General features: G+C 37.9%; 2 protein-coding genes across 2 annotated transcripts; both read right to left on the reverse strand.

Moving 5' to 3' along the window:
• Window positions 1-4,112: 4,112 nt before the first annotated feature.
• On the reverse strand, window positions 4,113-11,111 carry SERPINB4 (serpin family B member 4). Its single transcript, XM_034943582.3, has 8 exons — window positions 11,064-11,111; window positions 10,268-10,458; window positions 10,017-10,073; window positions 8,612-8,740; window positions 7,727-7,844; window positions 6,493-6,635; window positions 6,044-6,199; window positions 4,113-4,977 (listed from the first exon to the last, which is right to left on the reverse strand). The coding sequence occupies exons 2-8, from the start codon at window positions 10,430-10,432 to the stop codon at window positions 4,573-4,575; spliced, it is 1,173 nt and encodes a 390-aa protein (XP_034799473.2). The 5' UTR covers window positions 10,433-10,458; window positions 11,064-11,111; the 3' UTR covers window positions 4,113-4,572.
• A 10,966-nt stretch (window positions 11,112-22,077) lies between these two features.
• Window positions 22,078-28,828, reverse strand: LOC100994339 (serpin B3). The gene is made up of 8 exons (XM_034943583.3): window positions 28,745-28,828; window positions 27,949-28,139; window positions 27,698-27,754; window positions 26,293-26,421; window positions 25,407-25,524; window positions 24,164-24,306; window positions 23,725-23,880; window positions 22,078-22,943 (listed from the first exon to the last, which is right to left on the reverse strand). Exons 2-8 carry the CDS (start codon window positions 28,111-28,113, stop codon window positions 22,539-22,541), a joined length of 1,173 nt encoding a protein of 390 aa, XP_034799474.1. The 5' UTR covers window positions 28,114-28,139; window positions 28,745-28,828; the 3' UTR covers window positions 22,078-22,538.
• Window positions 28,829-72,089: the final 43,261 nt, after the last annotated feature.

Below are 72,089 nucleotides of genomic sequence, written 5' to 3' on the forward strand. Positions count from 1 at the left end.
AAACTTTTCCTCTAAGAATAAGACAAAAATGCCCACTCTTTTATTCAGTTTGGTACTAGAATTCCTAGTCAGAGCAATTATGCAATAGAAAAACGTAAAAGCCTTCAAAATCAGAAAGAAACAACTTAAATAGTCTCATTTGCAAGTGACATGATCTTTTATATAGAAAACCCTAAAGATTCCACAAAAAATCTGTCAGAACTAATGACTTCAGTATAGTTGCAGAATACAAAATCAACATACAAAGTATTAGTAGTGCTTCTATGTACTTACAAGCAACCACCTGAAAAAGAAATCGAGGAAACGATTTCATTTACAATAGTTCAAAATATACTTAGGAATGAATTTAACTAAGGATGTGAAAGGCCTGTACACCGAAAATTATAAGACATTGATAAAAATTGAAGTAGACAGAAAGCAATGGAAGGATGTATCATTTTCATGGATTGGAAGAATTAATATTGTTAAAATATTCATACTTCCCAAATTTATCTATGGTTTCAATTCAATACCTACCAAAATTTCTTTAAAAATCCTAAAATATGTATAGAACCACAAAAAACCTAGAATAGTCAAGCAATTTTGAACAAAGAGAACAAAGCATGAGGCATCACCCTACTTAACTTCAAAATATCTTAAGAATCAATATTAATCAAAATGGCATGGTACTGGCATAAAAACAGGCACATAAAGAAGTAGAAGAGAATACAGTCCAGAAACAGATCCAGATATTTATGGCCAAATAGTTTTTAACAAAGGGCCAAGAACATTTAATGGGAAAGGACAGTCTCTTTAATAAATTGTTTTAAGAAACCACATACACATGCAGAAAAATGAAATTAGAACCATATCTTACACCATATAAAAAATCAATTCCAAATAGATTACAGGTAAGACTTAAAACTGTAAAACAACTAGTAGAAAACATAGGTGAAAAGTTTCATGATATTGGTTTGGGCAATAATTTTTTGGTTATGAAATCAAAGGCAACAAAAGCTAAATTAGACAAATGAGACCATATCGAATTAAAAAGCTTCTGCACAAATGAGAATCACCAGAGTGAAGAGACAAATGGGAGAAAATATCTGTAAAGCATACATCTGAAAACAGATTAATATCCAAAATATATAGGGAACTGAAAAACTGAATAACAATAAAACAAATAACCCAATTAAAAATAGGCCAACGATCTGAATAGACATTTGTCAATAGAAAACATGAAATATCAATAATCATTTGAGAAATGCCAACTAAAACCACAATGAGCTATCACCTCACTCCTGTTAGAATAACTTTTTGTCAAAAACGCAAATGATAACAAGTGTTGACAAGAACGTTGCAGAAAAAGGCTTATTTTACTCTGTTGGTTGGATTATAAATTAGTACAGACATTATGGAAAACATCATTAAGATTCTTCAGAAAATTAAATACAGTACTGCCATATGATTTAGCAATTCCAGTTTTGAGTATATTTCCAAAGGAAATAAAAGCAGTTACGTTGAACAGATATCTTTATTCCCACGTTCATTGCAGCATTATTCACAATAATCAAAATACGGAATCAACCCATCTATGTAATAATGAATGACTGGATGAGGAAAACGTGCTATATACATGCACAGTAGAAAACTTACTATTCAGCCTTTAAAAGGAAGAAAACTCTGTCATTTATGACAGCATGGTAAACCTGGAGAACATTATGTTGAGTGAAATAAGCCATGCAGAGAAAGACAAATATTGCATGATCTCTCTTATATGTGGAATCTAGAAAAGTTGAACTCATATAAATAAAGAGTAAAATGGTGGTTACCAGGAGCCGGGGTGTGAGAGGGAGTTGAGGAGATGTTGGTCAAAGGATACAAATTTCAGTTAAACAGGAGACATGAGTTCAGAAGGTCTGTTTTACAACATGGTGACTATGGTTACTACATTTTATTTTTGAAAATTGCTAAGAGAACAGACTTGCAGTGTTCTTACCACAAAAAATTATGTGAGGTAATGTATATATAAATTAGCTCTACTGACTCATTCCACTATGTATACATATTTCAAAACAACATGTTTTACAACATAAATGTATACAGTTTTTATTAATTAAAAATACATTTAAAAACCACATTTAATGAAGAAGATTTTTTCACCTAAAGATGTGTGTTTTGGACAATTCTCTTTTTCCTCTTTTGAGTCAACTTTATAGAGGCATAATTAATTAAAATAAAATGTAAGTGTGTAGTTCAGTGATTTAAGACTGTTTTCCAACATGGTTGCACCTTTTGTATTTCCATCAGCAGTTTGTGAGAGTTCCAGTTGCTTCACATTCTTTTCAAAACTTGCAATGGCTCACTATTATAAGTTTTAATTTTGACCATCATAATTGGTACAAAGTGGTATTCCATGAGGAGGAGTTTTGAAAGCACTTAAAATTTGCATTTCTTATGAAACTTTTAATTTAGTCATTTATTTTATATCAGCAGGGACTCGTATTCTGTTTTATTCAATGGATTTTAATTCATTATTTAAAAAATCAAGACAAAAAATTTGGCTTTCCCTTCGGTGTCTCTTGCAGATGGCTACAATGCAGGGGCAACTGGTGTTCTGGTGGGCCTAGAATGTATGTAAATATTTCAATTCTCCTAACAAAATATCAACTATGCCCTCTCCTCTGTAAGAATCTAATGCTTATGAGCTTTGTCTTAACATTTTCATTATTAAAAAGTACCTTCTTTTAAACCCAGAAAAATTAATAATAGTTGAAAGATATGGTCTAAAGTGATTCTAACAATCAGTTCTTCATAACTATCCACTCTACCATTTTCAGCTTCATTGAATCATTAGAAATTAATCCTCACCTATTGGACAGAATTTGAGCTTTATAATTCCTTACAATTTATCATTTTAAAGTATACTTCAAAATCATAGGTCCTGGCCCAAACTTCTGACCTCTTCATCTTCCTCATAAACTCAATACCATCCTTATTTGACCTCAGTAAGTATTGTAATGCACATGTGTTCTTCAAGACTATTACATCCTTCTTTGCTTTCTTTCCCCAGCTCCATTCACTGAACAGATTGTTCAGGTTATACACTCTCTGGCTAGTCTGTCAATTCCCTCGACAACTTGACCAAGTCTCATAGTTGAGTGGTGAAACATTTGTTTCCTCTGCCTTCATCTTGGACTGCTGAATCTTGCTGAAGAAAACTTCAACCTTGTTCAAATTCTCTCAAACTTATGTTTTATGAAACCAGGTGGGATTCAGTACTGACTGGGAAGAATCTATGGGAGTAAATATGGAACCCCAAGAAAAGCTACTTTCTGGAAAATAAAAATGATCAATTCCTGATCTTTACACATGCTGATATACTTCAAGTTCAATTCTAGATTCTTCTTTCTTCTAACTTTATCCTTTCTCCCTAGTATCTTATTTTTGCTTTTAGCTACAACTACCATATTTATCCCAATGACTCTAAAGTATTTATATTGAATATCACAAATTTAGAGCTTCAGATCATATTCTGTTTCTGAGATTTAGACTAATATCTTCAAGTGCCTGCCAGGCAAATCCATTTGAATATTAAAAGTACCTCAATTCATCAAGTACAAATTTAAACCCAAAGTCTTTTTTTCTCTCAGAAACAAGATATTCTTCTATCCATCCAGTCAGATAGGTCAGCAACTTAGATGTCTTTCTGTAACTATTATTTCCTAAATAATTCCCCCAGGCTGTTTCTTTCTCTCCATTTCTACTCCCAATACTCTAATGACTTCCTAATTTATATATGGTAACCACACTGTTGTTTCCTTGCATCCATTGATATCAGCGTAGCCAGAGATGTATTTTCTAGATGTGGATATGATAATTTTATGCCCCTCTTTGACAAACAACCATCAAAGCCTGTAATGAGTTTCTTATCCCTTTAGCATAAAATAGGAAGTTCCTAATGTGGTTTACAAGGCTCCTCCTGTTCTGGGATATGCCTTCTACTCCAGGCTCATCATGAACTACTCTGTTTTTAATTTTCCTTTATATATGATTAATATATCTCTAAATTATCTTTCCTATGTGTAACTGGACACTTCCCCTTTCCAGAAAGAAAAAAGGTAAAGCAAAAATGATTTTATGTCACTATTTTATTGATGATGTGTTTTATAGAATCACAAAATTTAGAAACAGAAGAAGGATTTAGGTATCACCTAAATTCAAAGAAATGTGTGTTTCTAGGTTGCTAAATTCAAAGAAAACGTACGATTTGGTTTGGTTCATTTAAAACAGGTCACAAACAGAATTATATTTCAAATTTAGAAGATACGGTATTAAATGATTCGTCTTATCTTGGACATTTTTCCTCAAGGGAAATTTTTCTGGGAGAAAAAGTACATTTATATGTGGGCTTATTAAGAGAAAGAGAGAAAGGCATGCTATTTTAATCATTAAATTCTTGATGATGACTATCATCATCAAGATGAGATAGAAAAGAAATATGAGCCAAGAGAATCTGTTGTTGCCAGCAATCAGTTTACCAGAACATCTCTAGGTGAACATTTTCTAAATGGAGTGACAGACTAATTGCATCTACAGGGATGAGAATCTGCCATAGAAGAGGATGCTGTTGGTCTTATTTTGCCTTATGAAGAATAGGAAAGGGTGATTACAATGGAACTCTTCATTAGTTGAAGGAGATGATAATTCGACTACTACTACAGCGGTGGCAGCTGCAGCTTCCGCTCCCTCCTCAGTGACCTCCACAAAGGCCTTGTGTAGGACTTTAGATACCGAGAGACCGCGGCTCCCAGTCATGCCTGAGAGGTCTGCATCCCCATTGAAGATATTCACCATTCCCATGGTTCTCAACGTGTCCTTGAGGTCATAGCTCTCTTCCATTTTGAACCGAGGTAAGTGTAAATCGACATGTGTCTCTCTCATATTCTGCAAACTTGTCCATTCCATCAATTTCTCAGCAGTGAGTTTCTCTTCAAGCTATACAAATGGAAAAAAGAAACTGATATGACTAACTGTCGATCTCTAATACACCTTAACAATGAATTGACTATGTGGAGATTCGTTATTTTGGCAATAAATGTGAAATACAGATGGTTCACTTTAATAGATAATATTACTCTAATAGGTAAAATACGAGTCCTGAATATATAAATACATTGGGTTATATGTGTATATGTATATACATGTATGTAAAAACAGAATCATGTTTTTATGTATATGTATATGTGTACATATGTATGTATACAACTGTATGATACACATGTAAAATATGATTACATTATTTTGTACACAATGAACTGTATGTATCACTATTTCTTGTGCCAACAGCCTACTACATGTGTCAATTTTTAATAGGCTCATCTTATTTTTCTGTATACATTATTTAGTACACATTGCAATTATTAAATTGTAATTCCGTAAATTCCTAAATTTCTATTCCCTTTTCTACTCGGCATATTTGTAAACTTTCCTCACATTGGTATATATTTCTCCCAGTCAAGTTTAAATTGCTGCATAATAATATCATCAAATTGATATCCAATGCATGTAACTCTAATAAATTAATCATTAACTAAGCCATAGATGGAATTAAATCATAGATGGGAATTGAACAATGAGAACACTTGGACACAGGAAGGGTAACATCACACTCTGAGGACTGTTGTGGGGTGGGGGGAGGGGGGAGGGATAGCATTAGGAGATATACCTAATGCTAAATGATGAGTTAATGGGTGCAGCACACCAGCATGGCACATGTATACATATGTAACTAACCTGCACATTGTGCACATGTACCCTAAAGCTTAAAGTATAATAATAATAATAATAATAATAAACAAACAAACAAACAAAAACTAAGCCTTCAGTTTGTGTCAGGCCCTATGCTCAAATATTTGTAATATGAAGGTGAGTCATCATTCCTCATTTAGAATTTTTCATCATTTTGAGGCAACTCGGTCATAAGCTTTTACCTTGTTTAAACTTGGTATCTTTGGAAAAATGTCCGGCAGTAGAAGGAAGAGTTGTAGATGCAAGTTCTTACCTTCTGCAGACCATCGATTTCATTTGGCAGCAGCACAATCATGCTTAGATCTTTGCCTTTGTATGGTATTTCCAGGACCTTGGCCTGTACATCCTCCAGCAAGGCAAAATTAAAGGAATTGTATTGCCTCATCATCTGTACAGATTTGTATGTATTCTGCAATAAATCAATGTGTCCAACAAATAACACGTGAAACACAAGACAAAAAAGATAATATTATTGAGATAGCAACACATCCTTCTTCTTCTAAGAAATAACCCAGGAATTCCATGAGTTAGAAAAAATAGTTTTTCAGGTATTCCTAACTAAATAAAATTATAAGAGTAAAACAACAAAATAACAGACATGAACAATTTTTATTTTTTACTTATCATGTTACATTCCATCAGAAATGTTTAACATTCCATGTATTAACATATTACACTATATAAATAAAATATAGACAATACCTTGTTTGGCCAAAATTTTTCCTCTTTAGTGTTTTCTTTTTTAAATTTATTCTCCCACTGCCCTTTGAAATAGATTGCATTCACAAGAACCAGTGTCGTATCGTTGCCAATAGTCCCATCAGGAAATAGGTTTTTAATTTTTTCTGCAAGGGAAAGAATAAAAGAGTCTTTTACACATGGTACAAATGGCTTGTCTGGAAGATGCTTTGCAAATGTTCGTGACTGATCATTAATTATTCACCCAAATCCCTACTTGAGACTCACTGACTTTGATCTTTGAATTATTAGACTCACTGACCAATGGTTCACCAGATGCAGCTTTCTTCAAGGCTCCAGTAGTATAAAGTTACCCTTGATGGAGACATCACTTCTTGTGATAGAGAAGGAGTTCATGTTCTCTGTGTATGAATGACTCCAATCATCTGATTTGGAATACTGATAAACTGATTTTGTCTACTCTTCCAACATGTGTCTTTCCTTTCTCCCTCCCTCCTTTTCCTACTTTTTTTTTTAACTACGGAGTCCCCATTCAGAGGAAGTAGGCCCTGATTGCATTTTAGGAAGAGTGACTTGAGCTCTGTAATATGAAACGCATGTCCTGTGCTGTCAGACACTACTTCCGGGGTATCTTCCTATTCACTCTCATGTTGAGTTGCTGTAAGTTTGGCCTGTAATGAGAGGTGGGAGGTAAGAAAGATGTCTGTAGAATGGAGACTTTGTCAAGCTCTTTGCCCTTGATGGGGAAGAGAGCTGTGATAATCCCTGCAGAACACGTGGCTACAGATGGGATCCAGGCAGCTCCAGCTCAGAGACAAAAGGGTGATTTACCAGAGAGCTGCTTGTTTCCCAATTAGTAAAGGAGACGAGAGACACTTTCTAATGTTTTCTATTAAATATTTATCATAAAAATTTGAGTCTGATTTAAAGTAAAGGATATGATCTCAAAACAGGCCTGCGCGGAGACAGGGGATCCACAAAGCTATTGGCATGCAGGGCCATAAGCAAATAATTCTCCAGATGTGTTTCCATCTAATTGGCTTCCTGTGATTTCCTCCTTGGCTCCCCTAGGCTCTCTTCATATTCATTTGGACAAATCCTTCATCTGGAGTGCCCTCTTCAGCCCTCCCTGCAAACCCATCTCAATCCCCACACCTGGTCCCCCATGCAGTGTCAAGCACAAGGCTCACTCGCATAGGTTTCTCAAAGGTGTTTCTATAATGGGTGGCTCTCCTACCATTCGTTTGACTTTCCACCCAGGAGTTAATCTTCTTTCGACTTTCTTCTGGAGCATTTGCAAAATCAACGGATTCCACACTGGTCTGGTAAAATTTCTTGATGGCATCTAAATATTCCTTTGAGATATGAAGGAAGAAGTAGGAATTAGGAGTAATTTATGTAACTATATATTACCAAACTTACTTATTTGTAACAACAGTAAGCTGAATCCAGACCCTGAATAAATGCAGTATCTCCTGTCCACGGATATTTTTATACAGGTGTCATGTAGGCAATGCAAAAGGGGAATGTGGGCTGGCACAAGAAAGAGGTCACTGAAGGTCAATATCATCTTGCAAAAGGCAGAAGCAGAAGAGGCTGTGGTTTGCAAACTGCAGAGCAGGCTTCTCTGAAGGAGATTCATTGCTTCTCAGACTTCTCTCCAGTAATTTTAACCATGATGTTTCTGACCTTTGTTTTTGTCTTTCATCCTGTGCATTCAATATTTCCTGGTACTTCCTCAACTATTCTCAGGAACTCACCCAAGCCTGCCCATTCCAATAATATCCCATTAGTCATACATTTCCCACCAAGATGTATGCTATGTGACTGAGTCAGTGCCAGTTTATCGATGGTGTCTTATTACTTATTACTCTTACTCACTCTATTACCCAGCCTCCTCTTTTCTCACAAGATTATCCCTAAATCCACACTTCAGTGATGTATTGTTGGGGTCTGGGACACTCCAGTGGGGGAGAGTTGTGGAAACGGAGCTAATGCACTCTGAGTAAATGCTCTCCACCTGGGTCGGCCAGGCACATCTGCCTTACTTTCTTCCATTTGGCCACTCAGAGACACAGACATCAGGCTGCAGATGAAATGTGGGTAGGCCAGGTGAAATTACCTGTAAAAACTGATACGTCTTTTCTCCGAAGAGCTTGTTGGCGATCTTCAGCTCATATGCATCAGTGGATTTGTTGAATTCAGTCAGAAGCTTTTGAAACTGGTGATGAACATTTCCTGACCTATCAACCTTCAAACGTCAAAAAAGGAGATCATTCAATTGCTGTATCAATGTAAATACTAAACCCATGCTAAGTCTGTTAGATCAGTCCCTAAAGGCTGGTAGTCTCAATGAGGACCTTTGATCTCATTCCCTGATAATTGGTGTATTTCACCTCAAATACCCTTCAAAATCCACCTTATATTTTACTTCTTCCAGAAAATTCTTCTTGCTCTAATGTACTGCAATCTTTTCTCTTCTGAACTAAAGATGCAGCGCTGTCTACCACTAGATTTTCTCCTTGTTGGTTTAAAGGGTTAGGTTTAGCTTCCCAGTTAAACTCTCAGCTCCTTATGGGCAAGGACCATATTTCACTTCTAACAGTCAGCAAGAATACGAGTATGTTGAAGGTTGGATATTTTAAATAGATTATGCCAGGAAGCCCTGTTATACCTGTTGGTGGTATCATCTTGTAAGACACATTGACTGATCTGTGGCTCTTTCCTCATGATGGTCATTCTCTGCACGTAAGAAGAGTGTGTGCCAGGTACATGGCTAAGGACTTTACATGGGTAACTCTAAGTCTTTAGTTCAATTCAGATGAACACAAGAAAGCTCAGAGAATGGGGAAAAAAACCCTGTTTATAGAGACATAAATTAGAAGTGCCAAGTTTTGAACCTAAGCCTGTTTAAATCTAGAACTTTCTACCTTCCAGCAAAGCATTTTGCACTATTAAGGCTCTAAACCAATATATTCCATAGCAATCATTGTCCAAAATATAGTTGGACTTGTGCTTATTCCTCTGAATCTCATTAGTGACTCAATTAAAATTAAATTATTTTCACATGATTATGATTAGTATAATTATAGCTACTTTATAATAATAATAACATTTATTATGACATTTTATGGGCAAGGCACTGTTGTAAACATTTGCATGTATTTGCATGTATTGAGTAAGATTTTTTCTTACCCTTAGTTTTCTGGGATGAGGTCACTGGGACTCCGAGCAGTTGTGTCCTCCTGCTCTTATTCATCATTTGTGAAGAGCAAAGCTGGAGTCTGAACCCAGCCTATCCTGATGCAGACCTATGCTCTGGAGTACAGTGCTGACTGTCTTTTAGTAATGCAGAAATGAGGAATAATAATTATGTGCCATGAAATGCCAACCCACTCTGTATGTCTCAATCTTTGTGTCCAAGATTTTACCTAAAAATGGCCTTTTCTTAGTTTCTGTGAAGTTCCAGGTTTAACCTATGACCTGTTCAGGGATCTAAAGCTGAACCATAGTGCTCTGTGACTCACGTGATATGTTGCAGCTTTTTCTGTGGTGTTCTCTGTGACTTGATCAAAGTGAAGAACCTGGAAGAGACATGAAGCGGGGCAAGAAAACTTTACTCAAAAGATCTGTTTAAGTAGTGGTCTCACAGTTATGGGAATTCCTGCTCAGTCCCCTGTGCTACCCATCAGGCCACCACATCTATTACCATCTACGTGCTAGCCGACGGAACCAGAGAAAAACTGCAACAGGACAATGTAATGATGCTGATAGCTACCTTCTTAATCTGTTGTGCAGTGTTGTCTTTGGCTCCTAAGAGGACCATCCCTAATGCTGATGTGATGCTGATAGGGGAATAGAAGATGTTGTTCTTTTTTGATTTTCTGAACTGTCGGAACAGATCGAACATGAACTTGGTGTTGGCTTCACTGAGTGAATTCATGGTGAACTCGATGTGATCTGGAACTCCTGGAAAAGCATCAGATTCCTGTCAGAATGACTTTAATAAATGGAATGGTATTTTGTAGTACAATTTACTTAAAGAAATGGTATATCTGTGTTGTGAGATTTTGAAATTTGAAGTTTTTCTCTTATTTTTAACGTTTCAATCTTTCTACAATGTGCATATATTAAATATATTAATGTCCTAATTAGAAGGCTTACAAAACTACGTTTTTAAAGACTATTGTAAATAAGTAATCGACCCTCTTTATCTTTCTTTCATTGCTGGTTACACTAGAGCTAGGTAGGAAGGCTTTACAATGAATGCTAACAGGAGACCTCTGCGGATCACATCCAAGCAGCTTTTAAGATGGGTCCCTGACGTCTCCTTCAAGACTCTCTGGCTGCAAGGCACTCTCCCTCTGTGTTCCTGAAAGTGCCTTGATTTACTTGGAACTAAGCAATTTAGATAAAGGATAAATCAGATGAAATAGGTATTTTAATTTTGCTCTGGCAGAATAAGTAAAATATAATCAGACAGAATGCAGGAAATGCATGATATAGAACACAGTATCATTATTATTCTCAAAAATAATTCATGTTATTAAGCTGGAGAGGCTTGAAGCACTTACCTGTGTTCCTAGAGGAAGCAGAGGTGGGCAGAGAGGCTGTGCGTGTCTGTGGAATGAAGGGTGAGATCCTGAATTTATGCCTCTCCTCTTGCTGCCTCTCCCTCTGTGGTTAGTATTTGAAGTTACTCAACTTTAGATTTCACAAGCAGGCTAACACTCACCTTTATGAATAGGAAAATTTATGACAAAGGACAAGATTACAGTTCTACCATTATACCTCCTTTTTAAGCTATAGGGAAAAAATAAGAATGCAAATCAGCAGTCACCGGCTCATGTGAAATACATGTAGGTGCCTTTCTAATGCCAATGAGAATAAGGTTAGAATTCCAATTTCCTCTCATTTGTTTCAACTCCATCCCTTTGTATTCTACTCCAGCTGTAAAACAAAAACAAAAACAAACAAACAAAAACCCCACCATTCTTTTCTTGGATTTTGCATTGTCTTTTAGGCATACTTTGAATACCAAAGAATTAAAAAGCTTACATTTCCTGTTTTTCAGTTCTGATAGTTTTTGTCATCCTATGAATTTCATTAGTAATTTTTCTGTATAACAAGGAATATAGTGCTAATTCTAAGTCCAAAGAGATACTGAAGAAGTGTACTTCAGTATCTCATAGCATACTATGGAGAACAGGATTCTATTGCCTTCTCCTGAGTGCTCAGCCTTGGCAGTGATCCTACCAGTCACTTCCCGTGCCCCTTACAACCATCCCAGATGGTTTTCTGTTGCATAGGGTCAGTGAGAAATTTATCTATCTTGTTGAGTGATATGGTTTGGCTGTGTTCCCACCCAAATCTCAACTTGAATTGTATCTACCGGAATTTCCACATGTTGTTGGAGGGACCCAGGTAGAGGTAATTGAATCATGGGGGCCGGTCTTTCTTGTGCTATTCTCATGATAGTTAATAAGTCTCAGGAGATCCGATGGGTTTATCAGGGGTTTCTTCTTTTGCTTCTTCCTCATTTTCTCTTGCAGCCACCATGTAAGAATAACTTTTGCCTCCCACCATGATTCTGAGGCCTCCCCAATCACGTGGAACTCTAAGCCCAATTAAACCTCTTTTTCTTGCCAGTCTCAGGTATGTCTTTATCAGCAGCATGAAAACAGACTAACACATTGAGTTAACAGGCTGACACTGAGAGGAGCAATTGAAACAGACAGGGACCATTTTGAATGGCAGCTTTCTAATTTTTCATTTAAAAATGAAGCAGAAAAAGAAGTTGCTTGACCTGTCGGGATCACAACGTTTCTCGGTGGTCCTTCCATTTAGCACCTTGCTTCAGACTCATTCCAGTGTTTCCCCTGGAATATCTTGTAATCTGAAGAATGTCTGTGGCCAGGGAGAGGGGTTGTTGTCCAGGCCATTTAATCCAATATCTCCCTGACAACCAGAGTGGGGGGCTGTTTGTTTTGTGGACCCCCTTTTTTTAACACATAATTTATATACCACAAATTCAACTGTACAATTCAATGATTTTATTATATTCACAAAGTTGTGCTATCACCATCATGATCTCATTCCACAACAATTTCACTACCTCCAAAAGAAATCTTGTACTTCATTCTTCCCTTTCTGGAGACCCTGGAAACCAAGAATCTACCTCCTGTTTCTATGGATTTGCCAATTCTAAACATTTCATGTAAATGGAATCATACAGTACGTCCTTTTGTGACTGGCTTCTTTAATCTAGTGTTATTTTCAAGATTTGTCCACATCGTTGCACGGATCAGTACATCATTCCTTTTTGTGGTCGAATAATATTCCATTCTATGAATAGACCACATTTTCTTTAATCATAAGTTGATGGACATTTGTGTTGTTTACATCCTTTTACTATTATGAATAATGATGTTGTGACCTTGCATGTACATTTTTTTGCATGGCATATGTCTTCATTTCTTTTGAGTATAAACCTATGAATGAAATCGCTGTGTCATATGGTAAATCTAGGTTAACATTTTGAGGAAATGCCAGACTCTTCTCCATAGAATTCTGCACAAGTGTGCATTCCAACTGACCGTGAATAGAGTTCTGATTTCTCCACATTCTCCCCAACACTTGGTATTGTCATGGGCTCTTTTTAACACCAGCCGTGAGTTTGTTTTCTCAGCACATCACAAAGTCAAGGGAGATTTATCTACAACAAGGTGCCAGAAACACATAGGCTGAAAGTAGGGGCTGGATGGGAGAAAGGAATCTATGTTTTCAATCTGAAAGTTTCTCACCTGCCTGTTTCCGTGAGCCCCAAGACATGCTCTTCTTAGGTCGCCTGTATCAATATATATGTTTTGAGTCTCTGAATGAGTTTGGGAGGTATAAGTTTCCTGACTGAAGTCGGGGAATAGACTAATGGGGCGTTGATGGACTAAAAAGTCCAAAGATAGAAGAAAAAGAAAGAAGAGGAAATATCTGAGATAAAGAATTCCAAAAATGAATCATGGTCTTCTCAGCTGAGTCTGCATCCAGCGCTATAAGACAAAAATGGACCTTCCTCTATTGGAGTAGGATGGATTTACTCGGGTACCAAAGAAAAGGAATCTAATGTCTCATAGGACAGAAGCAACAAGCTCATCCTGGGAATGGAGGGAAGAAAAAAACAGGATAACAAGCTGAGACAAACCGGGGTTACAGGGGACCAATCTATGGAAGAGAATTTCAGACTATGGCTAAAAGTCCTGAGGCACGGAGGTTTGCCTTGAAGGTTGAACTTAAGGAAAGGAACTAACTGAAAATGACCAGGAGTTTGCTTAAATTTAGAGAAAGCTTGGATGAGTTCAATTGAGAAATCATTTCAGGCATTTTTTTCTGTTCCTAAAAAGTTCTCCTAGCATGTGATAGACAGGCTAGAGAGGACATATCCTGATGTGTGAGACTGGATGTATCCTGATGTCATATATTGCCACAGAGAACTCAGGAATTCCAAGAAGTTTTTGCATATGAACACTTACCAACTTATGTCTCTTGGTATTTCATAAACATACACCAACTTCATTGGCTCCAGGAATCCAGAAATTAAAAACAAATCCTCAATGGGAAATTACACTTTCAGGAAATATGCTGTCATTACTAATGCCTTTATAGATTGGTTAAGAAATATCTCCTAGATTTTCCTGGACCTCACTTCCTTATGAAGGCTGTAAAGTTTTCTCAGCATTGTTAAGTAACAAAGTAAAGAGAACATTTTATTTATTGTTTCTTATTATGTGCTTGTGGCAATCTATAGGGAAACTGGTTAGTGGAGGAGATTTTTCAAGCATCAAATAACAGAATATATGTCAATTACTGTATTCCCAAGGATCTGTCTACAGATATAGATATGTATACATTGAACAACCTCAGAACAAGACTAACTAGCTTTCCTTTCTTGGTTTTCATGAGGGAAAACAACTCCAGTAAGGTTTGGAAAGCAGAGAGGGAAATAGTCTCATATGTAAGTACAGTTGGAGCACAGAGAAAATGATATTATCTCTTGCCTCCCTTCCTCCTTCCTACTCCGCCAACACCGCCAGGGACAGACATCATATTTACTATATGCTTTCAAGCCAAACCAAATCTAACCCTGTCCCCTTGCTGATCTCTTATAACTCTCTCCCTAATTCCTCTTGGCCTTCTTTTTCTATTGCTAAGAAACATCCCATATTGATGTTCTCCCTTTTACTAGAACTGTCCTTCTTCCTCCTTGCTTTATCTGCACTATGGATTTTCCCCGATGGCTGCATGCCCCTTGATCTTTTCTCATGGGTGTCTACTCACTCCCCCATTCTCATGCCATGAAGCCAGGAAGCATGATCTTCTCTTTTATTCCTACTGCCTTTTCTAGCCATTGTTTTTCTCTGTCTTCAATGGCCTATTTTAATTTCTTTGGCTATGCAAGTATACCATGTACTTCTTGTGGGAAAGAGAGTTTCTGGGGTGCCAGTTGAGTTGGTCTCCCCTGTGTAAGACACCCATGCGTAGCCATGGGCAGCCTCTGAGGAGAAAAGTCTCCTTATTGCCTTCATGTCTTTATGCCCCGAGAGCATAACAGCTCAGCGGTATTCCACAGGTTGCTCAGGGAGATAACAGTCCCTTGAAGCAGGGGAGTATAATCAAACATCTTGGCTCCTCCTGAAACCCGCTCCCACCCATTTCAGTCCCTATAAGTTAAAGATCTTAAGTAGTTTAGACACATGCCTTTGCTCAAAGAAATCCACAGAAACCGCCACTGCTCTACATCTTATTGAATGACTCATGAGTTCTCTTTCACTGATTAATCCTTTTCCTCATCCCTTCCTCCTGCTCTCATCTGCCTTAGGAACAAAGAGCTTATAAACCAATAAATTAGGCGGAGCCTGAGAGCTCCACATTTTCTTTATCTAGTCTGTCATTGATGGACATTTGTGTTGGTTCCATGTCTTTGTTATTGTAAATGATACTAACTATTCTTAAATACATAGGATTAGTGAGATGCGGACAAATAAAAATGACAAAAATGCTGTTGCAAATGTTTACTGGCACAACTATTTTGGAAAAACTTGGTCATATCTAGTTATTTTAGCAATTCTATGTTTAAATATATACCCTAGGCCAGGTGTGGTGGCTCATGCCTGTAATCCCAGCAATTTAGAAGATTGAGGGGGAGCAGATCATTTGAGGTGAGGAGTTCAAGACCTGCCTGAGTAAAATGGTGAAACCCTGTCTCTACTAAAATTACAAAAAAAAAAAAAAAAAAAATAGGGCCAGGCATGGTGGCTCACGCCTGTAATGCCAGCACTTTGGGATGCCGAGGCAGGTGGATCAGAAGGTCAGGAGTTCAAGATAAGCCTGGCCAATATGGTGTAACTCCGTGTCTACTAAATATACAAAAATTAGCCAGGCGTGGTGGCAGGAAATTATAATCCCAGCTACTCAGGAGGCTGAGGGGCAGAAGAATCGCTCTAACCAGGGAGGCAGAGGTTGCAGTGAGCTGAGATTGAGCCACTGCACTCCAGCCTGGGGACAGAGCGAGACTCCATTTCAAATAAAATAAAATAAAACAAAATAAATAAATAAATAAAAATTAGCCTGGTGTGGTGGTTCATGTAATCCTAGCTACTTGGGAGGCTGAGGTGGAGGGATTTCTTGAAGCCAGGAGGTAGAGGTTGCAGTGAGCTGAGATTTTACCACTGCACTCCAGCCTGGGTGACTGAGTGAGACTCTGTCAAAAAAAAAAAAAAAAAACAAAAAAAAAACTCTCTCATTCTCTCTTTATATAGCCTGGATGAACCCATGTACTATGTTTCACAAGACACATACAAAGGCATGAATTGCAGCATTCTTGCTAATAGTGAAGAATTAGAAACAACTTAAATATATATCAAAAGAAGAATAAGGAAAAAATTAAGCTAGGTTCATACAGCTGAGTATTCTACAGCAGTGAATGTAAACGAACTGGATAATCATTTGTTAAAAAGAATAAATCTCTAGACATAATTGCAAGGAACAGGAAAACAAACGAAAAAGAATGTATAAATATGACTTAGGTAAAACATTTTAAAAGCACCTATAATATTATATCTGTCATGTATTATATTTTAACATAGGAATGACAATATATTAACTTGTGTCAAATTGAGGTAGTGGGCATATGAAGTTCTTAAATTGTTTTCAGAAACTGTTTTACAGTTAATTTTTTAAAAAAATGTTAAGTAAAAATTGTATTTATTAATGGTATGTAACATAATGTTTTGATATATGTACACGTTGTTGAATGGCTAAATTAAGCTAATTAGCATATCCATTACCTCATATAATTATTCTTTTTTAGAACCAGAACACTTAAAATCTCCTCTCTCAGCAATTTTCAAGTATACAATATTGGTATTAAATATAGTCATGATAAGATGCCTTAAACTTATTCCTCTTGTTTAACTGAAATTTCATATCCTTTACCAACACCTTCCCAACCCTTCCACCCTACCAGCCTCTTGTAGCCAGCATTCTACTATCTGTTTCTATGAGTTCAACATTTTTAGATTGCACATATAATTGAGGTTGTGTAGTATTAGTCTTTCTGTGTCTAGCTTACTTCACTTAACATAATATCCTCCAGGTTCATCCATGTTGTTGCAAATGACAGAACTGTCTTTTTTTATGGTGGAATAGTATTTCTTTGTGTATATATATCATATTTTCTTTATTTATTCATTCGTTGGTGGACACAGGCTGATTTCATGTCTTGGCTATTGTGAATAATGCTGTAATGAACATGAGATACAAATAATTCTTTGACATGCGTATTTCATACCCTTTGGATGTATTCCAAGAAGTGGGATTGCTGAATCATATGTTAGTTCTGTTGTTAATTTTCTGAGGCATCTCCATAAGGTTTTCTAAATGGCTGTACAAATTTTATTCCCACCAACAGTGTACCAGGGTTCCCTTTTCTCCAGCTCCTCACCAACACTTGTTATCTTTTGACTCTTTGATAATAGCCATCCTATCGGGTGTAAGATGACATCTCCTTGTGTTTCTGATTTGCATTTCCCTGAGGATTAGTGATGTTAAGTATTTTTCTATGTAACTGCTGGCCACTCGTATGTCTTCTTTTGAAAAATGTCTATTCAGGTTCTTTGCACATTTTAAAAGTTTTTTTTTTTTTTGCTGTTGAGTTTTATCAGATCCCTTTACATTTTGAAGAAGAATACTTTATCAGCGATATAGTTTTCAAATACTTTTTCTCATCTGGTAGATCATCTTATCTCTCTGTTGATTGTGAATTCTTCACTCCTTTGCTGTGCAGAAGTTTCAGTTTTATGTAACCACATTTGTCTATTTTTACTTTTGTGGCCTGTGCTTTTGGAATCATATCTAAAGCCCAGACCAATGTCATGAAGCTTTTCCTCTATATTTTCTTCAGATAGTTTTACATTTTCAGTCGTTACATTTAAGCCTTCAATCAGTTTTCAGTTGATTTTTGTATATGATGTGAGATGAGGATCTAATTTCCTTTTTCTCCTTATGGATATCCAATTTTTTCAACACTCCTTATTGAAGAGACTGTCCTTTCCTGATTGTGTGTCCTTGGCATCTTTGTCAAAAATCAACATTTTTAGATTCCACATATAATTGAGGTTATGTAGTATTAGTCTTTCTGTGTCTAGCTTACTTCACTTAACATAATGTCCTCCAGGTTCATCCATGTTGTTGCAAATGACAGAACTGTCTTTTTTTATGGTGGAATAGTATTTCATTGTGTATATATATCATATTTTCTTTATTTATTCATTTGTTGGTGGACATAGGCTGATTTCATGTCTTGGCTATTGTGAATAATGCTGTAATGAAAATGAGATACACGCCTGGGAGGCGGAGCTTGCAGTGAGCAGAGATTGCGCCACTGCACTCCAGCTGGGTGAGAGAGCGAAACTCCAACTCCAACTCCAACTCTAACTCCAACTCCAAAAAAAAAAAAAAAATTCCTAAAATATGTATAGAACCACAAAAATCCTAGAATAGTCAAGCAATTTTGAACAAAGAGAAGAAAACAGGAGGCATCACACTACTTAACTTCAAAATAACTTATGAATCAATATTAATCAAAATGGTATTGTACTGGCATAAAAACAGGCACATAAACAAGTATAAGAGAATACAGTCCAGAAACAGATGCAGATATTTATGGCCAATTAGTTTTTTAAAATGCGCCAAGAACATATAATGGGGAAAGGACAGTCTCTTTAATAAATGGCTTTAAAAAACCGTATTCACATAGAGAAGAAAGAAATTAGAACCATATCTTACACCATATAAAAAATCAATTCCAAATAGATTACAGGTAAGATTTAAAAGTATAAAACAACTAGTAGAAAACATACGAGAAAAGCTTCATGATATTGGTCTGGGCAATAATTTTTTGGATATGAAATCAAAGGCAAAAAAGAAAAATTAGACAAATGAGACCATGAAAAAGCTTCTGCACAAATGAGAATCAGCAGAGTGAAGAGATAAATGGGAGAAAAAATATCTGTAAAGCATGCATCTCAAAAGGGATTAATATCCAAAATATATAAGGAACTGAAACAACTGAATAACAATAAAACAAATAACCCAATTAAAAATAGGCCAATGATCTGAATAATCATTTGTCAATAGAAAACATGCAATATCAATAATCACTTGAGAAATGCCAACTAAACCATAATTAAATATCACCTCACTCCTGTTAGGATGGCTTTTGTCAAAAACACAAATGATAACAAGTGTTGACAAGAACATTGCAGAAGCAGACTTATTTTACTCTGTTGGTTGGATTATAAATTAGCATAGACATTATGGAAAACATCATAAAGATTCTTCAGAAAAGTAAATACAGAACTACGATATGATTTAATAATTCCACTTTTGGGTATATTTCCAAAGGAAATAAAAGCAGTTACGTTGAACAGATATCTTTATTCCCACGTTCATTGCAGCATTATTCACAATAATCAAAATATGAAGTCAACTCATCTATGTAATAATGAATGACTGGATGAGGAAAATGTGTTATATACATGCACAGTAGAAAACTTACTATTCAGCCTTTAAAAGGAAAGAAATCCTGTCATTCATGACAACAGGGTAAACCTGGAGAACATTATGTTGAGTGAAATAAGTCATGCAGAGAAAGACAAATATTGCATGATCTCTCTTATATGTGGAATCTAGAAAAGTTGAACTCATATAAATAAAGAGTAAAATGGTGGTTACCAGGAGCCGGGGTGTGAGAGGGAGTTGAGGAGATGTTGGTCAAAGGATACAAATTTCAGTTAAACAGGAGACATGAGTTCAGAAGGTCTGTTTTACAACATGGTGACTATGGTTACTACATTTTATTTTTGAAAATTGCTAAGAGAACAGACTTGCAGTGTTCTTACCACAAAAAATTATGTGAGGTAATGTATATATAAATTAGCTCTACTGACTCATTCCACTATGTATACATATTTCAAAACAACATGTTTTACAACATAAATGTATACAGTTTTTATTAATTAAAAATACATTTAAAAACAACATTTAATGAAGAAGATTTTTTCACCTGAAGATGTGTGTTTTGGACAATTCTCTTTTTCCTCTTTTGAGTCAACTTTATAGAGGCATAATTAATTAAAATAAAATGTAAGTGTGTAGTTCAGTGATTTAAGACTGTTTTCCAACATGGTTGCACCTTTTGTATTTCCATCAGCAGTTTGTGAGAGTTCCAGTTGCTTCACATTCTTTTCAAAACTTGCAATGGCTCACTATTATAAGTTTTAATTTTGACCATCATAATTGGTACAAAGTGGTATTCCATGAGGAGGAGTTTTGAAAGCACTTAAATTTTGCATTTCTTATGAAACTTTTAATTTAGTCATTTATTTTGTATCAGCAGGGACTCGTATTCTGTTTTATTCAATAGATTTTAATTCATTATTTAAAAAATCAAAACAAAAAATTTGACTTTCCCTTCAGTGTCCCTTGCAGATGGCTACAATGCAGGGGCAACTGGTTTTCTGGTGGGCTTAGAATGTATGTAAATATTTCAATTCTCCTAACAAAATATCAACTATGCCCTCTCCTCTATAAGAATCTAATGCTTATGAGCTTTGTCTTAACATTTTCATTATTAAAAAGTACCTTCTTTTAAACCCAGAAAAATTAATAATAGTTGAAGGATATGGTCTAAAGTGATTCTAACAATCAGTTCTTCAAAACTATCCACTCTACCAATTTCAGCTTCATTGAATCACTAGAAATTGATCCTTACCTATTGGGCAGAATTTGAGCTTTATAATTCCTTACAATTTATCATTTTAAGTATACTTCAAAATCATAGGTCCTGGCCCAAACTTCTGACCTCTTCATCTTTCTCATTAACTCAATACCATCCTTATTTGACCTCAGTAAGTATTGTAATGCACCTGTGTTCTTCAAGACTATTACATCCTTCTTTGCTTTCTTTCCCCAGCTCCATTCACTGAACAGATTGTTCAGGTTATACACTCTCTGGCTAGTCTGTCAATTCCCTCGACAACTTGACCAAGTCTCATAGTTAAGTGGTGAAACATTTGTTTCCTCTGCCTTCATCTTGGACTGCTGAATCTTGCTGAAGAAAACTTCAACCTTGTTCAAATTCTCTCAAACTTATGTTTTATGAAACCAGGTGGGATTCAGTACTGACTGGGAAGAATCTATGGGAGTAAATATGGAACCCCAAGAAAAGCTACTTTCTGGAAAATAAAAATGATCAATTCCTGATCTTTACACATATTGATATACTTCAAGGTCAATTCTAGATTCTTCTTTCTTCTAACTTTATCCTTTCTCCCTAGGATCTTATCTTTGCTTCTAGCTACAATTACCATATTTATCCCAATAACTCTAAAGTATTTATGTTGAATATCACAAATTTAGAGCTTCAGATCATATTCTGTTTCTGAGATTTAGATCAATATCTTCAAGTACCTGCCAGGCAAATCTATTTGAATATTAAAAGTACCTCGATTCATCAGGTACAAATTTAAACCCATGGTCTTTTTTTTCTCTCAAAAACAACATTTTCTTCCATCCTTCCAGTCAGATAGCTCAGAAACTTAGATGTCTTTTTTTAACTATTACTTCCTAAATAATTCTCCCAGGCTGTTTCTTTCTCTTCATTTCCACCCCCAATACTCTAATGATTTCCTGATTTATATATGGTAACCACACTGTTCTTTCCTCTCATCCACTGATATCAGAGTAACCAGGGATGTATTTTCAAGATGAAGATATGATAATTTTATGCCCCTCTTTGACAAACAACCATCAAAGCCTGTAATGAGTTTCTTATCCCTTTAGCATAAAATAGGAAGTTCCTAATGTGGTTTACAAGGCTCCTCCTGTTCTGGGATATGCCTTCTACTCCAGGCTTATCATGAACTACTCTGTTTTTAATTTTCCTTTGTATGTGATTAATATATCTCTAAATTGTCTTTCCTGTGTGTAACTGGACACTTCCCCTTTCCAGAGAGAAAAAAGGTAAAGTAAAAATGATTTTATGTTACTATTTTATTGATGATGTGTTTTATAGAATCACAAAATTTAGAAACAGAAGAAGGATTTAGGTATCACCTAAATTCAAAGAAATGTGTGTTTCTAGGTTGCTAAATTCAAAGAAAAAGTATGATTTGGTTTGGTTCATTTTAAAACAGGTCAGAAACAGAATTATATTTCAAATTTAGAAGAGACGGTATTAAGTGATTCATCTTATCTTGGACATTTTTCCTCAAGGAGAATTTTTCTGGAAGAAGAAGTACATTTATATGTGGGCTTATTAAGAGAAAGAGAGAAAGGCATGCTATTTTAATCATTAAATTCTTGATGATGACTATCATCATCAAGATGAGAAAGAAAAGAAATATGAGCCAAGAGAATCTGTTGTTGCCAGCAATCAGTTTACCAGAACATCTCTAGGTGAACATTTTCTAAATGGAGTGACAGACTAATTGCATCTACGGGGATGAGAATCTGCCATAGAAGAGGATGCTGTTGGTCTTGTTTTGCCTTATGAAGAATAGGAAAGGGTGATTACAATGGAACTCTTCATTAGTTGAAGTAGGTGATGATCCGAGTGGTACTACAGTGGTGGCAGCTGCAGCTTCTGCTCCCTCCTCTGTAACCTCCACAAAGGCCTTGTGTAGGACTCCAGAAAGCACGAGACCGCGGCTCCCGGTCATGCCTGAGAGGTCTGCATCCCCATTGAAGATATCCACCATTCCCATGGTTCTCAACGTGTCCTTGAGGTCATAGCTCTCTTCCACTTTGAACCGAGGTAAGTGTAAATCGACAGGTGTCTCTCTCATATTCTGCAAACTTGTCCATTCCATCAATTTCTCAGCAGTGAGTTTCTCTTCAAGCTACACAAATGGAAAAAAGAAACTGATATGACTAACTGTTGATCTCTAATACACCTTAACAATGAATTGACTATGTGGAGAATCCTTATTTTGGCAACAAATGTGAAATACAGAAGGTTCACTTTATTAGATATTATTATTCTAATAGGCAAAATATGAGTCCTGAATATATAAATACATTGGGTTATATGTGTATGTGTATATATATGTGTGTAAAAACAGAATCACGTTTTTACGTATATGTAATGTGTACATATGTATGTATACAACTGTATGATACTCATGTAAAAATATGATTACTTTATTTTGTACACAATGAACTATATATATCACTATTTCTTGTGCCAACAGCCTACTGTGTGTCAATTTTTAATATGCTCATCTTATTTTTCTGTATACATTATTTAGTACACATTGCAATTATTAAATTGCAATTCCCCAAATTCCTAAATTTCTATTCCCCTTTTTACTTGGTGTATTCGTAAACTTTCCTCACATTGCTATATATTTCTCCCAGTCAAGTTTAAATTGCTGCATAATAATATCATTAAATTGATATCCAATGCATGTAACTCTAATAAATTAATCATTGACTACGCCTTCAGTTTGTGTCAGGCTCTATGCTTAAATCTTTGTAATATGAAGGTGAGTCATCATTTCTCATTTAGAAGTTTTCATTATTTTGAGGCAACTCAGTCACCAGCTTTTACCTTGTTTAAACTTGGTATCTTTGGAAAAATGTCAGGCAGTAGAAGGAAGAGTTGTAGATGCAAGTTCTTACCTTCTGGAGACCATCGATTTCATTTGGCAGCAGCACAATCATGCTTAGATCTTTGCCTTTGTATGGTATTTCCAGGACCCTGGCCTGTACATCCTCCAGCGAGGCAAAATGAAAGGATGTGTATTGCCTCATCATCTGTATGGACTTGTATGTATTCTACAATAAATCAATGTGTCCAACAAATACCAAGTGAGACGCAAGGTAAAAAGATAATATTATTGAGATATCAACACATCCTTCTTATAAGAAATAATCCAAGAATGTAATGAGTTAGAGACAATAGCTTCTTCAGGTATTCCTAACTAAATAAAGTTATAAGAGTAAAACAACAAAAAAACAGACATGAACAATTTTATTTTTTACTTGTCATGGTACATTCCATCAGAAATGTTTAAATTTATTAACGTATTACATTATATAAATAAAATATAGACAATACCTTGTTTGGCCAAAATTTTTCCTCTTTAGTATCTTCTTTATTAAATTTCTTCTCCCACTGCCCTTTGAAATAGATTGCGTTCACAAGAACCAATGTGGTATTGCTGCCAATAGTACCTTCAGGAATGAGGTTTTTAATTTTTTCTGCAAGGGAAAGAATAAAAGAGTCTTTTACACAAGGTACAAATGGCTTGTCTGGAAGATGCTTTGCAAATGTTCGTGACTGATCATTAATTATTCACCCAAATCCCTACTTGAGACTCACTGACTTTGATCTTTGAATTGTTAGACTCACTGACCAATGGTTCACCAGATGCAGCTTTCTTCAAGGCTCCAGTCGTATACAGTTGCCCTTGATGGAGACATCACTTCTTGTGATAGAGAAGGAGTTCAGGTTCTCTGTGTATGAATGACTCCATTCATCTGATTTGGAATACTGATAAACTGATTTTGTCTACTCTTTCAACATGTGTGTTTCCTTTCTCCCTCCCTCCTCTTCCTACTTTTTTTTTTTTTTTTTTAACTACGGGGTCCCCATTCAGAGGAAGTAGGCCCTGATTGCTTTTTAGGACAAGTGACATGAGCTCTGTAATATGAAACGCATGTCCTGTGCTATGAGACACTACTTCCGGGGGTATCTTCCTATTCACTCTCATGTTGAGTTGCTGTAAGTTTGGCCTGTAATGAGAGGTGGGAGGTAGGATAGATGTCTATAGAATGCAGACTTTGTTAAGCTCTTGCCCTTGATGGGGAAGAGAGCTGTGATAATCCCTGCAGAACTTGTGGCTAGAGATGTGGTCCAGGCAGCTCTAGTTCAGACGGCAAAAGGGTGATTTACCAGAGAGCTGCTTGTTTCCCAATTAGTAAAGGGGAAGGGAGATGCTTTCTAATGTTTTCATTTAAATATTCATCATAAAATATTGGTTCTGATTTAAAGTAAAGGACATGATCTCAAAATGGGCCTGAGTGGAGACAGGGGATCCACAAAGCTATTGTCATCCAGGAACATGAGCAAAGAATCCTCCGGCTATGTTTTCATCTAATTGGCTTCCTGTGATTTCCTCCTTGGCTCCCCTAGGCTCTCTTCATAATCATTTGGAAAAACACTTCATCTGGAGTGCCCTCTTCTGCCCTCTCTGCAAAGCCATCTCAATTCCCACCCATGGTCCCCCATGCAGTTTCAGGCATAGGGCTCACTCGCATAGATTTCTCAAAGGTGTTTCTATAATGGGTGGCTCTCCTACCATTCGTTTGACTTTCCACCCAGGAGTTAATCTTCTTTCGACTTTCTTCTGGAGCATTTGCAAAATCAACAGATTCCACACTGGTCTGGTAAAATTTCTTGATGGCATCTAAATATTCCTTTGAGATATGAAGGAAGAAAGTAGGAAGTAAGAGTAATTTATGTAACTATATATTACCAAATTTAGTTATTTATAATTATAGTAAGCTGAATCCAGACCCTGAATAGATGCAGTATCTCCTGTCCATGCATATTTTTATACCGGTGCCACGTAGGCAATGCAAAAGGGGAGTGTGGGCTGGCGCAAGAAAGAGGTCACTGAAGGTCAATATCATCTTGCAAAAGGCAGAAGCAGAAGAGGCTGTGGTTTGCAAACTGCAGAGCAGGCTTCCCTGAAGGAGATTCATTGCTTCTCAGACCTCTTTCCAGTAATTTCAACCATGATGTTTCTGATCTTTGTTTTTATCTTTCATCCTGTGCATTCCGTATTTCCTGGTACTTCCTCAACTATTCCCAGGAACTCACCCAAGCCTGCCCATTCCAATAATATCCCATTAGTCATACATTTCCCACCAAGATGTATGCTATGTGACTGAGTCAGTGCCAGTTTATCGATGGTGTCTTATTACTTATTACTCTCACTCACTCTATTACCCAACCTCCTCTTTTATTACAAGATTATCCCTAAATCCACACTTCAGTGATGTATTGTTGGGGTCTGGGACACTCCAGTGGGGGAGAGTTGTGGAAACGGAGCTAATGCACTCTGAGTAAATGCTCTCCACCTGGGTTGGCCAGGCTCATCTGCCTTGCTTTCTTCCATTTGGCCACTCAGAGACACAGACATCAGGCTGCAGATGAAATGTGGGTAGGCCAGGTGAAATTACCTGTAAAAATTGATACGTCTTTTCTCCGAAGAGCTTGTTGGCGATCTTCAGCTCATATGCATCAGTGGATTTGTTGAATTCAGTCAGAAGCTTTTGAAACTGGTGATGAACATTTCCTGACCTATCAACCTTCAAACGTCAAAAAAGGAGATCATTCAATTGCTGTATCAATGTAAATACTAAACCCATGCTAAGTCTGTTAGATCAGTCCCTAATGGCTGGTAGTCTCAATGAGGACCTTTGTGCTTATTCCCTGATACTTGGTGTATTTCACCTCAAATACCCTTCAAAATCCACCTTATATTTGACTTCTTCCAGAAAATTCTTCTTGCTCTAACATACTGCAATCTTTTCTCTTCTGAACTAAAGATGCAGCGCTGTCTACCACTAGATTTTCTCCTTGTTGGTTTAAAGGGTTAGGTTTAGCTTCCCAGTTAAACTCTCAGCTCCTTATGGGCAAGGACCATATTTCACTTCTAACAGTCAGCAAGAATACGAGTATGTTGAAGGTTGGATATTTTAAATAGATTATGCCAGGAAGCCCTGTTATACCTGTTGGTGGTATCATCTTGTAAGACACATTGACTGATCTGTGGCTCTTTCCTCATGATGGTCATTCTCTGCACGTAAGAAGAGTGTGTGCCAGGTACATGGCTAAGGACTTTACATGGGTAACTCTAAGTCTTTAGTTCAATTCAGATGAACACAAGAAAGCTCAGAGAATGGGGGAAAAAACCCTGTTTATAGAGACATAAATTAGAAGTGCCAAGTTTTGAACCTAAGCCTGTTTAAATCTAGAACTTTCTACCTTCCAGCAAAGCATTTTGCACTATTAAGGCTCTAAACCAATATATTCCATAGCAATCATTGTCCAAAATATAGTTGGACTTGTGCTTATTCCTCTGAATCTCATTAGTGACTCAATTAAAATTAAATTATTTTCACATGATTATGATTAGTATAATTATAGCTACTTTATAATAATAATAACATTTATTATGACATTTTATGGGCAAGGCACTGTTGTAAACATTTGCATGTATTTGCATGTATTGAGTAAGATTTTTTCTTACCCTTAGTTTTCTGGGATGAGGTCACTGGGACTCCGAGCAGTTGTGTCCTCCTGCTCTTATTCATCATTTGTGAAGAGCAAAGCTGGAGTCTGAACCCAGCCTATCCTGATGCAGACCTATGCTCTGGAGTACAGTGCTGACTGTCTTTTAGTAATGCAGAAATGAGGAATAATAATTATGTGCCATGAAATGCCAACCCACTCTGTATGTCTCAATCTTTGTGTCCAAGATTTTACCTAAAAATGGCCTTTTCTTAGTTTCTGTGAAGTTCCAGGTTTAACCTATGACCTGTTCAGGGATCTAAAGCTGAACCAAAGTGCTCTGTGACTCACGTGATATGTTGCAGCTTTTTCTGTGGTGTTCTCTGTGACTTGATCAAAGTGAAGAACCTGGAAGAGACATGAAGCGGGGCAAGAAAACTTTACTCAAAAGATCTGTATAAGTAGTGGTCTCACAGTTAGGGGAATTCCTGCTCAGTCCCCTGTGCTACCCATCAGGCCACCACATCTATTACCATCTGCGTGCTAGCCGACGGAACCAGAGAAAAACTGCAACAGGACAATGTAATGATGCTGATAGCTACCTTGTTAATTTGTTGTGCAGTGTTGTCTTTGGCTCCTAAGAGGACCATCCCTAATGCTGATGTGATGCTGATAGGGGAATAGAAGATGTTGTTCTTTTTTGATTTTCTGAACTGTCGGAACAGATCGAACATGAACTTGGTGTTGGCTTCACTGAGTGAATTCATGGTGAACTCGATGTGATCTGGAACTCCTGGAAAAGCATCAGATTCCTGTCAGAATGACTTTAATAAATGGAATGGTATTTTGTAGTACAATTTACTTAAAGAAATGATATATCTGTGTTGTGAGATTTTGAAATTTGAAGTTTTTCTCTTATTTTTAACGTTCCAATCTTTCTACAATGTGCATATATTAAATATATTAATGTCCTAATTAGAAGGCTTACAAAACTACGTTTTTAAAGACTATTGTAAATAAGTAATCGACCCTCTTTATCTTTCTTTCATTGCTGGTTACACTAGAGCTAGGTAGGAAGGCTTTACAATGAATGCTAACAGGAGACCTCTGTGGATCACATCCAACCAGCTTTTAAGATGCATCCCTGACGTCTCCTTCAAGACTCTCTGGCTGCAAGGCACTCTCCCTCTGTGTTCCTGAAAGTGCCTTGATTTACTTGGAACTAAGCAATTTAGATAAAGGATAAATCAGATGAAATAGGTATTTTAATTTTGCTCTGGCAGAATAAGTAAAATATAATCAGACAGAATGCAGGAAATGCATGATATAGAACACAGTATCATTATTATTCTCAAAAATAATTCATGTTATTAAGCTGGAGAGGCTTGAAGCACTTACCTGTGTTCCTAGAGGAAGCAGAGGTGGGCAGAGAGGCTGTGTGTGTCTGTGGAATGAAGGGTGAGATCCTGAATTTATGCCCCTCCTCTTGCTGCCTCTCCCTCTGTGGTTAGTATTTGAAGTTACTCAACTTTAGATTTCACAAGCAGGCTAACACTCACCTTTATGAATAGGAAAATTTATGACAAAGGACAGGATTACAGCTCTACCATTGTACCTCCTTTTTAATCTATAGGGAAAAAATAAGAATGCAAATCAGCAGTCACAGGCTCATGTGAAATGCATGTAGGTGCCTTTCTAATGCCAATGAGAGTAAGTTTAGAATTCCAATTTCCTCTCATTTGTTTCAACTCCATCCCTTTGTATTCTACTCCAGCTGTAAACCAAAACCAAAACCAAACAAACAAAAACCCCACCATTCTTTTCTTGGATTTTGCATTGTCTTTTAGGCATACTTTGAATACCAAAGAATTAAAAAGCTTACATTTCCTGTTTTTCAGTTCTGAAAGTTTTTGTCATCCTATGAATTTCATTAGTAATTTTTCTGTATAACAAGGAATATAGTGCTAATTCTAAGTCCAAAGAGATACTGAAGAAGTGTACTTCAGTATCTCATAGTATACTATGGAGAACAGGATTCTATTGCCTTCTCCTGAATGCTCAGCTTTGGCAGTGATCCTACCAGTCACTTCCCATGCCCCTTACAACCATCCCAGATGGTTTTCTGTTGCATAGGGTCAGTGAGAAAGTTATCTATCTTGTTGAGTGATATGGTTTGGCTGTGTTCCCACCCAAATCTCAACTTGAATTGTATCTACCGGAATTTCCACATGTTGTTGGAGGGACCCAGGTAGAGGTAATTGAATCATGGGGGCCGGTCTTTCTTGCGCTATTCTCATGATAGTTAATAAGTCTCAGGAGATCCGATGGGTTTATCAGGGGTTTCTTCTTTTGCTTCTTCCTCATTTTCTCTTGCAGCCACCATGTAAGAATAACTTTTGCCTCCCACCATGATTCTGAGGCCTCCCCAATCACGTGGAACTCTAAGCCCAATTAAACCTCTTTTTCTTGCCAGTCTCAGGTATGTCTTTATCAGCAGCATGAAAACAGACTAACACATTGAGTTAACAGGCTGACACTGAGAGGAGCAATTGAAACAGACAGGGACCATTTTGAATGGCAGCTTTCTAATTTTTCATTTAAAAACGAAGCCGAAAAATAAATTGCTTGACCTGTCAGGATCACAACATTTCTCAATGGTCCTTCCATTTAGCACCTGGCTTCAGACTCATTCCAGTGTTTCCCCTGGAATATCTTGTAATCTGAAGAATGTCTGTGGCCAGGGAGAGGGGTTGTTGTCCAGGCCATTTAATCCAATATCTCCCTGACAACCAGAGTGGGGGGCTGTTTGTTTTGTGGACCCCCTTTTTATTAACATATAATTTATATACCACAAATTCAACTGTACAATTCAATGATTTTATTATATTCACAAAGTTGTGCTATCACCATCATGATCTCATTCCACAACTATTTCACTACCTCCAAAAGAAAATTTGTATCTCGTTCTTCCCTTTCTGGAGATCCTGGAAACCAGGAATCTACCTCCTGTTTCTATGGATTTGCCTATTCTAAACATTTCACATAAATGGAATCATACAGTATGCCCTTTTGTGACTGGCTTCTTTCATCTAGTATTATCTTCAAGGTTTGTCCACATTGTTGCATGGATCAGTACATCATTCCTTTTTGTGGTCGAATAATATTCCATTCTATGAATAGACCACATTTTCTTTATTCATAAGTTGATGGATATTTGTGTTGTTTCCATCCATTTACTATTATGAATAATGATGTTTTGACTTTTCATGTACATTTTTTTGCATGGCATATGTCTTCATTTCTTTTGAGTATAAACCTATGAATGAAATCGCTGGGTCATATGGTAAATCTAGGTTAACATTTTGAGGAAATGCCAGACTCTTCTCCATAGAATTCTGCACAAGTGTGCATTCCAACCGACCGTGAATAGAGTTCTGATTTCTCCACATTCTCCCCAACACTTGGTATTGTCATGGGCCCTTTTTAACACCAGCCATGAGTTTGTTTTCTCAGCACATCACGAAGTCAAGGGAGATTCATGTACAGCAAGGTTCCGGAAACAGATAGGATGAAGTAGGGGCTGGACGGGAGAAAGGAAGCTGTGTTTCCAATCTGAAAGTTTCTCACCTGCCTGTTTCCTCAACCCCCAAGACATGCTCTTCTTAGGTCTCCTGTATCAGTATATATGTTTGGAGTCTCTGAATGAGATTGGGAGGTATAAGTTCCCTGATTTAAGTTGGGTAATAGACTAATGGGGTGTTGATTATCTAAAAAGCTCAAAGATAGGAGAGAAAGAAACAAGAGGAAATATCCTAGATGAAGAATTCCAAAAATGAATAATGGTCTTCTTAGCTGAGTCTGCATCCAGGGCTATAAGACAAAAATGGACCTTCCTGTATATGGAGATGGATGGGTTTACTTGGGTACCAAAGCGAAGGAATCTAACGTCTCATAGGACAGAAGCAAGAAGCTCAGCCTGGGAATAGAGGGGAATAAAAAGCAGGATAACAAGCTGAGGCAAACCGGGATTACAGGGGACCAATCTATGGAAGAGAATTTCAGACTATGGCTAAATCTTCTGAGATGCTGAGGTTTGTCATGAAGGTTGAACTTGAGGAAAGGTACTAACTGAAAATGACCAGGAGTTTGCTTAAATTTAGAGAAAGCTTGGATGAGTTCAAATGAGAAACCATTTCAGACATTTTTTTCTGTTCCTAAAAAGTACTCCTGGCATGTGATAGACAGTCTTGACAGGACATATCCTGATGTGCGAGATGGGACATATCCTGATGTCATATATTGCCACAGAGAGCTCAGGAATTCCAAGAAGTTTTTTGCATGTGAACACTTGCCAACTTATGTCTCTTGGCATTTCATAAACCTATGCCAACTTCATTGGCTCCAGGAATCCAGAAATTAAAAACAAATCCTCAATGGGAAATTACACTTTCAGGAAATATCCTGTCATTACTAATGTCTTTATAGGTTGGTTAACAAATATCTCCTAGATTTTCCTGGACCTCACTTCCTTATGAAGGCTGTAAAGTTTTCTCAGCATTGTGAAGTTACAAATTAAAGAGAACATTTGTTTATTGTTTCTTACCTATGTGCTTGTGCCTATCTATAGGGAAACTGGTTAGTGGAAGAGATTTTTCAAACATCAAATAACAGAATATATGCCAATTACTGTATTCCCAAGGATCTCTCTACAGATGTGAATATGTATATATTGAACAACCTCAGAATAAGATTAACTAGCTTTCCTTTGTTAGTTTTCATGAGGGAAAACAACTCCAGTAAGGTTTGAAAAGCAGAGCGGGAAATAGTCTCATATGTATGTTGCAGGAAGTCAGGGACCCTGAACAGAGGGACTGGCTGGAGCCATGGCAGAAGAACATAGATTATGAAGTTTTCATGGACATTTATTAGTTCCCCAAATTAATACTTTTATAATTTCTTATGCCTGTCTTTACTGCAATCTCTGAACATAAATTGTGAAGATTTCATGAACACTTATCACTTCCTCAATCAATACCCTTGTGATTTCCTATGCCTGTCTTTACTTTAATCTCTTAATCCCATCATCTTTGTAAGCTGAGGAGAATGTATGTCGTCCCAGGACCCTGTGATGATTGCATTAAATGCATAAATTATTTGTAGAGCATGTGTGTTTGAACAATATGAAATCTGGGCACCTTGAAAAAAGAACAGGATAACAGCAATGTTCAGGGAACATGAGAAATAACCTTAAACTCTGACCGCCGGTGAGCTGGGCGGAACAGAGCCATATTTCTCTTCTTTCAAAAGCAAATGGGAGAAATATCGCTGAATTCTTTTTCTCAGCAAGGAACATCCCTGAGAAAGAGAATATGCCCCTGAGGGTAGGCCTTTAAAATGGCCGCTTTAGGGGGCAGCCATCTTTTATGGTTGAAGCTGTAGGGATGAAATAAGCCCCAACCTTCTGTAGCGCTCCTAGGCTTATTAGGATGAGGAAATTCCCATCTAATAAATTTTTGGTCAGACTGGTTGTCTGCTCTCAAACCCTGTCTCCTGATAAGATGTTATCAATGACAATGCGTGCCCGAAACTTCATTAGCAATTTTAATTTCACCCAGGTCCTGTGGTCCTTTGATCTCGCCCTGACTCCGTTTGCCTTGTGATATTCTATCACCTTGTGAAGCACGTGATCTCTGTGACCCACACCCTATTCGTACACTCCCTCCCCTTTTGAAATCACTAATAAAAACTTGCTGGTTTTGTGGCTCAGGGGGTATCATGGAACCTGCCGACCTGTGATGTCTCCCCCAGACACCCAGCTTTAAAATTTCTCTCTTTTGTACTCTATCCTTTTATTTCTCAGACCAGCCGACACTTAGGGAAAATAGAAAAGAACCTACGTGAAATATCAGGGGTGAATTTTACCTGATATCTGGCTGAATTTCCCCTGATATATGTAAGTACAGTAGCACAGACAAAATGATGTTATCTCTTGCCTCCCTTCCTCCTTCCTACTCAACCAACAACACCAGGGACAGACATCATATTTACTGTATGCTTTCAAACTAAACCAAATCTAATCCAGTCCCGTTAGTCTTCTCTTATAACTCTCTCCCTGATTCCTCTTGGCCTTCTTTTTCTATTGCGAAGAAACATCCTATATTGATGTTCTCCCTTTTACTAGAACTGTCCTTCTTCCTCCTTGCTTTATCTGCACTATGGATTTTCCCTGATGGCTGCATGCCCCTTGATCTTTTCTCATAGGTATCTACTCACTCCTCCATTCTCATACCATGAAGCCAGGAAGCATGATCTTCTCTTTTATTCCTACTGCTTTTCTAGCCATCGTTTTTCTCTGTCTTCAATGTCCTATTTTAATTTTTTTGGCCATGCAGTTATACCATGTACCTCCTACCATCTTCTATGCTGCTCCTTCATATTCACTAAGTAATCTATCACATCTCCGCTCTTTATTCAAACTGCTTCAATTATTCTGAGTGACTTCAAAGCTTTCATTTGATTGGCAACAGACAGCCAATGTTATTTTACATCTCTTTTCTAGTTTAATTTCCTCTTTCGTGAATTGTCTTTCTTTTACCCTTTTGTTCATTGGAATCCTCGTGTTTCATGTACCTGAATATGCTTTTTTACATAAAAAATGTAACTATTGTTGATGCTTGTCTCTGGAGTACCAATGGAGATGTGAAGTTCTAGAGACATAAAGAAATTTGCCCTCATGGGAATGTGGCTGTGCTGGGTATCTTATTTTGCTTCTTCAGTTACACCTTTCATTCTTCTCTACCTTGTACGGGTTCCAAGAAGCTGAGTTGTACAGAGACATAATAAGGCTCCTGTGCCCTCTGGCATCCAGTTAGATTTGGTCAATGGCAGGCACCAAGAGTAGGTCAGCATCTAGGTGAAGACAGAGTGCTTAGCCAAATGGCTCCCTCACTTTGAGGGTCAAAAGAGATGTTTGCGTTACTTTACCAAAGGCTACAGAGCTTATTGGACAATATTTTCCAAAGCTACATATACTGTCTCTGGGGTTTGGTAATGACTTCACCATTTGCTCTTCTGGACTAGGGTTAGAATAGTCTCTTCGCTATTGCTAGATCTTGGATGTTTCACCATCCTTTGTTGCTTCCTCTTAGTCCGAATCATACTGTTGTAAATAGTCCCTCTACTTGATTACAGATTTGATGGTGCCCTTTGTTTTCTGTAGCGACCTTGATTTATAGCAAGTACTTGGTATCAGGAATAGCTCTAGAAAGCAGACCTCCAAATGGAATTCTGAGACTGAGTTGTTCACATGCTGAGAAACACACGGTGGAAGGAAAGGGACTCTGCTATACGGCATATGGTAGCATCAAAATATCACTGACGGAGACAAAACATGAAGCGCGAGTCTAAGTCAAGGTGTTGAGATTGTGGTGTTTAGCAGCTACAGTGACAAAAGTGATTACAAAGATTATGGGCTCAGCTGCTTCCTTTCATGTCTTGAGAAATTCACTTCTACTCAAAATCCCCAAGGCATTTTTCATAGACCTTGACAAGTAAATCCTGAAGCAATGTGGAAGTTTACAGTGGAAAGATTCTTACTCTTTTTAGGTCGGGAAAATGCATTTAAAACAACAGAGAGGTTCACACCAGTAATACTAACTATTCTTTTTTAAATTTTATTTTTAATTTTACTTTAAGTTCTGGGATACAAGTGCAGAACGTGTAGGTTTGTTACACAGGTATACATATGCCATGGTGGTTCGCTGCCCCGATCAACCCATCATCTAGGTTTTATGCCCTGCATGCATTAGCTATTTGTCCCAATGCTCTCCCTTCCCTTTCCCCCCATCCCCCTACTGGTCCCTGTGTGTGTTGTTCCCTTCCCTGTATCCATGTTCTCATTGTTCAATTCCCACTTATGAGTGAGATCATGTGGTGTTTGGTTTTCTGTTAATGTGTTAGTTTGCTGAGGTTGATGGCTTCCAGCTTCATCCATGTCCCTGCAAAGGACATGATCTCATTCCTTTTTATGGCTGCATAGTATTCCATGGTGTATATGTACCACATTTTCTTTATCCAGTCTGTCATTGATGGGCATTTGGGTTGGTTCCATGTCTTTGTTATTGTAAATAATACTAACTATTCTTAAATATTTAGGGATGGAGTGATGTGGACAAGTAAAATTGATAAATATGTTGTTGAAAATGTTTATTGGTACAACTATTTTGGAAAAACTTGGCAATATCTGGTTATTTTGGTAATTCTATGTTTAAATATATACCCTAGGCCAGGTGTGGTGGCTCTGACCTGTAATCCCAGCAATTTGGGAGGCTGAGAGGGGCAGATCACTTGAGGTCAGGAATTTGAGACCAGCCTGGCCAACATGGTGAAACCCCGTCTCTACTAAAATTACAAAAAATAAAAATAAAAATAAATTAGCCAGGCATGGCGGTGCATGCCTGTAATCCTAGCTACTTGGGAGGCTGAGGTGGGAGGATCGCTTGAACCTGGAAGGTAGAGGTTGCAGTGGGCTAAGATTCTGCCACTGCTCTCCAGCCTGGCTGACTGAGTGAGGCTCTGTCTCAAAGAAAAAAATCTGTCTCTTTCTTTCTATGTATAGCCTAGATGAACCCATGTACTATGTTGCACAAGACACATACAAAGGCATGAATTGCAGCATTATTGCCAATGGCGAAGAATTAGAAACAGCTTAAATGCATATCAAAAGAAGAATAAGGAAAAATTAAGCTAGGTTTATACAGTGGACTATTCTACAGCAGAGAATATAAATGAAGTGGATAATCATGTGTCAAAAAGGATAAATCTCTAGACATAATAGCAAGGAACTGGAAATCAAATGGAAAAGAATGTGTAAATATCACTTATGAAACATTTTAAAAGCACCTATAACATTATATCTGTAATGTATTATATTTTAACATAGGAATGACAATATATTAACTTATGTCAAATTTAGGTAGTAGGCATATGAAGTTCTTAATTTGTTTTCAGGACCTTTTTCTAACAGTTAATTTTTTAAAAAAATTGGTAAATAAAAATTGTATATATTAATGGTATACAACATGAAGTTTTGACATGCACACATTGTGGAATGGCTAAATTAAGCTAATTTGCATATCCATTACCTCATATAATTATCATTTTTGTAGCTAGAAGACTTAAAATCTATTCCCTCAGCAATTTTCAAGTATACAATATAATGGTATTAAACATAGTCATGATGATGTAAAATAGATGCCTTGAACTTATTCCTCATGTTTAATTGAAATTTCATATCCTTGAACAACATCTTCCCAACCCCTCCACCCCACCACCCTCATGTAGCCACCATTCTACTCTCTGTTTCTATGAGTTCAATGTTTTTAGATTCCACATATAATTGAAGTTATGTAGTATTTGTCTTTCTGTGTCTGGCTTACTTCACTTAACATAATATCCTCCAGTTTCATCCATGTTGTTGCAAATGACAGAACTGTCTTTTTTATGATGGAAGAGTATTTCGTTGTGTATATATATCATATTTTCTTTATTTATTCATTCGTTGGTGGACACAGGCTGATTTCATGTCTTGGCTATTGTGAGTAATGCTGTAATGAACATGGGATACAAATAATTCTTTGACATATATATTTCATACCCTTTGTGTATATTCCAAGAAGTGGGATTGCTGAATCATATGTTAGATCTGTTCTTAAAATTCTGAGGAATCTCCATAAGGTTTTCTAAATGGCTGTACAAATTTTATTCCCACCAACAGTGTACAAGGGTTCCCTTTTCTCCACATCCTCACCAACACTTGTTATCTTTTGACTCTTTGATAATAGCCATCCTATCGGGTGTAAGATGGTATCTCACTGTGGTTCCGATTTGCATTTCCCTGAGGATTAGTGATGTTAAGCAGCTTTCTATGGAATTGTTGGCCATTTGTATATCTTCTTTTGAAAAATGTCTATTCAGGTCCTTTGACCATTTTAAATATATATGTATATATATATATATTTTTGCTGTTCCATATCTTTTTTTCCCATTTGGAATGTCATCTCATCTCTCTGTTGATTGTGAATTCTTCACTCCTTGGCTGTGCAGAAGCTTTTCAGTTTTATGTAATCACATTTGTCTATTTTCACTTTTGCGGCCTGTGCTTTTGGAATCATATCTAAAAAATCATTGCCCAGACTAATGTCATGAAGCTTTTCCTCTATGTTTTCTTTTAGTAGTTCTACATTTTCAGTCCTTACGTTTAAGTCTTCAATCCATTTTCAGTTGATTTTTGTATATGGTGTGAGATGAGGATCTAATTTCCTTTTTCTCCATGTGGATATCCAATTTTTTCAACACCCTTTATTGAAGAGACTTTCCTTTGTCCTTGGCATCTTTGTTAAAAACCAATTGACTGTATAAGCATGGATTTATTTCTGGGTCTTCTATTCTGCTTCATTGGTCTATATGTCTGTTTTTAGCCAGTACCATGCTATTTGATTCCTACAACTTTGTAGGATATTTTAAAGTCAGGTAGGGTGATGTCTCCCACATTGTTATTTTTCAAGGTTGCTTTGGCCATTGGGGGTCTTTTCTCATTCCATGCAAATTTTAGAATTTTTTCTTATATTTCTGTAAAAATTGTCATTGGAATTTTGATAGGAATTGGATTGAAATGAATCTGTGGATCCCTTTTGGTGGTGTGGGCATGGTAACAATAGTAATTCCTGCAAACCGTGAACATGAGATATCTTTTATTTATCTGTGTTTTCTTCAGTTTCTTTCATCAATGTTTTGGTTTTCAGTGTACAGATGTTTCACTTCATTTGTTAAATTTATTTCCAGGTATTTCACTTTTTAGTGGCCCTTGCAAATGGGATTGTTTTCTTGATTTCTTTTTTATATAGTTCATTGTTAGTACATAAAAACAGTAATAATTTTTGTATGTTGGTTTTGTAAACTGCAGCTTTGTAGAATTCATTTATTAGTTTCAACATATTTTTGGTAGCTGCTTTAGGGTTTTCTATACATAAGATCATGTCATCTCCAAACAGAGATTGTTTAATTCTTCCTTTCTGATTTGAATAGCTTTTATTTCTTTCTCTTGTCTAATTGCTCTGGCTAGAACTTCCAGTGCTATGTTGAACAGAAGTGATGAGAGTAAGCATCCTTGTCTTGTTCCTGATCTTAGAGGAAAAAGTTTCAAATTCTCATCATTGAATATTTTAGCTGTGCATGGGGCTTTATTTTGTTGAGGTATGTATTTTTTGTGCCTAATTTCTTGCAAATTTTTATCATGAAAAAATGTTAAATGTTTTCAGATGCTGTTTCTATATCTATTGAGATGATTATATGGTTTTTGTCCTTCATTCTGTTAATGTGGTGTATCAAATTTATTGATTTGCATATATTGAACCATCCTTGCATCCCTGGGATAAATTCCACTTCATGTTGAATGATTCTTTTGACATGCTGTTGAATTTGGTTTGCTAGTACTTGTTTGAAGATTTTTGCATCTATGTTCATCAGGGATATTGGCCTGTAATTTTCTTTTCTTGTAGTGTCCTTGTGTGGTTTTGGTATCATGGTAAGTCTCGCTTCCTAAAATAAGTTTGGAAGGATTCCTTACCTTTGTTTATTTGGAAGAGTTTGAGAAGAATTGGTATTACTTCTTCTTTAAATGCTTAGCAGAATTAAGCTATGTTTGTGAACTAAAAGACAATATTGTTAAGATGACAATATTACCCAAAGCTACCTACATTTTTTTTTGCAAAGATAGAAAAACTCATCCTAAAATTAATATGGAATTTCAACACACCTTGAATTGCCAAAACAATCTTGCAAAAAGAACAAAATTTGGAGGTTTCACATTTCCTGTTTTCAAAACCTATTACAAAGTTACAGTAATCCAAATGATGTGGTATTGGCAAAAGACAGATATATAGACCAACGGAATAGAATAGAGACCCCATAAATAAACCCTTCTGTAAGTGGTCAAAAGATTTTGACAAGTGTTTCAAGACCATTCAATGGGGAAAATTACAGTCTTTTTAACAAATGATTCTGGAAAACCTGGATATCTACATGCCAGTGAATGAAGTTCGACCCTTACCTTAAAGCATATATAAAAGTTAACTCAAAAGGATTAAAGACCTAAGTGTTAGAGTCAAAATGATAACTTTAGAAAAAAAAGATAGGCAAGAGGCTTCATAACATTGGACTTAACAATGACTTCTTGAATATGACACCAAAAGCACCATAACCAAAAGAGAAAATAGATTAATTTGGCTTCATTAAGATTAATAACTTTTGTGCCTCAAAGGACACTATCAAGACATAGTTAAAAAGTAATGTACAGAATGAGAGAAAATACTTACAAATAATAATTTGATATATAATTCATATCCAAAATATATAAAGCACTCTTTCTACTCAACAACAACAAACAACCCAATTTAATAGTGGGAAAAGGGACTTTAATAGACATTTTTCCAAAGATACAGGTGGCCAATGATTACATGAAAAGATGCTGAACTTCAGAACCACATTGAGAATCAGAAAATAGCAAGCGGTGGTGATGATGTAGAGAAATTGGAACTCTAGCAATTGCATTGCTGGTGGAAATGTAAATTGGTGCAGTAGCTGTGGACATCAATAGAGCAGTTCCTCAAATAATTAAATATAGAATTAACGTATAATCCAGCAATCCTACTTCCAGGCGTATATACAAAATAATTGAAAACAGGGACTCGAATATATATTTGTACACCAATGTTCATTGTGGCACTATTCAAAATAAACAAAAGGTGTAAACAACCCAAATGTCCATGGTATATACTATGGTATATACTGACAATGGAATACTATTCAGCCTTAAAAAGAAGTAACATCCTGATACATGCTACACAGAGACCAACCCTGAAAACGTTATGCTGAGTGAAATAAGCCGGAAACAGAAGGACACATATTGCCGGAAACAAAAGGACACATGATTCCACTTATGTGAGGGACCTAGAATAGAAAAATTCACAGAGACACAAAGTAAAATAGTGGTTATCATGGGCTGGGGGAATGGGAGAATAGGAAGATGCTGTGTAATGGATACAGAGATTCTTTTATTATTATTATTATTTTTACATAGAGACAGGGTCTCACTACAATGCCCAGGCTGGTCTCGAACTTGTGGCCTCAGGTGATCCTCTTGGCTCGGTCTTCCAAAGTGCTGAGATTACAGGTGTGAGCCACCACACCCAGATGATACAGAGTTTCAGTTTGAGACAATAAAGAAGTTCAGGAGATGGTTGATGGTGATGGTTACACAACATGTGGATGTACTTAAGACCACACTGAAAGTACACTTAAAAATGGTTAAAATGGTGAATTTTATGTTCTGCATATTTTACCAAAATTTTAAAAACTAATGAAAAACAATCTCTTTGGTGACTTACTAATAGCTTCCTGATAATAACTTCTGTGCATCAAAATTTATTGTCTCTCACTGAAATTTTGAACCTATTTGTCTCTGTTGACCCCTCTTCCTCGGAATTCTGTATTTTGTTCTCCTGTACATCTCTGACTTCCGGTCTTCAACTCCTTCTCCACTGCCACCCCTTACGTGCAGACATTTCCCAGGCGTCTATCCCAGACGTTCTTCTCTCATTCTCCTTGGGTGATCTAATGGATTCAACCTGGAAGTTCTGTCAACTGTTTCTCTCAACTTTGCGCTTTTCCCTTCCTTCTTTCCCAGCTCTGTGCGGTAACCCTTCTCTGCCATCTGCCATCTCCACTCCCTTAATTCAAACTTTCTCTTCCATTTGGTTTGGATCGATATTTAACATTTTTAAAATTGATTGGTATTTAACATTATTTTTATCAGTCCTTAGTGAAAAGTGTGTTCTGTAACTTTTTTATCATATCAGAACAATTACCCTGCTTCCTCTCCTTCTGTTACATGGCTCTGTGAATATTTCTGTAGAACAAGTTCTGTTCTTTGGAATGCCTTCACATAACCACAGCGCTACATTATCCTCTATGCAACAAGTCTGGCTGCAACCAGGAATCATTTTTGGCTGCTTGACATTTTGATGAACGCTTCTTGAGGACCAAATGGGATCCAGGGATGGTTACATACTATGTTTGATTGTCTATTTTTAAGGGTTCTTCAGTGATCTTTTCTTTATAAAATGGATTCTTAGTTATTGTCTATGCCTAAACGGTAGGCTAAGTGAGAAGTCTCTAGCACCTTGCCTGAAGTAGGGACTTATTGACAAAAGAGGTTTACCAAGGTCTATTTTAGGTGAGAGGTGACTTGTTAAGCGCCATCCTCTGAGCCAAATTTCTGAGCCAGTCCCCTCATCACACCCTTCCCATCTCATCGCCTCTAGAACCAGCTTCTGCTTTCCTGGAAATGGTCCTGCCTTTAACATACCTTTCTCCAGGACTTCCAGGAACAGCCACCATTACCCCCTTCAGTCCCTCAGTTGCCCAGGCTGGATGAAACCTACTCCTATACTTATGAGTACTTCTCTGTTGCTGCATGAGAAAACTCCTGGCCTTGACCTTGTCCCAGGGGTGTCATCTCTAACATCATGTACGTTAATTATAGTTTATGTTAAAAAATTGTTCCTGAAAACCACTGCATTAAATTGAATATTTGGTCAATATTTGTTTTGATTTATAATATTATTCCAGGGATGCTTAGCTTTGCTTCTTTAAAAGTTACTGTTTTAAAAAAATTACCAAAATACTAGAAGCTTGCCATAGTAAACTAAAACTGCAGAAAAGTAGGTAGGAGAATGTGAGAGGGGACTCCTCTCCTACAGGGCAGTGGTGGGAGTAATGACAATTTCCCATTCATACCTCAGCCTCCTCCAATCCTTGACTTTTGTCAAATTGCATCCCTCTGCAAACCAAAGCAAAAGAACATCTACAAGAGCTACTGAATACTCTACCTGGTGTTTTTTTTTTTGTTTTTGTTTTTGCCAATGAATTTAAATGTGATGAATTCCTTTCTACTCTTCTTAATACTTAACCCTAGTATAAGAAAAATACCCAATCAGGTAAAGCAGTATATACTATGTGACTGATTATTTTAAATTTAACTGGGATGTTTTACTGAGTATATATTTTTAAGCTACGTTGAATAAAACCCATTACATTTTATAATTTCTTTCAAGAGTGCTGTGTATTATTTAATAAGTATATAAGAACTATTTTATCAAATAAGATAGTTTTTATTTATTTATTTATATTATTTTTATTTTGCTTTAAGTTCTGGGCTACATGTACAGAACGTGCAGGTTTGTTACACAGGTATACATGTGCCATGGTGGTTTGCTGCACCTGTCAACCCGTCATCTAGGTTTTAAGACCTGCATGCATTAAGTATTTGTCCTAATGCTCAAGTAAGATAGTTTTTACCATGAAATGTTTACTCATATCACAGGCCATCTTTATTATATTTTATCTTATAAAATGATTAATGTTTTAATCTCCTATTATTAAGATCTAAGATGCTATCTAAGATGCAGAATCAATACATTTTAAAAAGTATTTTGCCTACCAAATTGTCCTGAATGAAAGACCACAGAAAAATTTTTGTTCTCATTCACTTCATTAAGAGATGCAACTACAGAAAAAGTTAGCTTTTATGTTTAATAATTATTTATCAAAATTTAAATATATATATTTTCAATTGTATACTAACAACAAGTATAGTGATAACTGAATCCAGATGAAACTTTTTAAACATATAGAACAATGACCATGGGTCATAAGAACATTTTGTATTTTAAATGCATGTACATACTTTCATTTCAGAGAAATATGGCAAGGTTATCAATAAAATACTTTCAAATGTAAAAGTATATTAAATTAGAAGAAAATTCTTTGGAGGAAGTGAAGTGGAAATATAACACCGAGGTAAAAGGAATGATGTAAAATATCTGAATGTTCAAGAGGTTTTTCATGTGTATTTCATAGGTTTTTCATGAGTATTTATTAACGATGGTGGATCTCACATGGTTAGATTTCACTGCATGCATGTAAAGAATGATGCAACTGTTTTATTTTAAAACAACAGAACTCACAATTTGCCTGAATTAAATCATCTGCAATTATTTGTATTATGGGCAACATTTTAGCTATCAGCTTGGAAATGTGCAAGGAATATATGCTTTTCATAAAAATAGAAAAAAGTTATAGCGTGTTCTTGGGCAAAGGCTTCAGAGATCACCGGTAACTTGTTGGTGAGGTGCAGCACATTGCTGGCCACACCGCCTGTGACACCGTGTGGCAGTGGCTGCAACAGCACTTCAACAGCACAAGACTTCCTGGGGACAAGAAAGGGCTCTGGCTTTTTCACTTTAAGGCAAGAGCAAGGCTGAAGATTCCTCTCCTCATCCCTAAAGTTATTAAGCGGGAGAAGATCATGGGAGAGAGAATAACATCGTTCCTCAATAGCATGGGGAAGGAAGCCATTTCATCTGATTATGAAAAAGAATGTGGACTTATTTAATGATACAGTTTTTGCTTAAGTTTACCCTGGTCTTTCCCATCAGAGATTCTCTGTGTGTGATCTGTGGATCCCTGAGAGTTTCTGAGACCACAAGAACACAACCAATTTTATAATAATACTAAAACACTTTTGCCTTTTCCACTGTGTTGTGATTTGTGCTGATGGTGCAAAAGTGATGGCTAGGACTACTGTAATTTAGCATGAGGTAGGGCATGTTGGCTCCAAACCGGGCTGGTAGTCATGGATTCCTCACTGCCACACATATATGAAAACGTCATTTTTCACTTCTGAATGTTCTTGATGAAGCAATAAGTATTGTAGATGTTATTAAATTTCAACTCTTGAATACACATCTTCTAATATTTGGTGTGATAAAATGGGAAATATCTATAAACATCTTTAAAAAAACTTGGAAATACTTATAGGTTAGCAGGAAATTGCCAAAAAATGTATAAGGAAATTTTCTACCAGTTTCCCCCAATAACAATATTTTGCACAACTATAATACAAATAGAAAAACCAGGAACTGACATTCATGCCATCCAAAAGACTCTTCAGAGGAAGGGAAGAACTTCTCAGGGTTTAAAGGATGAATAGGAGCTCAACAAGTGGTTAAGTCTGAGATGGCATGCATTACAGCAAAGGGAGGAGAGACGCAAATTGTGTTGGGGAAAAGCAAATAATTCTGTTTTGCTAAAGCAAGAAATGCAGGAAGAGACACTCACAAGGGTGATGAGACTGGGAAGGAAAAATTGCCTAATAACGAAGGCTTCTTGTGTCATGATCAAAGACCTGAGTTTTTTTTCTGAAGGCCCTGGGGAGCTACTGAAGGGTTTTAAGCATGTGGGTGGTATGACTAGATTTGTATTTCAGGACAATAACTACGGACTTTTTTTTTTTTTTTGAGAAACGAGGGACCAGTAGTAACAGGAAGTAATAGGAAGCCCATTAGGAAGGTTTGCAATAATGTATCTAGGTCATGAGATTTTGAGCTAACGCAATCCACGGAAGGAGGAATATTTAAGAAGCAAAAACTACAGGGCTTGGTAGTGGATGAGGGAGGTAGGGGAAAAAGGAATCTAGGATGACTCACAGATCTCTGACCTACGTGGTAGGATTTAATGATGGCACCATTCACTCACATGCTCAGTTTGGGAATATTTGAGTTTAGCTTTTTAAGAAACATCAAGATGTAGATAGCTGGTTTTGCTACTACAGAGTATGGTAAAATAATCAGATTACAGATACATATTTGGATGTCATCTATTTGGGACGTTGTTGAAATAATGTGAGTGGTGGAGGTCATCCAGAGAGAGAGAAGACATAATATAATAATAAGGAAGCAAAGGATGAAAACTAGGGGAAAACCAGATGTTGGAAAGAGGAAAAAGAGTTGGAATGGTGCACTGAGGAAGATGAGAGAAGAGAAATGAAAGCTAGAAGAGAATGTTCAGCATACTAAATGCAGCAGAAATGTACAGTACAGCAGGTACCCAGACATTTTGGTTTCAGGACCCCTTTAAGCTCTTCAGAATTGTTAAGGAAATCTCAAAGAACTTTTGTTTATGTGCATTTTTCTAATGATATTTACTCCATCAGAAATTTAAGCAGAAGAAGTTTAAATATAAACTTATAAAATAACATCTTAATATTAAAAAACAATACAACCATTGCATGTTAATGTAAATGACACATTTTTATTTTAAAAAGATATGTTTTCCAGTATACAAAAAATAGTGGTAAAAAAGGCATTGTTTCACATTTTTACAAATCTCTTTAATGTTTGATTTAGTGTAATTATGTCTTGCTAGATTTATGTATCTGCATGTGCATTCAATCTGTTGCAATATGTTGTTTTGGTTGAAGAATATATGACTTCACAGAGATATGTGGTTTGGAAATAAAGGAGTTTTTTTTTTTTTTTTTTTTTTTTTTTTGAGACAGAGTCTCACTCTGTTGCCAGGCTGGAGCACAGTGGCGCGATCTTGGCTCACTGCAACCTCCGCCTCCCAGGTTCAAGCAATTGTCCTGCCTCAGCCTCCTGAGTAGCTGGGACTACAGGCACGTGCCACCACGTCCAGCTAATTTTTGCATTTTTAGTGGAGATGAGGTTTCACCATGTTGGCCAGCATGGTCTCAATCTCTTGTCCTTGTGATCCACCTGCCTCAGCCTCCCAAAATGCTGTGATTACAGGTGTGAGCCACTGTGCCAGGCCTAAAGGAGAATTTAAGCCTTTTCAATTAACTGTGATATTTCCTTCTTTCTTTCTTTCTTTCTTTCTTTTTTTTTTTTTTTTTTGGCAGAATCTCACTCTGGCGCCCAGGCTGGAGTGCAGTGGTGTGATCTGGGCTCACTACAATCTCTGCCTCCTGGGCTCAAGTGATCCGCCCACCTCAGCCTTGATCTGCCCACCTCAGCCTCCTGAGTAGCTGGGACTACAGGTGTGCACCACCACATCCAGCTAATTTTTGTATTATTATTATTTGTAGAGACAGGGTTTCACTATGTTACCCAGGCTGGTCTCTAACTTCTGGGCTTAAGTGATCCACCTGCTTCAGCCTCCCAAAGTGCTGGGATTACAGGTGTAAGCCACTGTGCCTTGCAGATATTTCTTTTTTATACTACACCAACATTCAAAAAGTGGTCTATGAGGCCAATTGTTGGAACAGAGAAACGGCATCATACTGGAGCCTTTAATGAGCAACATGCTTGGTGAAATGTTGGATTAGGAAAATAACTTAACCACATGGAAGAAAGATTTAAAGGGCACACTATTACCTTGGCCTGACCTTTAAGTTAATAATAATAATAAATTATATCCATGGGACTGTAATACCATGGTTTTGAATTTATATTACTGAGTTAATTTGAGAACTGTCAAGCTAAGAAACTGACATAAAAAACAATATGATATACCCCCCAAGTTCCTGACAAAAACAAAGACAAAACTCCTCCGAAGAGCATTTCCTCAGCCTGGATTGCACAGAATTCTTCCTCTGAAGATAAGCTTCCAAATGTAATACTGCAAAACACTGGAGGAGGCGATCTCCCAAGACTTAGAGTCAGTGAACAGAGCAAACAGAAAGATTCAACTTTCCAACAGCTTCAGATAAGAGAATATGATATTTTCATTCATGTAATTAATAGGGCTAGAGTTAACAAAATGATTAAACATATAAAAGACATTAATGATTAAGTAATTAAATATATACAAGGTAGAATCAAAGCCACGAGAAACTCCAAGACTGGGTAGCAGGAAGCACAGTGATGGATGCCCAGCAAAGAGGAGACTGAAGGTGAAAGGCGAGCAGGAGGGGGAGCCGGTAGGTAATTTACCCTATCGAATCCTCAGCTGTGTGAGAACCAGCAGCAGATGAGAGGGCAAAGGTGCCTCACTGCACATGGCCCCATGAGTCTTAACTGTGCTTGATAGTGCATGTACAGTCTAGTCCAGAGATGAGTCCAGACTTAGTCAACAGTTTATCTGTATCCAACAGAAAATATCCTTCCTGGGACTTGTCCTTCCCATCCTGAGTCAGCCTGTCTTTATACAGCTATTGAAAGTGGAGGTAGTATATTCTCTGAAGGGCAGTCTTAAACAAAAATATTCAAAAGCTTGAGTTAAGAAAAGATCAGCTTGCAATATCAGAACATACTGAAATATACCTGATTGTTTGAATGACGGATGAGAAGAAGCTTCTGAGTCACCTCCTTTGAAGTTTTCCAAATGAAGAAAGCATTCAGGTTTGAGTGCAAGAAAAGCCAGGAGGGAAGGCTTGTGTAACACTCTTTTCATTTGTGTTAGTTAAAATTTTTGTTTTGATGAGTACTTGTCCAAAAGAAGGAAATCAGTGCATCAAAGAGACACCTACACTCCCATGTTATTGCAGCACTATTCACAATAGCTAAGATGTATAATCACCCTAATCGTCCATCAACAGATGAATGGATAAAGAAAATGTGGTAACTGTGCACAATGGAATACTATTCAGCCTTAAAAAATAATAAAATCCTGTTATTCACAGCAATGTGGATGAGCCTGGAGGATGTTATGTTAAGCGAAATAAGTCAGGCACAGAAAGACAAATGCCGCATGTTTTCACTTGTGTGTGAGAGCTAAAAAAAATGGAGGTCAGTGAAGTAGAGAGTAGAATTGTGGTTATTAGAGGCTGAGAAGGATAAAGATGGGGAGGATAGGGAGAGGTTGGTTAACAGGTACAAAGTATCAGCTAGATGGGTAGAATAAGTCTAGTGTTCTATAGCACTGTAGGGTGAATATGGTCACCAATAATTTAGTGCATATTTTTAAAAAGCTAGAGGAGAGGATTTTGAATGTTCCTAACACACAGAAATGACCAAGGCTTGAGGTGATGAATGTTAGCCAGAATGGATCATTACACATTGTACACATGTATTAAAATATCACTAATTAATCAAGTCTGTTTTGTACACTACTCTATACCAGTATAGTCCTAGGGTATGTAAAAGATGAAAAGTAAAATGAGACCAGAGTCCATGCTCATGGTGCTCAGCCACTCATTTGGTAATATCTGCCGATGAATACACATTAAATAAGTAAATAAGTAACTTGAGAGGCCAAGACATCAAATGTGTTTAGTCAATGTGCAAATATATCAACATTGATTCTGTGTGAAGGTGCCCAGGAAATCTGAGACCATTATTTAAATACAATAAATCTAAAAACCTTGGCAGTCTTTGCACTATTTTGCCTTCATGGGCAAGTTCCAGTGATTCCGTGAGCTTTTGTTCTTTAATAAGTTGAGCAAATATGAACTACAAATGGTGTCATCTTGTCTCTATTCATTGTGTTATGTAATTGGAAGAAGAAATTCTGTTTGTTTCTTGCCTGTAAAACAGACAGGCAAAAGACCAGTCTTCTGACATTTGTACCTGGGTCAGTTACAGAATCTCATGATTCAATGCTTCATAGACTCTCTTGCTTGCTTAATAGCACAGTATCTCATTTCCTGGAGTCTATGGGCTGACATTAAAAGCTGTGAGAAGCAGGTAATCAGATAGCTGTTGGTTCCAGAATCATAGACTCTTGGACCCAAAAAGGACCTCAGAAGAAAAAGCAGCAAGTGTAAATTACAAAACATACTTTGAGGGAGAAAAAAAATACAAGCTAATTAATGATTTAGCAGAACAAACAGCAGTATAAGTGCTTTCATGGGTCTGCTGAACTTTGGCCACTCACAGGGCCACCTTTAGGCCTCAGAGATGGGGCAAGACCAGGTCAGAGAAGTGACTCCAGCAAAGCATTAGATACAACTGCCTTGATTTGCAGCTGAAAAATATGAGGCCAGGAGGATTTTCCCAAGATTGCCCGGGAAACAGGACTAGTGGTCTGGCCTCGATGAAATCAATCATGGAGGACATGTTTGATCTCCCACAACCCTGCTCCTACTGGAGCCTGTTGTTTGACACACTTTTTCTTTCCCGTTAGCTCTGGCATCTTCCTTTCTTCTGCCTTCGTCCTTCTCCTCCGTGACTGCCCATCTCTTCATGCCTCCATTTTGATCCCTCCACATTGACTTCTAGCTCCTTTCACTCTTCCTTCTTTGGTATATTATATACATTTTTAGTATTTCTATGTTTATTAAATCAAGTACTCTGTTTTGAATTATTTTTATGAGTGGATTTGTTAAATATTTTATATTTATCTCTCTAAACAAGACTACACTAATTAAATTGTTGTGTGACCCAGCATTTACTCTGTGATCTGGATACCACCTCCCTACCCCACCAAAATAAGAAATAACAAAAACCAACAACATTTTTTTTTTTCCTCCCTGTTCCAGATTCTCCCTTTTGGATCTCAGCACTGAAAAAGTCCTCCTTCCCTCCCTCCCTCCCTCCCTCCCTTCCTTCCTTCCTTCCTTCCTGCCTTCCTGCCTGTCTTCCTGCCTGCCTTCCTCCCTTCCTCCCTCCCTCTCTCCCTTCCTTCCTCCTCTCCCTGCCTCCTTCCTTCCCTCCTTCTTTTTCTTTCTTTCTTTCTTCTTTTTCTTTCTCTCTTTCTCTCTTTCTTTCTTCTTTTTCTCTGTTTCTTTCTTTCTTTCTTTTCCTTCTCTCTTTCCTTTTTTCTTTCTTCTTTCTCTCTCTTTTCTTTTTCTCTCAATAAATTCTCCAGATAAGATTCTATTGTACACACAAACCTCGGATAACAGCAACATATCATGTTCACTATTTACTGTTCTCAGCATTATTCAGTACACAGGTTGTAAAAACAACAAGGCAAATGGATAGGAACTCCCAACAGTTGATCTGTGTATTCTCTGAGTAAGCCTTTCTTTGAGAGGCTGAACCTTGCCTCTCCACCCCATTAACGCAAACACTGTGGAATGCAGTCTTTAAGGAGCATGGGAACACAGAAGGTGGTGCCAGGCTAGGGTGGAGGGGTGGTGATTTTTTGCAAGATTGAGAAATGCAGGAAGCTGATCAGCCTTAGTAAGTCAAACCAGCAAGACTGTTTTAAAACCCAGGATCTGTGGCCATTAGAGGAGGAGTCTAATGGGGTTCCATTATCAGAGATGCCTAATTTGGGCACATGGGCTTTCCATTTCATTACAGACTCAATCTCCTGCTGCTCTAGCCAATATATAGGCAAAAAGGCAGCTGAGTGAGAAACTATGTTTTCCGGACAGAAGCTTCAGGGTCTGTAGGTGACAAGAGAGTGGTTTCCTAGGACAAAGGGTAACTAGCCGCAGAGATTGGACAGCTGTGGAAGAAAGCACTCAGCTTTCAAGACAGTTGAGGAAGACACTATATTAAAAATCTGAATTGCAGATGGAAACTCAGAATTTTCTATAATAAATGAGTAACATGGACTTCTCAATTTTAATTTTGATTATTTAGTTATTTTTATAACAGCAGCATTAGGACTCCTCTGAAACTGTGGCAAAAGAGGGTTTATAAAGCCTGCATGTCACAAAATCGATCTGATCCAGCCCAGCCCAGCACAGCCCATCCCACCACTTCCTACATGATCTGTGCAGGGAAGATCCCAAAGGTGGGGAATTTGCTGTATTCCTTGCTGTATGCACCATGCTAGTGCAAAGCAGTCACTCACTGCTTGCAGAGTCCAGCGCACAAGAATGAGGTCTGATAAAAGAACGTGATTTTCTATTCCAAAGCTAGCTTAGGGGAAGAAGTATAGGCTTCCTGCCTTAAGGGTACTGCTTCACTTTTGGAGCAGAAAGCAGGGGCTTTTAAGAGGGAATGTGGCATGAATGGCACGCAGGGAGGGAGTGAGCTGGTGGGGAGTCCATGTGACTTGTTTTGGTATTTGACCTACTGGGTGGTTGAGCTGGCACCATCATGGTCAGAACTAGATTGTAGAGTGGTCTTGTCTCCAGATTCTCTCCAGGTGGGAGAGAATTTTATAGCAGGCATACTTTTGGTTATAAATTGACTATTGTCTCTCAAGGCAATCTCCTGGTGGGAGATATTTCTGCCCTGGAGCTTTTAAGTAAGCACACGGTTAGATAATTTTGCCTGTTGAAGGGAAGGTAAATGGTTTTAATTGCATTTCTAAAGAGCTAAGTAAGAAGTGGGGGAATTGGGGAAAGGGAGGAAAGAGAAAAGAAGAGAAAAAAACCTCATTCTATATCTCTTAGAAAAATTGGGATAACTCAGTTACACTAGAACAGTACCTTGCATGTTATAAATGATCAATTAATATTGGTTGGATACCCAACTAAGGCTTTTGATGAATTTATAGTGAGAAAGAATTAGGAATGAAGGCTGAAAACCACTATATATCATCCCTTCTTTGTTGTGCACAGGTATGTTGTCAACTAAACATGCTCATTCCACAGAATGAGATCAGCTAATCCTTGATTTCCCTCATAAAGTTCTGATGTAGGATTTTTCTTCTTGCTTGCTTTGCAAGCTGAAGATCTCTGGCTGGCAATGCCCCACCTGGGCCCCACTCGGCCATGCTGGCATGCCCCAACTTGCCTGTGTTATTGCTTGTACCCACATTCAGCGATCCCTGAGCTCTTGTACCATACTCAAGAAGAAAGAGGATACGCGGGACACTGAAGAGTGAGGAGGATGGAAAAGAATTTTATTGAGCGATGAAACAGCTTTCAGTGGAGAGGGAACATGGGGGTGGTCCCCCTACCTGAAGGTGTGAAAGTCCTTCTGTGGCTGGGTCCGGGGTCTTTCATGGACTCAGAATGGGGAATGCATGCTGATTGGTTTGTGAGTAGCAAAAAAGTTTAAAGTGAAGACACCACTCAAAGGTGGGCATGACAATGTAGAAAACCAATTAGGAAAGGGTAGGTATATGTAAAATAGGTTAAGGGTGGGGACCAATCAGAGGAAAGCATGCCAAATAGGAAAACAAGTTTTCAATCTGGTCTGAGGATTTAACTTGTAGCTTGGCTTTCAGGCTTTAAACTGTCTTTGGCTTGGAGGTGGGGTTTCACCGGGGACCCATCCCTATCTGCCTAGGCATTTGGCTGCCTCCTGCCACCCTCTGTTCCATATTAAAGGATTTTATAAGAGTAGTTATCTCAACTAGGTACACCTTTCCTAATGACTTCAGCTAAAGTTCTGGTAGAATGGACAGAACACGAAAGCACACTCCTTTTTTCCACTTGCTTAGAGCCAAACATTATAGGGAAGAGAAACAAAAGGAAATATCAGCTTTTCTTGAACATTTTTTAAAATTTCCTTGGTGTTTCACATACCTGCTGCTGCATAATAAACAACCTTAAAACTAAGTGGCTTAATATAACGACCATTTTACTTGTGTGCAATTCTGTGGGCCAGGGATTCAAACAGAACAGTGGAGATGGCTTGTTTCTGCTCTGTGTTGTGTCTGCTAGGGCTAGAAGGTCCAAGAAAGCTCCTTCACTCACTCACATGCCTGGTACCTCTGCTAGAATGTCTGGAATATTTCGAGGCTGGCTGCAATGGCTCAACTGGGAAAATGAGCAGGCTGTGCTTCTCCCGATTGACTTGTTTCTTTGATTCTTCTCTGTTGTTTCAGGACCTCTTCCTTTCCACTTGCTCCCTCCTTGTGGTTTTTTCACATGCTTTCTCCAGCAAGACTCAAATGGTGACTACAGACTCCTAAGAGCATGAATTGAAATGTTCAGGTCTTCTTAAGACTTAGGCTCAGATGGCTAGGCGTGGTGGCTCACACCTGTAATCCCAGCACTTTGGGAGGCTGAGGCAGGCAGATCACCTGAGGTCAGGAGTTTGAGACCAACCTAACCAACATGGTGAAACCCTATCTCTACTGAAAATACAAAGATTAGCCAGGTGTGGTGGTGCATCCCTGTAGTCCCGGCTACTTGAGAGGCTGAGGCAGAAGAATCACTTGAACCTAGGAGGTGTAAGTCGCAGTGAGCTGAGATCCTGCCACTGCACTCCAGCCTGGGCGACAAAGAAAGACGCTGTTTCAAAAATAAAAAAAGAAAAAAAAAAAGAAAAAACTTAAGCCCAGAAAAAAGTACAACATCATTATTATTATTTTTAAACTAAGCTGTTTAAGTTTATAGAACAGTGGAATAGAAAGTACGGAGGGTTCCTGTACAATGCCTCCACCCTGCCCAGTCACAGTTTTCTCTATTATTAACATCTTGCATTATTGTGGTACATTTGTTACATCTGATGAATCCATATGATATCTGATTATTAACTAAAGTCAATAGTTTACATTAAATTCACTCTTTGTGTCACATAGTCCTATGGGCTTTGACAAGTGTATAATGACTTCTATCCACCATTAATTACAGAGTCACACAGAAAACTTTCACTGCCCTAAATGTTCCCTGTGCTCCACCTATTTATCCCTTCCCAATCCATTTCCATGACTTTGTGAAAGTTGCAGATACTAGGAAGAAATCACTTTTGTCAGACCCAGACAAATCAGGTCTGGGAAGACCCGAAGGAGAGGAGACTCATGCTGACACGTCTGAGAGAAGAACTGTTTCAAAGGACTTTCTAAAACCTCTTTCTCATCCTTCATGCATCTCCTGCTTTGATAAGGTTTATTACCAGAAATTCTTTATGATGCACTAATTCAGACAAGATGTTCTTAGAGGAACACTTTCCCAGCATCTCCAACAATGAACTAACAACTCCAGCTTTGAACCTCTGGAACAGATGAACCCAATCTCTAAGTGGCTTATGTAAATCTCTTTTTGCTAAAAAGCTTCCCTTAACCTTCCCTCTTTGAATGCACTGGTGGCTTGCCATTCCATGCATTCCGGGCTATAACATATTTAAAGAATAACTTTCTCTAGTGTGTGTGTGTTTCTTTTTTAGGCTGACACCTTAAACCCTTGGCAACTACTGATCTTTGTTTGCTCTCTATAGTTTTGTCTTTTCCAAAATGTAACATAGTTTGAATCACACAGTATGTAGCCATAGGTTGGCTTCTTTCACTTAACAATATGCATTTAAAGTTTCTCCATATCTTTTCATGGTTTGACGGATCTTTTTTTTAGTGCCGAATAATACTCCATTGTGTGGATGTACCACAGTTTGTTTACCCGTTCAACTATTAAAGGACATTTTTGTTAGTTTTGACAATAAGTAAAGCTTCCATAAACACTTGTGTGCACGTGATTTGTGTAGCATAAATTTAAGCTTATTTGGGTGGATATGAATTTCAACCTATTCAGGTAAATACCTAGGAATGCAACTGCTGGATTGCATGGTAACACTATGGTTGGGTTTGTTAAAGAGATTGGCAAGCTGGGGCCAAGTTGGCTGAATAGAAACAGCTCTGGCCTTCAGCTCCCAGCGAGACCAATGCAGAATGTGGGTGACTTCTGCATTTCCAATTGAGGTACAAAGTTCATCTCATCGGGATTGGCTAGGCAGTGGGTGCAATCCACTGAGAGCAAGCCCAAGCAGGTTGGAACATCGCTTCACCTGGGAAGTGCACGGAGTTGGGGGCCTTGCTCCCCCAGCCAAGGGAAGCAGTGAGGGACTGTGCTACCCACCAGGGGTACAACGCTTTTCCCACGGATTTTTGCAATCTATGAATCAGGAGATTCCCTCATGAGCCTACACCACTAGGGCCCTGGGTTTCAAGCACAAAACTGGGTGGCTGGGCCGGCACTGAGCTGCAGGAGTTTTTACATACTCTAGCAGTGCCTAGAACTCCAGTGAGACAGGAGAACAGTCCACTCCCATGGAAAGGGGGCTGAAGCCAGGGAGCCAAGCAGTCTCGCTCAGTGGATCCCACTCCCATGGAGCCCAGCAAGCTAAGCACCCTGGCTTGAAATCCCCATGATCAGCACAGTAGTCTGGAATCTTCCTGGGATGATCGAGTTCCCAGGGGATGGGGGAGGGGGGAGGGGCGACCACTATTACTGTGGCTTTAGTAGGCGGTTTTCCCCTGACATTGCTAAGGGGACTGGGAGGTTTGGACTTGGTGGAATTCCCCACAGTGTAGCAAAGTGGCTGTGGCCAGACTGCTTCTCTAGATCCCTCCTCACCAGGCAGGGCATCCCTGCAGGAAGTCCACCAGCTCCAATAAGGAGCTTATAGACAGAACTCTCATCTCCCTAGGACAGAGCACCTGTGGGGAGGGGTGGCCATGGTCCCAGGTTCAGCAGACTTAATCTTTCCTGCCTGCTGGCTCTGAAGAGATCGGCTGAATCTGACGAGGGGGGACTCCTCTAGCACAGAACACCAGCTCTGCTAAGGGACAGACTGCTTCCTCAAGAGGGTCCGTGACCCCATGCCTCCTGTCTGGGTGAGACCTCCCAACAGGGGTTGGCAGACACCTCAAACAAGATAGCTCTGGCTGGCTTCAGGTCGGTGCCTGTCTGGGACGAAGCTTCCAGAGGAAGGAGCAGGCAGGAATCTTTGCCATTCTGAAACCTCTGCTGGTGATAGCCAGGCCAACAGGATCTGGAGTGGACCCCCAGCAAACTGCAGCAGACCTGCAGAAGACGGGTCTGACTGCTAGAAGAAAAACAAACAGAAAGCAACAACAACAACATCAACAAAAAAGACCCCACAAAAGCCCCATCCAAAGGTCATCAGCCTCAAAGATCAAAGGCAGATAAATCCATGAAGATGAGGAAAAACCAGCACAAAAACGATGAAAGTCCCAAACCAGAAAGCCTCTTCTCCTCCAAATGATTGCAACACATCTCCAGCAGGGACACAGAACAGGCCTGAAGCTGAGATGGAGGAACTGACAGAAGCAGGATTTAGAAAGTGTGTAATAATTGGGTAATAATGAATTTCACTGAGCTAAAGGATTATGTTCTAACCCAATGCAAAGAAGCTAAGAACCATGGTAAAAGATTACAGGAGTTGGTTAACCAGAATAACCAGCCTAGAGAGGAACATAAACGACCTCATGGAGCTGAAAAACACAGCATAAGAACTTCATGATGCAAACATGAAGTATCAACAGCCAAATCAACCAAGTAGGAGAGAGAATATCAGTGCTTGAAAACTATAAGCACTGATATTCTCTTGCTGAAATAAGGCAGGCAGACAAGATTAGAAAAAAAAGAATGAAAAAGAATGAACTAAACCTCCAAGAATTATGAGACTATGTAGAAAGACCAAACCTGTGACTGACTGGAGTACCTGAAAGATGGGGAGAATGGAACCAAATTGGAAAACACACTTCAGGATATCATCCAGGAGAATTTCCCTGGAAATTCTAGAAACCTAGAAAGACAGGCCAATATTCAAATTCAGAAAATCCAGAGAACCCCCATAAGATACTCCTTGAAAAGATCTACCCCAAGACACATACATAATCATCAGATTCTCCAAGGTTGAAATGAAGGAAAAAATGTTAAAGGGGGGCAAGAGAGAAAAGCCAGGTCATCTACAAAGGGAAGCCCATCAGACTAACAGTGGACCTCTCAGTAGAAACTGCAAGTCAGAAGAGATTGGGGACTAATGTTCAACATTCTTAAATAAAATAAATTCCAACCCAGAATTTCATATCTGGCCAAACCGAGCTTCATAAATGAAGCAGAAATAAAATATTTTCAGACAAGCAAATGCTGAGGGATTTTGTCACCACCAGGCCTGCCTTGCAAGAGCTCCTGAAGCAAGCACTAAACATGGATAGGAAAAACTGTTACCAGCACTACAAAAACACACTGAAGTACACAGACCAATGACACTATGAAGCAACTACATTAACAAGCCTGTAAAATTAACTGGCCAGCATCATGATGACAGGATCAAATTCACACATAACAATATGAACTTTAAATGTAAATGGGCTAAATGCCCCAATTAAAAGACACAGAATGGCAAGCTGGACACAAAGACAAGACCCATTGGTGTGCTGTATTCAAGAGACACATCTCATGTGCAAAGATGCACATAGACTCAAATAAAGGGTTGGAGGCAAATTTACCAAGCAAATGGAAAGCAGAAAAAAGCAGGGGTTGCAATCCTAGTTTCTGACAAAATAGGCTTTAAACTAACAAAGGTCAAAAAAGACAAAGAAGGGTCTTACATAATGTTAAAAGGTTCAATTCAACAAGAAAAGCTAACTATTCTTAATATATATGCACCTAATACAGGAACACCCAGATTCATAAAACAAGTTCTTAGAGACCTACAAAGAGACTTAGACTCCCACACAATAATAGTGGAAGACTTTAATACCCCATTGCCAGTATTAGACAAACGATTGAGAGAGAAAGTTAGCAAATGTATTCAGGACTTGAACTTAGTTCTAGACCAAGTGGACCTGATAGATACCTACAGAACTCTCCACCCCAAAACAATAGAATATACATTTTTTTGGTGCCACATGACACTTACTCTAAAATTGATCACATAATTGGAAGTAAAACACGTCTCAGCAAATGCAAAAGAACTGAAATCTTAACAGTCTCTCAGACCACAGTGCAATCAAATTAGAACTCAAGATTTAAAAGCCCACTCAAAACCACACAACTACATGGAAATTGAACAACCTGCTCCTGAATGACTCCTGGGTAAATGGTGAAATTAAGGCAGAAATCAAGAAGTTCTTTGAAACCAATGAAAACAAAAAGATAATGTATCAGAATCTCTGGGATGCAGCTAACACAGTGCTAAGAGGGAAATTTATAGCACTAAATACCCACATCAAAAAGCTAGAAAGATCTCAAATCGACACATTAACATCACAAGTAAAAGAACTAGAGAACCAAGAGTAAACAAACCCCAGAGCTAGCAGAAGACAGGAAATAACCAAGGTCAGAATGGAACTGAAGGAGATAGAGACACGAGTAACCCTTCAAAAAATCAATGAATCCAGAAGCTGGTTTTTTTGAAAAATCAATAAAATAGACCTTTGGCAAGACTAATAAAGAAGAAAAGAGAGAGGATTCAAATAAACACAGTCAGAAACCATAAGGGGGATACTGCCACTAACCCCACAGAAATACAAACCATCAGAGAATACTATAAACATCTATGCAAATAAGCTGAAAAATCTAGAAGAAATGGAAAAATTCCTGGACAAATACACCCTCCCAAGACTGAACCAGGAAGAAGTTGAATCCCTGAATAGACCAGTAACAAGTTCTGAAATTGAGGCAGAAATCAAGAAGCCTACCAACCAAAAAAAGCTCAGGTCCAGATGGATTTATCACTGTGTTCTACCAGAGGTACAAAGAGGAGCTGGTACCATTTCTTCCGAAACTATTCCAAACAATTGAAAAGGAGGGACTCCTCTCTAACTCATTTTATGAGGCCAGCGTCATCCTGATACCAAAACCTGGCAGAGATACAACAACAAAAAAGAAAACTTCAGGCCAATATCTCTGATGAACGTCAATGCAAAAATCCTCAATAAAATACTGGCAAACTGAATCCAGCAGCACATCAAAAAGCTTATCCACCGTGATCAAGTTTGCTTCATCCCTGGGATGCAAGGCTGGTTCAACATATGCAAATGTAATTCATCACATAAGCAGACCTAAAGACAAAAATCACATGATTATCAATAGATGCAGAAAAAGCCTTTGATAAAATTCAACATCCCTTCATGTTAAAAACTCTCAATATACTAGCTATTGAAGGAACATACCTCAAAATAATAAGAGCCTTTTATGACAAACCCAGAGCCAATATCATACTGAATGGGCAAAAGCTGGAGGCAAGCCCCTTGAAAACTGGCACAAGACAAGGATGCCTTCTTACCACTTTTAGTCAACATATTGTCAGAAGTTTTGGCCAAGGCAATCAGGAAAGAGAAAGAAATAAAGGTTATTCAAATAGGAAGAGAGGAAGTCAAATTGTCTTTGTTTGCAGATGACATGATCCTATATCTAGAAAACCCCATCATCTCACCCCAAAAGCTTCTTAAGCTGATAAGCAACTTTAGCAAAGGCTCAGGATACAAAATCAATGTGCAGAAATCACAAGCATTCCTATACACCAACAACAGACAAGCAGAAACCGAAATCATGAATGAACTCCCATTCACAATTGCCACAAAGAGAATAAAATACCTAGGAATACAGATAACAAGGGAAGTGAAGGACCTCTTTAAGGAGAAATATAAACCACTGCTCAAGGAAGTCAGAGAGGACACAAGGAGATTAAAAAACATTCCATGGTCATGGATAGGAAGAATCAATATTGTGAAAATAGTCATACTGCCCAAAGCAATTTATAGATTCAATGCTATTCCCATCAAACTACCATTGACATTCTTCACAGAATTAGAAAAAACTATTTTAAAGTTTATATGAAACCAAAAAAGACCTTGCATAGCCAAGACAATCCTAAGAGAATGAACAAAGCTGGAGCTCATGGTACCTGACTTCAAACTGTACTACAAGGCCACAGTAACCCAAACAGCCTGGTACTGGTACAAAAACAGCCACATAGACCAATGGAACAAAATAGAGAACTCAGAAATAAAACTGCACATCTGCAAACATCTGATCTTCAATAAACCCAACAAAAACAAGCAGTGTGGAAAAGATTCCCTATTTAATAAATGGTACTGGGAGAACTGGTTAGCTATATGTGGAAAATTGAAACTGGATACCTTTCTTATACTTTATACAAAAATTAACTCAAGATAGATTAAGGACTTAAATGTAAAACCCAAAACTATAAAACCCTGGAAGAAAATCTAGGCAATACTATTCAGGACATAGGCATGGGTGAAGACTTTATGATGAAATCACCAAAAGCAATATAAACAAAAGCAAAACAAGACGAATGGGATCAAATCAAACTAAAGAGCTTCTGCACAACAAACAAAACTATCAGCAGAGTGAACAGACAACCTACGAGAGGGGAGAAGATTTTTGCAACCTGTCCATCTGACAAAGGTCTAATATCCAGAATCTATGAGGAACTTAATCAAATTTATAAGAAAAAAACAAACAACCCCATTAAAAAGTGGGCAAAACATATGAACAGACACTTCTCAAAAAAAAAAAAAAAAGACATACATGTGGTCAACAAACACAAAAATAGCTCAACATCACTGATCATTAGAGAAATGCAAATCAAAACCACAATAAGAAACCATCTCACGTCAGTCAGAATAGCAATTATTAAAAAGTCAGAAAACAACAGATGCTGGCAAGGTTGTGGAGAAATAGGAACACTTTTACACTGTTGGTGGTAATGTAAATTAGCTCAACCATCGTGGAAGACAGGGTGGTGATTCCTCAAAGATTTAGAACCATAAATACCATTTGACCCAGCAATCCCATTACTGGATATATACCCAAAGGAATATAAATCATTCTATTATGAAGATTCATGCACACATATGTTCATTGCAGCACTATTCACAATAGCAAAGACATGGACTCAACCCAAATACCCATCAATGATAGGCTGGATAAAGAAAATGTGGTGCATATACACCATGGAATACTATGCAACCATAAAAAGGAATGAGATCATTTCCTTTTCGGGGACATGGTTGAAGCTGGAAGCTGTTATCCTCAGCAAATTAACACAGGAACAGAAAACCAAAGACCTCATGTTTTCACTTATAAGTGGGAGCTGAACAGTGAGAACACATGGACACAAGGAGGGGAACAACACTTACTGGAGCCTGTTGGGGGAGGGCAGGAGTGGGAGAACATTAGGGAAAAAAACTGATACATGCTGGGCTTAATACCTAGCTGATAGGTTGATAGGTTTAGCAAACCACATGGCATACGTTTACCTATGTAACAAACATGCACTTCCTGCACATATAACTCAGAACTAAAAGCCAAAAAAAATATAAAAAATTACATAAAAATGTAATAAAACATAAAAACCCAATAAACATAAAAATCCATTAAAAAACAATAAAACATCAAGAAAACAATAAAAAAAGAGATTGCCAAACTGTCTTTCAAAGTGGCAGTATTATTTTGCATCCCTCCCAATAACACCCCAATAATAAGTGAGAGTTCATGTTGCTCTGTATCTTCAGCAGCATTTGGTGTTGTCAGAGCTTTGGATTTTAGCCATTCAAATAGACATAATGGTATCTCAGTGTTGTCTTAATTTGAAACTCCCTAAGGATATATAATGTTTAACATCTTTTCGTATGCTTATTTTCCATTCAGATGTCTCTTTTGGTGAGGTGCCTGTTCAGATGTTTTGCTAACTTTTTTTTATTGGGTTATTTGTTTTCTTATTGTTGAATTTTGAGTTTCTTGCTTGTTTTGGATACAAATCCTCTATGTGATGTGTATTGTGCAAATATTTTCTCCTACTCTGTGGGATTGTCTTTTCATTCTCTTAACAGTGTCTTTTGTATCACAGAAGTTTCTAATTTTAATTAAGTCTAACATCAACTTTTTCTTTCTTGGATCATTCTTTGGGTATTGTATCTAAAAACTCATCAAGAAACCTAAAGTCACCTAGATTTTTTCACAGATCATTTTCTAGAAATTTTATACCTTTGGATTTTACATTCAAGTCCATGGTCATTTTTGAGTTAATTTTTGTAAAAAGTATAAGGTTAGTGCCTAGATTGATTTTTTTTTTTGTATGTGGTTGTCCAGTTGTTCCAGAATTACTTGTTGAAAAGACTATCCTTTCTCCAGTGAGTTTGCTCTTTGTCAAAGATCAGCTGACTATAGTTGTTTAGGTCTCGTATTAGTCTGTTCTCACACTGCTGTAAAGAACTACCTGAGACTAGGTAATTTATGAAGAAAAAAAGCCTTAAGTGGCTCACAATCCTGTGGACTGTACAGGAAACATGGCTGGGAGGCCTCAGGAAACTTCCGATGATGGTGGAAGGTGAAGGTGAAGTAAGCATGTCTTATCATGGCAGAGCAGGAGAGACAGAGCCAAGACAGAAGTGATACATACTAAAAACAAACAAACAAACAAACAAAAAAACAGATTTCATGAGAACTCTATCATGAGATAGCACTAGAGGAATGGTGCTAAGCCATTAGAAAACACCCCCACGATCCAATCACCTCCCTCTAGACTTCACCTCTAACAATGGGGGATTACAGTTCAACATGAGATTTGGGTGGGGACACAGAGCCAAACCATATCAGATCTATTTCTGGGATTTTTTTCTATTCTATTGATCCATTTGTCCATTCCTTCACCAATAACACACATGTCTTGATTAATATAGCTTTATAGTATGTTTTGAAGTCAGGTAGTATCTGCCCTCTACCGAAAAATACTTTCCTTTTTTCTATAATATTATGTTGGTTAGTCCGAGTTTTTTGCCTTTCTATATAAATTTTAGAATTAGCTCTCAGATATCCACAAAACAATTTGCTGGGACCCTGATTGGGAATATGTTGAATCTATAAACAAGTTGGAAAGAGATGACATCGTAACATGATTGAATGTTCTTATCCATGAACATAAAATATCATTCCATTTATTTAGATCTTCTTTGATTTCTTTGATCAGAATTTTGCAGTTTTCTTCATCTAGGTCTTACACATACTTTGTTAGATTTGTATCTAAGTAGTTCTTTTTGGGGATGCTGATATAAACAGTGCTATGTTTTCAATTTCAAATTCCAGTTGTACATTGCTAGTATACAGGAAAGCAATTGACTTTTGTATATTGACAAAACATTATTTTTGACACATTCTAATGTTTAAAACAGGTAAGGACACTGCAAAAGGTATAAATATTCAGAGGTTCATTGGGATCCACAAATGGAGGAGACCACCAAATTGGAGAGGTAATTTATACACACAAAACTATTAAAGAACCACAAGAACCTCCTTCCATTCATTGTCTAACTGTGAGGTGCTGACTTCAGTCCTACAAGAAATATTTAAAGTAAATTTTAGTGTGAGCAGAGGAAGGCTTTGTGGATGGAATCTAAAAAGACTAGGGCCAACCTCCAAATCCTCCCCACGCTCAGAGAGCTAAGACTTGCAAGCTTTTCCCCAGGAGCTTCTTGACTGTGTATCTTGACTTTGTTAATGTCGATATCCTGGTTGTGACTATGTACTACAGCTTTGCAACATGTTACCATTGTGAGAAACTGACTAAACAGTACACAGCATCTCTGTATTAATTTTCGCAATGGCACCTGAGCGTATCTTCAATTTTACCTCAAAATAAAAAGCTTAATTTAAAATAAAACACCTTTCTCCATAAGATCCTCTGGAAAAAAAAGGAAAAAAAACCCCCGCCATACTGACATATAATTGATTGAAATGCTCAAATCAATCAGTTCAGTCAATTTTGACACTAATACATGCATGCATGTAACCCATTTCCCTACCAGAAAATGAAACATTTCTATTGCTACAGAAAGCTTCTTCTAACCATTTCCAGTCAACCCTCCCCGAAGAGCAATGACCGCCAATCTGGTTTTCATATTCATGTATTATTTTTGCTAAGAACTGTCTACTTCTTTGGGTCCTGGCCTCTCTCACTCAGCATGATGCTTTTTATACTTGTCTGTGTTGTTGTGTGCATCAGTAGTTTGGGGCTTTTTAATGCTGTGTGTGTTCCATTGTACGGATGCTTTTTCCTCTTGATGGATATCCAATGTGTGGCCCTTTTGTCTATCATAATTCTTGTAGAAGGCTTATCGTGGACATATGCCATTTCTCTTAGCCTGTGGCTTGCTTAGTTTCTTAACTGCATCTCTTGATGAGTTTTATAGTTTTTTTTTAAATAAATAGCCCTTTTTCTTTTAGTTTGTTTCAAGTAGCAGATTCCTCTTGACTTCCCTGAGGAAAATTCTCCAACTGTGTAGACAACGAGGCCTATGCAACTCTAGTAACGAGGCCTATGCAAGTCTTGAAGCATCCACCCTTCCCGTACTTAGAATTGTTCATTGTAGTTGAAAGGCTCTTTGAAGGAATTGCTAGGTCATAGGGTAGATGTATATTTCACCTTTTAAGAATCTGGCAGTTTTCCAAAGTGGCTGAACACTGTAGTAGCATTCTGGTTGGTCCATATCTTTGTCTGCATTTGGTGTAGTCAATCTTTCTTCTTTCCTCATTCTAATGGTTGTGAAGTGGAATGTCTGTGTTTTTTTAATTCGCACATCTCTGCTGACTAATGATGTTGGACACATTGTTATGTGCTTATTGACCATTTATATGCATTCTTTAGTGAAGTGACTGTATAAATATTTTGCCTATTTATATTTAACTTTTTGAGTTGTAGTTTTTTGTGTATTCTGTATACAAATACTTTTTTTAGGCCTGCATTGTGAATATTTTCTCGCAGCCTGTGGCTTGCTTAGTTTCTTAACTGCATCTCTTGATGAGTTTTATAGTTTTTTTTTTAAATAAATAGCCCGTTTTCTTTTAGTTTGTTTCAAGTAGCAGATTCCTTTTGACTTACCTGAGGAAAATTTTCCAAGTGAATAGACTAAAGTAAAGATGTCTACACAAGGCCTGGAGCATCCATGCTTCCTGTACTTAGAATTGTTCATTGTAGTTGAAAGGCTCTCTCTCTACCTCCTGAAAAATAAAAAAGAAGCATTGTTGATGGTTTTTCTTGGGTCTGTGCTTCACGTTTTCCATTTCATTGCATATCTGGGTCTCTATCAAGAGCTAGTCTGACTAATGGAAAGTGCTCTGGGTATTGTTTGAAAAATTCTTGGTTTTCACAGGACACGACTGCTTTTGGAAGAATTGCTTTATGTCTGGGAAAGTAAGAATTACGGCATCTTATTGAAAAATAATGTGTTTTTGAAAATTTGCTGTCAGAAAATTGTGAAACTTTTGCAAAAAATGGAAGTTGGTTGCAGCAATCACATTCCAAGGATCTGAGAATCCTTGTAGGTGAGAATGTTGCAAATCACAGCAAAACGCAGTTGCTAGCATATCCTTTTCACTTTACATTACTGATAATGTGTGGCTCCAGCCTTTGCAGGTAGTCAGTGAGGAAACCTTTTGTCTGTTCTTGATCAGTTCCTTTTGAATTTTCCCAATTGCCGTTCTAAATCTTCATCTCTTGCCTCATCCCAACCTAAAACACAACCCCTAACCTCATAAAAAGATGCGCAGTTCAGTTTAGCAAATGATAATTAAGTGCTTACTAAATGCCAGAAACTTAGCAAAAAGCACGATAATTGTCCATGAGAAACTGACAACCCAGGCAAAACTTTGAAATCTCCTATATAAAAATGTATTTAAATATGTATCCAAACTTCTCTACTCTTATATTTGGAAAGAGTTGTCTTTCATTTTGGGGAAAGTTGGTTCTTCAACCTGCACTGTTCTTGCTCCCTTAGTCTCTTTGGGAAGCTTTTCTCCATCAGTTGTCCCATTTCTTATCTATAACAGCAGGCACCTGTGGTCCATTTTCTTCCCTTCCTCATACAAATTTAGCATAGAGCTTAACGTTGAGATGCCTTATAGACTTTTCTTAATTCTTGTGTTTGGATAAAAAAAATGTAAGCAAATATAAGTATTTATCACAATCTCTCAAGAAAATGCCGAAGAGGTATGGTTGTCAGATAAAATACAGACCACCCAGTTAAATTTGAATTTCAGATAAACAATGAATACTTTTTTCATGTAAATATGCCCCATATGTAGTATAAATCTGTCCCATACAATATTTGGTATATACTTATAAAAATATTCATCATTTGCCTGAAATTCAAATTTAACTGGTCATCCTGTATTTTTATTTGCTAAATTTTGCAATCCTACAAAGAAGGATGACATCCATAATGCAAGTAAAAACTCCTGAAAGTCATCATTCTCTACCCTTTTCTATCTCCCACACATAGGGCAGATGCTCCCAGAGTCTTCTTTATCCTCACTCCCACCCCAAGCTCCCAAGAACAGCTAATGCTGTCTAAACAGATTCCTCTTTGTCCAATTTTATTCTTAAACAATCTGCTAGAATATCTTGATTCTACAGTAATTTTTTTTCTTTTCCCTTTTGTACCCATACCTTCCCTTTACCCATCACCCCTAATTGTATTAGTTCATTTTCACATTGCCGTAAAGAATACTACCTGAGACTTGGTAATTTATAAAGGAAAGAGGTTTAGTTGAGTCATAGTTCCACATGGTTGGGGAGACCTCAGGAAACACAATCATGGCAGAAGGAGAAGCAGGAACATCTTACATGGAGGCTGGTTAGAGAGAGAGAGAGCGAAGCAGGAAGGGCCCCTTATAAAGTCATCAGATCTCATGAGAACTCACTCACTATTGTGAGAACAGCACAGGGGAAACCATCCCCATGATCCAATCACCTCCCACCTGGTCTCTTCCTCAACACATGGGGATTATGGGGATTACAATTCGAGAGGAGATTTTGGTGGGGACACAGAGCCAAACCATATCACTAACGAAACCACAGAGGTGGTCTTGGATCTTCAGCTCTTGTGATCTCCTTCCTCTGAGAGGGCAGGGGAAGGAGTCACATTGTCAATACACATTGTCCATTTCTTTTCCCTGTCAGAGTAGGGTAAAGTCATGCTTAACAGGATTCTTCAACTTGGCTTCCTCTAACATCACCTATGTCACGACTTTACTGCCAAACTCTGGGAAAGGGTGTGTTCTTCTCTAGCGTGTTCTATGATGCACTGCAGCCTAGATTTTTCCCTCAGTACTCTACTAAAGCAACTTCTGCTAAGATTACTTATTCCCCCAGATTGCCTCCAGGTTCTTCCTTGAAATCCTCCTCCTCTAACTTGTGACAAGGGCCATCAGTTACAGGTGATGTAAGTGTCCTACCCAAGACAAGGCGGGTGGCTGGGGGCAGTATTTAGTCCATCCTCTGCTCTCCAGCCCATGATCACTGTCCTAGGTTATGAAGTCCCTAATAAATAACTCCCCTCACCTCTCCTGAGTCCTGAAAAAATGAATATAAAGTCAAATAAATCAGACAGATAGAGAATAAAAATATACATTACATAATGATAGGTTGGAGGCTGGGGATTAGGCATGAGCCAATAATAGGTTTTCTAATTCTTTGGTGTACAATCTAGTCACAGGGATTACTGGAGTTTCAAAATTGGGCTTGGCCCTGGGAAAACTTAGGGCAGAAGGAATAGATGAGAATCCATACTTCCTTTGGATGCTTGGCAACCTGTGAAAACAAAACAAAACAAAACAAAACAAAACAAAACAAAACAAAACTTGAGGGCATTTCCTCTCCAAACCCACCAACATAGATTAGATGTGTTAGACGCCTTTTGTTAGTCACTTCATATTCTGCCACCCTACCTCTTAATCTAGCTGCTGCTGAGGCCACCAGTTCTGCATAGGCTTTAAATAACTTTGTGCATTGCAATCTGGCAGCACTTCCTCTCACACCTTGCTTCCAGTTCCAGGGCTTTGTGATGATGCTTTGGTGTGAATGTGCATAATTGACACTCAAGTGTGATCCGAGTTAACACCCATGGGACCTTCCTTGACCTATGGGGATACAAGCCTGTAGATACATGCTTCCCCTCTTCTTCCTCTCGGTGGACAGCTCTGATGCACATTTTGTAAGATTCCTCCGAAAGTCCATGGATTCAGATACCAGTGGCCAATTTTGTAAGAATTGTATTAAGTTTCTTTCCATCTCTGTTCCACCCCTCTTTCTCTTCTGCTTTTATTCCCTGACACCACTTCCTAAATAAACTACATGTATGTGAGCCTTTATCTAGGGCTCTGCTTTCAGGGAATCCAGGCTAAGACATTGGGGAGCAGGAGTAAATTTGAGGGTAAAGAGAGGCAAAGAGTGTTATGCTGATGGATGTCCTTCCAACTGGAAGGAAAAATCAGAAATAAGTACTTCCTCTGCGACAGGGAAAATAACAGGAATACAATCTAGATCAAAGGCATAAAAAGACCTTCTTTGATGACCCCAATGCTTAGACAGAAAAAAAAAAAAGCTAAGAAATTCAATCCCCTTTTTATGGTATCTAAAAAGAGATGAAAACAAAGTCGAAAGGTAGAAGATCAGCCCTAATGGTAGATATGAGGTTTTTAAGCTCTGAAAGCCCCCAGCTGGAATTGATTCATGTCAGAAAACATGTGCTCTGAGCAGAAAAAGACTGGACAGATTTGGGATCCCTTTTAGTTCTGTGTGATTGGTTGTGTACAGTTATTTTTATGAGAACCTTGTGGGCAAAATGGGTATTAGGACTATAATTTTAGAACCATGTTTTCTGGTTCTCTTGTCTTGTAGAATGGTTTAGTTTGAACTAAGAGAAGAAATATTGTGCACTGAAAATGAAGAGAAAATCACTGGCCATAAAGGAATTTCTTCTGTCTTGAGTGCGGTACAGTCTGCCATCATTGGTTGGCAGGGGTAACAACCTGGGGAGCCTGGACTGTGGATTGCATGGTCAAGACTGGTCTTTGGGAAGCTGGGCTTTTCTCGTAATGCTGATTCTGCCTACTGCACACCCCAAACATGATCTGTCTCTAACTCTCATTCCTACCTCTAATCTGTAATTTTTCTTCCCGGCTCCTGAATCATTACTCAGCCTCTGAATTCACTTTAGGTAGGGCTGGCTTGTTGCTCCCACCAAGCTTTTAAACTGAAACCACAGAATAACTCTTGCTTGAGTTATTACTAACTCGATAACTCTTGTGTTTTTTTGTGGGACAGGATTTACCTGCTAGTAGATTGCTGAAGCTCCACATAAAAACATATGCTGCATGCAAGAGAGCCCAGAAGATCTTGGGATGAGTGTTCCTCAGGCCAGGAAGCATCTGCCACAGCTGGGATCTTTCCTACTGAGTAGCTTTGCACCATGTGCACCGACACTGGAGATCCCTGGAATTTTGCATATGGCACTGCCAACTTGTTGGGTTCATGGCAATCTCTTTGACAGACAGCGTGTTTTTCTTGAATAGAGGCCAGGCTTGTTAAGGTTTTCCCTTAGTAAAACAGAAGGAGGTTAAGAACTGGGTGCAGGGCTGGGCATGGTCGTTCACGCCTATAATCCCAGCACTTTAGGAGGCTGAGGCGGGTGGATCATGAGGTCAGGAGTTTGAGACCAGCCTGACCAACATGATGAAACCCTGTCTCCACTAAAAATACAAAAATCAGCTGGGTGTGGTGGTGCACACCTATAATCCCAGCTACTCAGGAGGCTGAGGCAGGAGAATTGCTTAAACCCAGGAGGCGGAGGTTGCAGTGAGCTGAGATCACACCACCGCACTCCAGCCTGTGAGACTCCATCTCAAAATAAATAAATAGAAAAAGAACTGAGCACTTCTCTGAAAAGCACTGGTCATCTTGGGAGTCTCTGGGGATCTCATTAAAAATTTTATTTTTATTTTTTAATTTTTTAAATAGAGATCAGGGTCTCACTATGTTGCCCAGGCTGGCCTCAAACTCCTAGCCTCAAGTAACCCTCCCACCTCGGCCTTCCAAAGTGCTGGGATTACAGGAATGAGCCACCATGCTGGGCTCTGGGGATTTAAAGAAGCTCTTGATGGACTTCATTTTCAGGGCTGTACTTTCCAACCAGCAGGTGAAGAGCTGAATCACTAAGGACACAAATGAAAAGGGAGGGGCAAAATATGAAGGCTTTATATTTCCTTTTGAGGGACGCAGCTCCAGTCTAACTTGCCACTCTGTGAACTTCACTACTGGAAAGCAACAAAGGTAAGAGAAATGTTTCTGTACGTTATTATCTCAGCTGTGCTTGTTGTCAAAGGGGACAATAAGTAAGAGTAAACTGTGGCATTTGGACAGGTTGCATAATGAACCAAATGAAGGGGCAACTTATTATTTAATTGAGTATGACTTTTGCTGACCCCTTGATAAATACATTAGCATACTTGGATGCCATCGATGGTGTGCATTGAAAAATCTTTGAGGCAGGCTGACTTGATTTCAGATCTTTGTTTAGTAAAATGGAACTCCGTTGATATTTTCTACTTACTAATCTTCATTCAAAACACAAGCTAGTCATGCATGCTGTGGCCTCTGTATTGACACACTTCTTAGCTCCTTAGAAGATCTTAACTTACTATGCTAGCCTTATTAATTGCTATGTGTTGGAGACAATTTCTTTCTTTTGCTGCCTCTCAGTTTCGTCTTATAGCTTTAAAATTAGTCTCCTAAGTAATATGTGTATTCTGTACATGCAGCTAAAATATAATGGTTTATGTTTATGTGAACATTCTGAAATTCCTACTATTTTTAGGAATGAGCATATGTGAAATTCACAAAGTTGTAGGGCAGAGAGTAAGAGTAAAAGAATAGCTCTGATTTAGGGAAAGAGAGGTAGGTGCTAGATAAGTGGTCATGAGAGAAGAGTCTTGTGAAAGGGGAAGAATGTACACAGGGTATGGTACATATTGTAAGATACTGTTGTCTTAGCCACCCTTGGAGATGTATTTCCCCCAAAAGGACAGAACCAGACCCTCCGTCTGTTGCAGTCCTCTAGTGTCAGTATCCCTTCAGATAAGATAAGATGTGTTCCCTTCCACACATATCCCAAATAGAGTTGTCTCTTCTGGAAATCCCTCTTCTCAACCTCGAAGGGCTACAGTGACAGATATCCTTCTTTTCTTCGTTTCTGTCATAACAACTTCCAGATGACACACCTCATTTGCTTGAAGAAGATTTTTTTTTTCCAAGACACAGCCAATGTTCCCTTACCACGTGAGTGGGCTGTTTTGGGGGTCCATATGCATCTTTGATAAAATTCTGGGTGACTTGGGACTTCTGCCTTCCGTAAGTTCTGCTTCCCTGAAATGGACTAGGCAACATTAATTAGACTAGCTGTAAAATATCCAGAATATTGGTTTCCCTAATAAGTATTGATTCCTGGGTGAATGTGGAAGACACTGACAATTTCACAGATGAATTTTCTCTGCCCTTAAAGAATGTTCAGTGTAGTGAGGAATACCAACATATTAAATGAACCAAAATCTATAAATCCATCCATACACACCTCTGCACATGCAAAGACAATCACCCAGATGTAGAGGGAATTGTCAATAAAACTAGTTAAATATATGGTTAACATAGAAACTGCATCGTGAAAGATCTCTGCAAACAGAAAGGTAGAATTTTGGAAAATGAATGAGGAAAGCCCATGCACTTTGGCACTACATTAATAATATAGTTAAAACTCTGTCTTGCCAAGAAACAAAGTTCATTTGATATTTAGCATGTCTATTGGCAAGACAGAGTTTTAATATTATTGATTAGAATTTGAATTATTCTAATTCAAACTATCATTAATACAAAGTTCATTTGAATTAACTATAATTATGTATTGCCAATGATTTTTGAGAAAAACCTGAACCTGAAGTATTCTTTCTTGGTACTATGAGTTCAATGCTTGAAGAGCTGTAAGATCCAACTGTGAAGTGAGGCGAACATCATCACTCACCCTGCAAGACTCAAGATTCTGAATAATACACATATAGTACTGGCACATACATGAATCCTGTAAGTTAGCCATTTCCTTTACAAAGAAATTCTCACACAGCTGTGTAAGGGAGTAGGTGTGCTGATATTCATCATGGCACTGTTTGTGGTGGCATGAGGAAGGAAACCATTTGGGCATCTGCCATTGGCAAATGAATGGGCAAATTAATATGGTGGAAGCAGAAGAATGCAACAGTTAGAAGGTACGGACTATATTCCCAGAATAACATGGATGAATCTTAAAAATATAGTACTAGGTGAAAAGTATGTGAAAACTTGTATTTTTTTGTTTTGCTTTGTTTTGTTTTGAGACAGGGTCTTACTCTGTCTCCCAGCCTAGAGTACGGTGGTGCAGTCACTGCTCACAGCAGCCTTGACCTCCTGGGCTGAAGCAATCCTCCCACCATAGCCTCCTGAGTAGCTGAGACTGCAAGTGTGTG

This window comes from Pan paniscus, chromosome 17, assembly GCF_029289425.2.
Source record: "Pan paniscus chromosome 17, NHGRI_mPanPan1-v2.0_pri, whole genome shotgun sequence".
Classification (NCBI taxonomy): Eukaryota; Metazoa; Chordata; class Mammalia; order Primates; family Hominidae; genus Pan; species Pan paniscus.

Excerpts from the sequence above, each read along its gene's own strand:
- SERPINB4 (XM_034943582.3), bottom strand. The coding sequence starts at position 10,432 with ATGAATTCACTCAGTGAAGCCAACACCAAGTTCATGTTCGATCTGTTC. Across the intron at positions 10,074-10,267 it reads CTGCACAACAGATTAAGAAG|GTTCTTCACTTTGATCAAGT; the intron begins GTAGCTATCAGC and ends TGTCTCTTCCAG. Across the intron at positions 6,200-6,492 it reads AAAAATTTTGGCCAAACAAG|AATACATACAAATCTGTACA; the intron begins GTATTGTCTATA and ends GATTTATTGCAG.
- LOC100994339 (XM_034943583.3), bottom strand. The coding sequence starts at position 28,113 with ATGAATTCACTCAGTGAAGCCAACACCAAGTTCATGTTCGATCTGTTC. Across the intron at positions 26,422-27,697 it reads AAAAAGCTGCAACATATCAC|GTTGATAGGTCAGGAAATGT; the intron begins GTGAGTCACAGA and ends TGACGTTTGAAG. Across the intron at positions 22,944-23,724 it reads AAATCGATGGTCTCCAGAAG|CTTGAAGAGAAACTCACTGC; the intron begins GTAAGAACTTGC and ends CCATTTGTGTAG.